The 72089-nt window shown below is 45.0% G+C and overlaps 3 protein-coding genes across 4 annotated transcripts in view; 2 read left to right on the top strand and 1 right to left on the bottom strand.

Annotated features, from left to right (window-relative positions):
- Window positions 1-528, top strand: part of DEF6 (DEF6 guanine nucleotide exchange factor) — a 103078-nt gene extending 102550 nt beyond the window's left edge. For both annotated transcript variants that reach the window (XM_068269405.1, XM_068269404.1), the window contains exon 11: window positions 233-528. In XM_068269405.1, the coding sequence (XP_068125506.1) occupies window positions 233-384 (152 nt within the window). In that variant the 3' untranslated portion in view covers window positions 385-528. The remainder of the gene's footprint in view (window positions 1-232) is intronic.
- A 33345-nt stretch (window positions 529-33873) lies between these two features.
- Window positions 33874-51145, top strand: TAF11 (TATA-box binding protein associated factor 11). The gene is made up of 5 exons (XM_068265518.1): window positions 33874-34112; window positions 41587-41726; window positions 42482-42569; window positions 44368-44464; window positions 50740-51145. Exons 1-5 carry the CDS (start codon window positions 34011-34013, stop codon window positions 50868-50870), a joined length of 558 nt encoding a protein of 185 aa, XP_068121619.1. The 5' UTR covers window positions 33874-34010; the 3' UTR covers window positions 50871-51145.
- Window positions 51146-70557: 19412 nt separating this feature from the next.
- BLTP3A (bridge-like lipid transfer protein family member 3A) overlaps window positions 70558-72089 on the bottom strand; it is a 75479-nt gene continuing 73947 nt past the window's right edge. Inside the window, exon 21 of the mRNA XM_068269403.1 lies at window positions 70558-71859. Within this exon, the coding sequence (XP_068125504.1) occupies window positions 71749-71859 (111 nt within the window). The 3' untranslated portion in view covers window positions 70558-71748. The remainder of the gene's footprint in view (window positions 71860-72089) is intronic.

The following is a 72089-nucleotide window of genomic DNA, read 5'->3' as shown; positions in this document are numbered from 1 at the left end:
AACCCTGTGGTATGGCATGGGCTTCAATTAAAACCATTAAAATAATAATAAAAAGAAATAACAATTTCTTCATGCTAAGTAATTTTTTAAAAAACTGCCCTGTTTCTCTGGATACAAATTAAAGCAGTAGCAAAAGGGTTGGGAGGGATTCTTATATGGGATTATAAAGGGCTGTAAAACCCCAACAGCATATGCAAATACCTGTCATTTTTATGTGTGTTTCTTTACCCAGATAAACGTCTAGCCTCTGCTGGTGCATTTCATGGATTGTGGGGTCCATCTCTTATTCGTCGAGACTCATCTGTTAAAAGACTGCAGGCATTGGAAGGAAAAGAATATCCACAAAGTACTGAAGATCAGTTAGAAAACTCCGTAAGCCAATGAGGTGCTTTGTCAACTACTGAGAGTGGCCTATGTGTACAGATACTTCCATGTATATTTTCTCAGAAGGGCAATCTGCTGCCTGTATTATATATGCAATAGTTACTTTTTTATAACTAGCCATTGATGTCTTTGTAGTTTATTAAAAAAAAAAAAAAATGTGCGCTGTTATGGTTTTTTTTCATATTTAGTATTGGATGTGAAATTAAAGGGACCCTAAAATGGGCAAATGAACTTACCTGGGGCTTCCTCCAGCCAATCGAAGTCGGTAAGGTCCCTCGGCATCCTTTGAGCCCCTGCCGTTCTGCCTCGGGTGGCTCCGTTACAACGGCGACTTCGGCCAAAGTCGTGGGAAACTGCACATGCTCGGCCCCTCCACACGCCCCCGCTTCGGTTGCATGTCTGTCACCGCAAGCATTCTGCACATACTTTCGGCCCTCAAAAGAATGAACCGCATATGTGCAAAACGCTTATGGGTGTGTGAGCCAGACAGGTGCAGGTGCGCACATGCGCACGGCTTTGGCCGAAGTCACCTCTCTAACGGAGCCACCAGGGGCAGAACGGAGGGAGCCTGGTTACGCTGAGGGATCTCACCGACTACGAGGGCTGGAGGAACCCCCAGGTAAGTTAATTTGCCCATTTTAGTGTCCTGCTCAGGGTCCCTTTAAAATTGAATTTAGGTCAACTGTAAAGTAAAAGCTCAGGTAAAATGTATGCTTTCTTTCTTAGTTTTGGTAGGAGCAGGAAAAGGCCACTGTCACAGAGCCCCTAGTGGCCGGACCGCACAATGCCTTCCAATTGGTTTCAGCACACAGAGTATGAAATCTGTGGTCGCAATCGGTGCGCAGAAACCGCAGGAATTTTGGCAGCAGACCGACTAAAAGGGAGCCTGTGAGTTATGGTAATACAAATTACACACTATTTCAGGGTATAACTGCCACCACCTCTGTTACCATGGGATAGAGGAGCCCACTGACCGACTGACTCTAGACCTGCAAATAGAAACGGTTAAACACACTCTATTTTATCTAGCTATCAACAATAGTTGCGACTCTTCAGAAACCAGGGTTCAGTTTGTGTGGCTGAATAATAGGGTAGCTGGACAAATAAAGGACGTTAGCGTCATTTATTAAATGTGCAATATGAATAATTAATATATACAGAAAATTGTTAAAATCAACATTTATAGAGACAAATAATAGCACAGTATGAAATAAAAAAATGGAATGAAATACTTAGGTTCGTGGAAATATGTCCTTTCTGGGAAAACTCCTAAAGTTCCTTTGTTTCAATTCAGGAGCAAAGTTCAGACAAGGTGGCCGCTAAACACATGGTCCTATGGTTAGCAGCAGCAGGCTCTTGTGAAGATGGAATTTGGAGGACTGAGGGAGGGGTCCCTGGCAAACACTTTTGACTGATCCCCATCTTTGGGTGGAGTCTCAGGTCCAGCCCAGGGGCTGGACAGGGTGCGGTTAATCCCCTGGGTGGGTTCCTGGTGGCCACCAAATATGACATTTTCTATATCCCGGCTTACGCTTCCCACACACACTTAACAGCCACAAGTTCATGTTCCTTAGAATGTTGACAGTTTATATGACATCAAACTTGGGTGCTTTTGCACGCCCGGTTACGAAATAGCGGAATACCTTGGGTTCTGAGTATGTCAGTGGCCTCAATTTAATATCAACATATTCACCAGACCCGGACCAGCAGAATGAGCTAACTTTCATACCTCTCATATGAACGGTATTCCTTAAACAGGCAAAAAATCATAAACTCCATGTATTTCTAAACTGTCTACATGGCTCCGGTAAGTCTGAGCCCTTGTTGTGGGAGAAGCTCCCTTTGCTGGGCTCACCAAATGCTGGAAGCAATTGACACCTATCTGAGGGTCTGCCTGTGAAAGGAAATCCTTTGTTCCTTGCTAGTTGAACAAAACCTTGGGACAGTCACAGACAACAGGCTTCATGAAAAGAACTCTGCTAACACCTATGAAGACAACAGAGACCCCCAGGCTTGACTGCAGGTAGCCACAGACAGACAATCGAGATCTGGCAACGTAGCGACAATCGGTGCAGCAAACCGATTGCGATTGTGTTCTCTTTTCTCACGGCTGTTCCGTGACAGCCACATCCTCAATCCAGGGGTTATTGTTGTTCCTGTTGGAAAGATAGGCCTCATTTCCTTTCCCTGTGACAGCAGGTGCCAAGATGAGTGTGACATTTGACCTAATAAAGTACTTCTTGTAGTGATAACTGTAAAAGGGGGTATTTCCAATTGCTTTGCTGATATTACCAACTTTGTTGTGTCTCTCTGGGACAGACAGTGAAAAGAAATTCCTCCAGCAGGAATACAGATGGCAGAAATAATTGCTTACTGATTGAAGTCAACAGAAGCCAATGCTGTGACAATAACTTCGGTTATATCTGACGATAGCAAAGGCTGTTTGAAGGTTGTGACTGCAGTCACATACTTTCTATATCAGGAGGAACTTGCTTAGAAAAAAAAATCCAGTACAATCTGGGTTTATTAAAGTACCCTTTTAATTGAGAGAAATATGGAGGCTTCCATATTTATTTCCTTTTAACCACTTGCCGACCACCCACTACCTGGGCGGTGGCAAAGTGGCACCCCTAACAAAGTGTATTATACAGGCTGCCTCCTCCCCTGGTGGTCCCAGTGATCGAGGGCCCACCAGGGCAGGAGGCAGCCCTTGTAATAGTTCCACAAGCACACTTATCCTGTTCCCCCTGCCCCCTGATCGCCCACAGCACCCCTAAGACTCCCCCCCCCCCCCCCCCCTATTATACTGGCTATTATACTGGCTATTATACTGGCTGCCTCCTGCCCTGGTGGTCCCAGTGTCCGAGGGACCACCAGGGCAGGCTGCAGCCACCCTAGTCTGCACCCAAGCACACTGATTTCCCCCCCCCCTGCCCCCTGATCGCCCACAGCACCCCCCCCCCCCCCGGATCACCCCCTCAGACCCCTGTTTGCACCCAATCACCCCCCTAATCACCCATCAATCACTCCCTGTCACTGTCTGTCAATGCTATATTTTAGATTAGGTCCTAAACTGCCCCCTGGGGGCTCCTGATCACCCCTCCACACCCTCAGATCCTCCCCAGACCCCCCCCTCCCCGTGTACTGTATACATCTATTATCCCCTGTAATCACCCACTGATCACCTGTCAATCACCCCCTGTCACCACCTGTCACTTCCACCCATCAGATCAGACCCTAACCTGCCCCTTGCGGGCACCTGATCACCCGCCCACACCCTCGGATCGCCCGCAGACCCGCCCTCAGATCACCTCCCAAGTGCATGGTTTACATCTGTTCTCCCCTCTAATCACCCACTGATCATCCATCAATCACCCCCGTCACCACCTGTCACTGCTACCCATCAGATCAGACCCTAATCTGCCCCTTGTGGGCACCCAAACACCTGCCCACACCCTCAGATCACCCTCAGACCCCCGCCCCCCCCCCCATGATCACCTCCCCAGTGCATTATTTACATCTGTTCTCCCCTCTAATCACCCACTGTTCACCCATTAATCACCACCCCTCACTGCTACCCATCAGATCAGACCCTAATCTGCCCCTTGCGGGCACCCAAAACCCGCCCACACCCTCAGACCCCCCCCCCCCCCCGATTACCTCCCCAGTGCATTGCTTGCATCTATTCCCCCCCTCTAATCACACCCTGAGACACCCATCAATCACCTCCTGTCACCCTCTAGCACACCTACCCATCAGATCAGGCCCTAATTTGCCCCGTGTGGGCTCCTGATCACTCGGCCAAACCCTCAGATCCCCCTCAGACCCCCTTCCGATCACCTCCCCAGTGCATTGATTGCATCTATTCTCCCCTCTAATCACCTCCTGAGACACCCATCAATCACCTCCTGTCACCACCTTCCCCTAGCACTCCTATCCATCAGATCAGGCCCTAATTTGGCCCCTGCTGGCTTCTGATCACCCGGCCAAACCCTCACTCGTCCCACCGCAGTGACTGAATTTTTTTTTTTTCTGATCACTGCTGGTCTCTACGACTTAATTGTGGCTGAGACCAACCGTTATGCCAAACAATACGCAACCGCTAATCCAAAAAGCTACCATGCCCAGCCTTTTCGGTGGAAGCCACTCCAAGTTTTCAAACGTAACATTTTTGGGGGCCTTCTCCCTAACATGGGTCTAGTCAAAAAGAATGTATTGTGATCTTATTGGTCTAAGCACCCAATACATCACATGCCCATGTTCTCTGCTGCCATGTCCAGGTCACGATTTGAGAACTTCCTGCACTTCAGTGCCAATACAACCTGTCATCTAAAAGGCCACCCTGCTTATGACTGGTTCCACAAAATTCAGCCCCTCATAGACCACCTGTCATGAAAATTTGCAGATGCTTATACCCCTGAACAGTCATTTTGAGGCATTTGGTTTCCAGACTACTCCTCATGGTTCTGGGCCCCTAAAATGCCAGGGCAGTATAGGAACCCCACAAGTGACCCCATTTTAGAAAGAAGACACCCCAAGGTATTCTGTTAGGTGTATGATGAGTTCATAGAAGATTTTTATTTTTTGTCACGAGTTAGTGGAAAATGACACTTTGTGAAAAAAACAATAAAAATCAATTTCCGCTAACTTGTGACAGAAAATAAAATCTTCTATGAACTCACCATCCTCCTAACGGAATACTTTGGGGTGTCTTCTTTCTAAAATGGGGTCACTTGTGGGGTTCCTATACTGCCCTGGCATTTTAGGGGCCCTAAACCGTGAGGAGTAGTCTGGAAACCAAATGCCTTAAAATGACCAGTGAAATCCTAAAGGCACTCATAGGACTTTGGGCCCCTTAGCGCACCTAGGCCACAAAAAAGTGTCACATATGTGGTATCGCCGTACTCAGGAGAAATAGTATAATGTGTTTTCGGGTGGGGTGGGAGAAATATGAGATTTTTTTAATTTATTTTTTTAAACACAATTGTCCATTTACAGAGATATTTCTTCCACTCAGCATGGGTGTGTGTAAAAATACACCCCAAAACACATTATACTACTTCTCCTGAGTACGGCGATACCACGTGTGACACTTTTTTGCAACCTAGGTGCGCTAAGGGGCCCAACGTCCTATGAGTACCTTTAGGATTTCACAGGTCATTTTGAGGCATTTGGTTTCTAGACTACTCCTCACGGTTTAGGGCCCCTAAAATGCCAGGGCAGTATAGGAACCCCACAAGTGACCCCATTTTAGAAAGAAGACACCCCAAGGTATTCCGTTAGGAGTATGGTGAGTTCATAGAAGATTTTATTTTTTGTCACAACAAGTTAGTGGAAATTGATTTTTATTGTTTTTTTTTTCACAAAGTGTCATTTTCCACTAACTTGTGACAAAAAAAATCTTCTATGAACTCACCATACCCCTAACGGAATACCTTGGGGTGTCTTCTTTCTAAAATGGGGTCACTTGTGGGGTTCCTATACTGCCCTGGCATTTTAGGGGCCCTAAATCGTGAGTAGTCTAGAAACCAAATGCCTCAAAATGACCTGTGAAGTCCTAAAGGTGCTCATAGGACGTTGGGCCCCTTAGCACACATAGGCTGCAAAAAAGTGCCACACATGTGGTATTGCCGTACTCAGGAGAAATAGTATAATGTGTTTTCGGGTGTATTTTTACACATACCCATGCTGGGTGGGAGAAAAAAATCTCATTTACAGAGATATTTCTCCCACCCAGCATGGGTATGTGTACAAATACACCCCAAAACACAATATACTACTTCTCCTGAGTACAGCAATACCACATGTGTGGCACTTTTTTGCAGCCTAACTGCGGTAAGGGGCCCAAAGTCCAATGAGCACCTTTAGGCTTTACAGGGGTGCTTACAATTAGGCACCCCCAAAATACCAGGACAGTAAACACACCCCACAAATGACCCCATTTTGAAAAGTAGACACTTCAAGGTATTCAGAGAGGAGCATAGTGAGTCCGTGGCAGATTTCATTTTTTTTGTCGCAAGTTAGAAGAAATGGATACTTTTTTTTTTTTTGTGTCACAAAGTGTCATTTTCCGCTAACTTGTGACAAAAAATAAAATCTTCTATGAACTCACCATGCCTCTCAGTGAATACTTGGGGGTGTCTTCTTTCCAAAATGGGGTCATTTGGGGGGTATTTATACTATCCTGGAATTTTAGCACCTCATGAAACCTGACAGGTGCGCAGAACAGTCAGAGATGCTTCAAAATGGGAAAATTCACTTTTGGCACCATAGTTTGTAAACGCTATAACTTTTACCCAAACCAATAAATATACACTGAATGGATTTTTTTTTATCAAAGACATGTAGCACAATAAATTTGGACAAAAATGTATACAGAAATTTTACTTTATTTGAAAAATGTCAGCACAGAAAGTAAAAAAAAAATCATTTTTTTTGACAAAATTCATGTCTTTTTTGATGAATATAATAAAAACTAAAACTCGCAGTAGCAATCAAATAGCACCAAAAGAAAGCTGTATTAGTGACAAGAAAATGAGGTAAAATTCCTTTAGGTGGTAGGTTGTATGACCGAGCAATAAACCGTGAAAGCTGCAGTGGTCTGAATGGAGAAAAAGGCTCTGGTCCTTAAGGGGTGAAAAGACTGTGGTCCTCAAGTGGTTAAAGAAAATCTGTAACATCAAAAATTCCCCTGGGGGGTACTTACCTCGGGAGGGGGAAGCCTCGGGATCCTAATGAGGCTTCCCACGCCGTCCTCTGTCCCTCAGGGGCCTCGCTGCAGCCCTCCGTACAGCGGCAATGTAAATATTTACCTTCCCGGCTCCTGTGCAGGCGCTGTGGCGGCTTTTAGCTCCGAAATAGGCGGAAATACCCTATCGCCGTCGGGTTTGCTCTACTGCGCAGGCGCAAGTCTCCGGCGCCTGCGCAGTAGAGCAGACCCGACTGTGATCGGGTATTTCCATCTACTTCGGAGCCAAAAGCCACCACAGCGCCCCCGCTGGAGCCTGGAAAGGTAAATATTGAACAAACAGTCGGGTCTGTCGGGCAGCTGTTCGGAGGGCTGCAGCGAGACCCCCGTGGGACAGAGGATGGCGTGGGAAGCCTCATTAGGATCCTGAGGCTTCCCCCACCCGAGGTGAGTACCCCCCAGGGGAACTTTTTGAGTTCACAGTGTCTCTTTAAGGGGTTTTATGACTGCAGTCCTTAAGTGGTTAAACAATACCAGGTGCCTGACTAACTGCTGACCTCTTTGACTGCAGTAATGTCTGAATCATACACCTGAAACAAGCATGCGGATAATCCAGTCAGAATTCAGTTTGCTTGTTCAAGATCTATGGCTCAAAGTATAAGATGCACAGGATCAGTTGGAGAGCCAGGCAATTTGTATTGTTTAACAGGAAATAAACATGTCGGCCTCTATATACCTCTTACTGCAGGTGTGCGTTAAAGCAGTGTTCCCCAACTCTGTCCACAAGGCCCACCAACAGTGCATGTTTTGTGGAAATCCACAAAAGTAGTAAATCAGCTCTGCTGAGACACTGGTTACCCTACTTGTGAAGGTTTGTGTTTTTTGTTTTTTTTTAAAAAAACATGTACTGTTTGTTGGTGGGCCTTGAGGACAGGGTTGGGGAACTCTGCTTTAAAAGGATACACAAAGCGAGGTAATTTCTACAAATGGAAGGAGCAGGTATGTATGGGCAGAAATGCAGAAGTCCTCATGTCTACTGCTCCCCCCGGACTCCTCCGACACCTTGTAAATGCCCCGTATGTCCCTCTAGGCCAGACAGGTTGCGCACTACTGTGCAAACGCTGGGCCAGCGTTGGAAGTCCTTGATCATGCTCCTGTGACTGGGAGCACTCTGCGCATGGGCACTACAAGTCATTATGTAGTGCGCATGCAGAGAGTGCTCCGGCCATGCAATCACTCTTAAACTGAACCCGAGGCGGCATGAAAACAAAAAATAACATACTACCTGCTCCATGCCGCCTCCCGGATGCATCTGTGCCGCTCCATGCTGCTCTCTGTGGCCCTCCGCAGCCGGTCTAACGTCCTATCACCGGCGGAGAAAGGGCCGCGACCCGAAAGTACTTCCTGGGTCACGGCTTTGTTTGCTGATTGGAGGATGCTAGCGGAGGCAGGGAGGGAGGTGACCGAGGCGGGGGAGCGAAGCAATGGAGGTGGGGGAGCAAGGCAATGGAGGAGGCGGGGGAGCAGGTGATTCATGGCTGGAAGGGGGGAAAGGAGGCTAGCGACAGATTGTCGCTAGCTTTCAGGGGGACAGCAGAGCCCAGGGGGGACTGGCAGCGAAACCAGAAGGACACAGGCATGTCATTGGGCAGAGAACATGCCTCTGTGTCCTATAATCAATGTATATATTGTTCACCTCGGATGTGCTCCACCAGCCCAGCGCTTGCACTGTAGTGTGCAACCTGGCAGGACATACAAGGGCATTTACAGGGCAGCAGAGGGGGACGGAGGAGAATAGGGGGAGCAGTGGGCATTGGGACTGCTTCCTTTACATGCCTGTTCCCTCCGTTTACAGAGATTACTTTGCCCCTATTTCACTAAGCTTTCAGCAGTCCTTGTGTTCAGCACATTAGCCAGGAAAGTAACCATTTTCTAATGACTCCCATTTAAACATTGTACAGTTCAGGTTTCTTTTAAAATAAACTATGAAAACTTTGTCACTCTGACCCTTAATTTACATTTCCTTCAGTTTTTCTTAAATATTATTATTTTTTATTATTATTAGAGATTTATAAACCCCAGCATATTCTGTAGTGCTGTACAAACTAAGAAAAAAACATGGAGTACATAATAATACAGACAATGCTATACATCATATATAGACACTGGTACAAAATACAGAATGTGATGTCTGAAATGTTTCTGATAAAAGTTCCCAGGAGATCTGCCTTCTAGCATCCATTAATGACTTATGGAGCCAATTAGTGGTGTGACTTTTGGCAGATGATCTTATTTTTAATAAGATCATACAGATAAACAGAAAAGACTGTATTTAATCGATCCACAATTAAAGAATGCAACTTACGATCATATTTAAACCAATTTCGATCACATCTATGAAAAGATCCAGAATGCCGTTCGACCATTTCTTTAAGGAAGCAATCAATAATGCGCTTGTTCAGGAACGTTTCAGTTTCTCTATTTTCATACAGTAGAATCTGAATAATAACTAAAAAGTTTTTTGTTAATGGGCAACTTTAGCACAATCTCTAGTTTCCACTGATATTAAAGGCGGACCCTCAAGACTTTTCAGGTGGAGGATCAGTATACCGTATTTGCTATTATTTATTGTATGAATAAAGCGCCAGCATATTACGCAGCGCTGCACAATAGATAAATGGGTTAATCTACAAGGTAGACCATACAGGAAACACACAACAAAACACGATCATGCAAATTATTTGATAACAGTACAGTGTCATAGGTCTTATAAAACAACATTTAGGACCCATTGCAGTCTGGCTTCAGGATACATCACAGCACTGAAACTGCCCTCATCCAAATCTGCAACCACCTGCTCATGACAAGAGACAGAGGAGAGTGCTCCATCCTGATACTGCTAGACTTTTCTTCAGCCTTTGATACAGTTGACCGTGACATCTTAATTAGCAGGCTACAGGAATACTGTGGCATTGATGGCATCGTTCTAATCCTTCTTGAGTGGCAAAACCCAAAAAGTGTCTATGGGGCCCTTCTTGTCCACCCCTTTACCACTTACATATGGGATGCCCCAGGACTCAAACCCTGCTCTTCATAATCTACATGTCGCTTGGAAAACTAATCCAAAAACACGGCCTGATTAACCACTACTATGCTGATGACACCCAACTATATCTTTCCTTCAAGCCTGGTGCGACAGACCCAACTCCAACTATAAATGCCTGCTTAGCCAAACTACAGCAATGGATGAGTGACAACTGGCTGAGACTAAATGCAGATAAAACTGAAGTCCTTCTGATCGGAGAGCAGCGCATGACAACAAAACAACTTAACTTGCAGTGTTCTCCACTGGGAAGAGGAGGCACAGATCTACAAAGCTCTGAGCATGTGCGTAGCCTGGGAGTTCTAATTGATGGGGATTTCATCTTCAGAAGTCACATCTCTGCTGTGGTGAAATCATCCTATTTTCACCTGAAGAACATTGCAAAAATCAAGCACCTCATCCCCCCAGAAGATCTGCCAACCTTAGTTCATGCCTTCATTACAGCCCGACTGGACTACTGCAATGCTCTCTACACTGGCCTTCCAAAAAAGGACTTGTACCGCCTACAGCTGATTCAGAATACTGCTGCAGACTGTTAACCAACGAACCCCATCACTGCCACATAACACCAATTCTGCACTCCCTTTACTAGCTACCTATAGAATGGAGGATTCTATTCAAAATGGGCCTACTGGCATTTAAAAGTCCCTTCATAATATGGGCCCTGGATACATGAAAGAAATACTGCAGCTGCGTAGCACTCCCTGCAATCTCAGATCCACAGGATCCAATAATCTAGTCATACCCAGAGTCCACCTGAAAACTTTTGGTCCCAGAGCCTTCTCTCATGCCGCTCCTACATTATGGAACTCCTTACCTCAGCAGATCAGGACAGCTCCATCTCTGGACGTGTTTAAATCCAGACTGAAACCCCACCTGTTCAGTTTGGCATTTGCAGAAACATAATTTTGTTGTGTTAATACTTTATCCTACTACCAATTACTGAATCTGGGAGAGCCTAACCGCTTTGAGTCCTATGGGAGAAAAGTGCTATAGAAATGTTATTGTTATTGTAACGGCAGCCAAATAGATCAGCAGGGCTGCCAGGCAACTGGTATTGTTAAAGAAATAAATATAGCAACCTCCACATACCTCTCACTACAGTTGTCCTTTAACTAGAAAAAACCCTACTAAATCTTACAGCCTAAAGGCCTGTTTCCACTAGACACAAATCACTGCGTTTTCCTGCATGCAAAAATCAGATGGGGAAACGCGGCCTCCTGAAAAATATTGCATGCTGGGGGGAGGGGAGAATCAGATGACATGCAGCCAAAATATGTATCACATCTGAATCCCTATAGCCATGCATGGCACAGCTAGAGGGATTCGGATGCATTCTTGCACATATTGGCGTGCATCTCACAAGATGTCTGATTTAATACATTTGCTGTTACTTGGCATATTCTTTCAATTTGTTAAACATATTTTTTTTTTTTGGGGGGGGGGACAAGATTCTATTTTCTGCGTTTTCTTTCCAGCAACACTAGCAACCCATATCTCCATATGTATAATTGAGAAATTAGAACCTGCACATCTGCCAGGTATATCTTAGTAACCTTCAGCACAAATACTTTTCAGATTATAGTCCATCGGGACACATCTAAAAAGAATCCCTCCCACACCCAACCACCACACAATCCATAACTAAAACCTTCCCGCACTCTCTCAAAAACTAAGATAAGTAATAGCCTAAAGTGGACCTGAACTCTTGCACAGGACAGGAGGAAAACAGAGAAATGCAGCCTGTCTAATTATCCCCATCTTCAAGCAAGTAGACACATTGCAGATTTATTGCAGGAGCTTTGTAAGCTGTAACAAAGTAATGTTTTTCTTTAAATGTTATTAGGCTGTTTCTAATCTTTTAGAACAGAGTTCTGGGTTCAGGTCCACTTTAAGTTCTGCTTCATTTTGATCGGATGTACCAGGGTTACTTGTCTCTGGGTTCTCCTGTCCACTCCTGCTCCATGGCCAGAGCTACTCCATTTTGCTAAGGCTCATGCAGGGTAATTTATCCAGGCAGGTTCAAAAGAAACTAGAGCAAATGTTGCACAGAACAACCAGTGAGGTCCCTTTTCCAGCTGAAAATTGATAGGTTGCTCTGGCACCTGCCTTAGTGGTTTTTGCACCCATCTTGATAAGTGAACCTTAGAGTGCCTTCTTGCAGAATCTGAACACGATATACAAATTTTTTTTTATTTTCCATATGCCTGTTATTTCAGCTTCCCCTAAGGCTCAACACACACCATACAATCTGGGTTGTTCAATCTTACCACTTTCATGTAGTATAAGAGCTTATCCAATCAATCATTCAAGGTATTTTTAATCTGTTGGCCCTTATACTACATAGATTTGGTAAATCTGTACAACCAAGATTGTATGGTGTGTGTTGAGCTTTAGGCTTCTTGCACACAGGGACGTTACAGGCGCACGTTAGTGCAGCCTGTAACGCTCCCCCAATGCACAGCAATGTAACACAAGTGGGCTGTTCACAAAACCCACGTTGCGTTACATTGTAACGCAGCAAAGTGCTGCATGCTGTGCGTTATGCGTTAGACTGTTTGCACATGCTCAGTCATGTTGGGGAGGAGGGGAGAGTGGCCGGGCACATGGCTAATTAATATTCACTGCACTCAGTGACGTGCAGTGTTTACTTCCTGGAGCGGCCGCTCTGTGCGGCGATTGGCCGGGCGGGACCACGTGATGCCGCATGCGTCCAAGAGTACGCATCACGGCATCACGGACGCCAGAGTGAGCTGCACAACGCGGCTCACTCTGACGTCCACACTAGAGAGCACCAGGCGTTGCGTTAGGGGCACGTTATGTGCCCTACGTCCCCTAAACGCAACGTCCTGGTGTGTAACTAGCCTTAAAGCAAACTTGTGGCAAAAAAATAAACTGATGTTAGACACCTCAGTAGAGGAAAGCCTATGGATGATCCAGGGGATTCTCCGATCGCCATCCACTCCACCACTACAGCTTGCGAAGTATCAAAAATCCACTTGCTGTGCAAGGGTGGGCCGTACAGAGCTGCCACACTCATGCACAGGTGAGAGCACTGACGTAAGAAAATGTTCATAAGTGCTTGTGGAAAATGTTCAGAGGGTCCCAGCGCTGGAATGGGGGAAGCCTCTGGACTATTCAGAGGCTCCCCTCTACCGAGGCAAGTATTTACCCTATCACCACCCCTTTTTTGCCACATGTACACTTTAACTCAGATTTAGGTGAACACATACAGACACATAAATTGACTGTCACACTGGAGAAAGAAATAGTGTGACACTCCCCTTAACAAATAGATGTGGTCAAGTGCAAGTGTAAACAAAGGTAAACCTGGATCTCACCACTGCTGCTGCATCTCTCAACTTTGTTGCTCGACGTGTGCTCCATGTGGTTTCCATGAAGAAAGAATGTCCATAACATGCAAAAAGGAAGATAAAGGCACTTGCTCCATCCGTCCTATATCAAAATCGGTTTATTGCAGTACTCGTGACATGAAATTGTCCATACAGAGATGTATCACACTGAATACCTCTAAAACTGGTGCCAGCTGCGGGTGTGGAGGTTAGGAGTGTAAGTGGGTCAAGCGACGGCCGTTTCACGTCCCCATGGACACCTGGTCTGACCCACTTACACTCCTGAACTCCCACCTCCACACCCGCAGCTAGCACCACAGTTTCAGAGGTATTCAGTGTGATACATCTCTGTATGTACAATTTCATGCCACAAGTACTGCAATAAACCGATCTTGGTATAGGACAGATGGTGCACGTGCCTTTATCTTCCTGTTTACATAAATAGACTGTGTTACGTTTATCTACAGCTGTGAAATCCATTCTCATAGAAAAATGTTTGGGAAAGTTTGTATTCAAAAGTACCATTTATTGGAAACCTGACATATGGTCTGTGGCCATTTTGTTATACACAATTATTTTATTTGACCAGCTTAAAGTGAACCTATGTCTAATAGTTTATGGAGTGAGATTTAGGCCTGAGTCATACATTTTGGCAATCTCTTTTCTTCCCATACATTGGTCTACTGTCACTAGACTGGTGCTTACTAATTCTGTCACCAAGGGATTACTTCATAAACAAGTGAACACAGGTTAGTGTGAAGCCTTTGACATTTTTGGAAGGAAATCACTAATAAGAATAGTTCTTCTAATACAGAGGTGTCTTTTTTGGCTCGTAGCTATTTCAAACATAAGGGCTGGTTCACACGGGTTTCTGCTCAGCATCTCATTCAAATGTTGATTTTTTTTTTTCCAAGAATGCCAGCGTGGACCTGAACTCAGAGATCCTCTCTGCTCTGAAAGATACACAACAGCAAAATAACCTTTAAACAAAAAACATTTCTTTGTTACACCTAAAACAAATCCTAAAATAAATCTGCACAGTTTCTACTTCCTGATTAACCACTTGCCGACCGCCCCCAGCCGATGGGCGGCGGCAAAGACTGGGCCCAAACGACCGCAATACGCCCATCGGCGGGGGCGGCTGCGGGTGTGGCTATGCGGCGATCGCGTCATTCGTGACGCGATCAGCCGCCGGGGACTGGCTCCGCCCACCGCTCGTAGTAACCCGCCGGCCGTTCGGAAGCGCCGGCGGGTTACTAGCACCCGGATCGCCGCATTTACATTGTATAATAGGCTTTGTAATGTATACAAAGCCTATTATACTGGCTGCCTCCTGCCCTGGTGGTCCCAGTGTCCGAGGGACCACCAGGGCAGGCTGCAGCCACCCTAGTCTGCACCCAAGCACACTGATTTCCCCCCCCCCCCTGCCCCCTGATCGCCCACAGCACCCCTCAGACCCCCCCCTGCCCACCCCCCAGACCACTGTTTGCACCCAGTCACCCCCCTAATCACCCATCAATCACTCCCTGTCACTACCTGTCAACGCTATTTTTTTTTTATCCCCCCCCCTGCCCACTGCCCCCTCCTGATCACCCCCCACCCCTCAGATTCTCCCCAGCCCCCCCCCTACTGTATGCATCTATCCCCCCTGATCACCTGTCAATCACCCGTCAATCACCCGTCAATCACCAGTCAATCACCCCCTGTCACTGCTACCCATCAATCAGCCCCTAACCTGCCCCTTGCGGGCAATCTGATCACCCACCCACACCAATAGATCGCCCGCAGATCCGACATCAGATCACCTCCCAAATCCATTGTTTACATCTATTCTCTCCTCTAAACACCCACTAATTACCCATCAATCACCTATCAATCACCCCCTATCACCACCTGTCACTGTTACCCATCAGATTAGACCCTAATCTACCCCTTGCGGGCACCCAATCACCCGCCCACACGCTCAGATTGCCCTCAGACCCCCCTTTATCAATTCGCCAGTGCAATATTTACATCTGTTATTCCCTGTAATAACCCACTGATCACCTGTCAATCACCTATCAATCACCCCCTGTCACTGCCACCCATCAATCACCCCCTGTCACTGCCACCCATCACTCAGCCCCTAACCTGCCCCTTGCGGGCAATCTGATCACCCACCCACACCAATAGATCGCCCGCAGATCCGACATCAGATCACCTCCCAAGTGCAGTGTTTACATCTCTTCTCTCCTCTAAACACCCACTAATTACCCATCAATCACCCCCTATCACCACCTGTCACTGTTACCCATCAGATTAGACCCTAATCTACCCCTTGCGGGCACCCAATCACCCGCCCACACGCTCAGATTGCCCTCAGACCCCCCTTTATCAATTCGCCAGTGCAATATTTACATCTGTTATTCCCTGTAATAACCCACTGATCACCTGTCAATCATCCCCTGTCACTGCCACCCATCAATCACCCCCTGTCACTGCCACCCATCAATCAGCCCCTAACTTGCCCCTTGCGGGCAATCTGATCACCCACCCACACCAATAGATCGCCCGCAGATCCGACATCAGATCACCTCCCAAGTGCAGTGTTTACATCTCTTCTCTCCTCTAAACACCCACTAATTACCCATCAATCACCCCCTATCACCACCTGTCACGGTTACCCATCAGATTAGACCCTAATCTGCCCCTTGCGGGCACCCAATCACCCGCCCACACCTCAGAACGTCCTCAGACCCCAGCCCTGATCACCTCGCTAGTGCATTGCTGGCATCTATTTCCCCCCTCTAATCACACCTTGAGACAACCATCAATCACCTCCTGTCACCCCCTAGCACACCTACCCATCAGATCAGGCCCTAATTTGCCCCGTGTGGGCTCCTGATCACTCGGCCAAACCCTCAGGTCCCCCTCAGACCCCCTTCCGATCACCTCCCCAGTGCATTGATTGCATCTATTTTCCCCTCTAACCGCCCCCTGAGACACCCATCAATCACCTCCTGTCACCCCCCTAGCACTCCTATCCATCAGATCAGGCCCAAAACATCCTGTCATCTAAGAGGCCACCCTGCTTATGACCGGTTCCACAAAATTTGCCCCCTCATAGACCACCTGTCATCAAAATTTGCAGATGCTTATACCCCTGATCAGTCATTTTGAGAAATTTGGTTTCCAGACTACTCACAGTTTTGGGCCCGTAAAATGCCAGGGCAGTATAGGAACCCCACAAGTGACCCCATTTTAGAAAGAAGACGCCCCAAGGTATTCTGTTAGGTGTATGATGAGTTCATAGAAGATTTTATTTTTTGTCAAAAGTTAGCGGAAATTAGATTTTTATTGTTTTTTTCACAAAGTGTCATTTTTCACTAACTTGTGACAAAAAATAAAATCTTCTATGAACTCACCATACCCCTAACGGAATACCTTGGGGTGTCTTCTTTCTAAAATGGGGTCACTTGTGGGGTTCCTATACTGCCCTGGCATTTTAGGGGCCCTAAACCGTGAGGAGTAGTCTAGAAAACAAATGCCTCAAAATGACCTGTGAATAGGACGTTGGGCCCCTTAGCGCACCTAGGCTGCAAAAAAGTGTCACACATGTGGTATCGCCATACTCAGGAGAAGTAGTATAATGTGTTTTGTGGTGTATTTTTACACATACCCATGCTGGGTGGGAGAAATCTCTCTGTAAATGGACAATTGTGTGTAAAAAAAATCAAAAATGTGTCATTTACAGAGATATTTCTCCCACCCAGCATGGTTATATGTAAAAATACACCACAAAACACATTATACTACTTCTTCTGAGTACGGCGATACCACATGTGTGACACTTTTTTGCAGCCTAACTGTGCTAAGGGGCCCAAAGTCCAATGAGTACCTTTAGGATTTCACAGGTCATTTTGAGACATTTGGGTTCAAGACTACTCCTCACGGTTTAGGGCCCCTAAAATGCCAGGGCAGTATAGGAACCCCACAAGTGACCCCATTTTAGAAAGAAGACACCCCAAGGTATTCTGTTAGGTGTATGATGAGTTCATAGAAGATTTTATTTTTTGTCACAAGTTAGCGGAAATTGATATGTATTGGTTTGTTTTTCACAAAGTGTCATTTTCCGCTAACTTGTGACAAAAAAAAAATCTTCTATGAACTCACCATACTCCTAACAGAATACCTTGGGGTGTCTTCTTTCTAAAATGGGGTCACTTGTGGGGTTCCTATACTGCCCTGGCATTTTAGGGGCCCTAAACCGTGAGCAATAGTCTAGAATCCAAATGCCTCAAAATGACCTGTGAATAGGACGTTAGGCCCCTTAGCGCACCTAGGTTTCAAAAAAGTGTCACACACGTACTCAGAAGAAGTAGTATATTGTGTTTTGGGGTGTATTTTTACACATACCCATGCTGGGTGGGAGAAATATCTCTGTAAAAGGACAATTGTGTGTAAAAAAAATCAAACAATTGTCATTTACAGAGATATTTCTCCCACCCAGCATGGGTATGTGTAAAAATACACCCCAAAACACATTATACTACTTCTCCTGAGTACGGCGGTACCACATGTGTGGCACTTTTTTGCACCCTAAGTGCGCTAAGAGGCCCAAAGTCCAATGAGTACCTTTAGGATTTCACAGGTCATTTTGCGACATTTGGTTTCAAGACTACTCCTCACGGTTTAGGGCCCCTAAAATGCCAGGGCAGTATAGGAACCCCACAAATGACCCCATTTTAGAAAGAAGACACCCCAAGGTATTCCGTTAGGAGTATGGTGAGTTCATAGAAGATTTTATTTTTTGTCACAAGTTAGCGGAAAATGACACTTTGTGAAAAAAAACAATTAAAATCAATTTCCGCTAACTTGTGACAAAAAAAAAAAATCTTCTATGAACTCACCATCCTCCTAACGGAATACCTTGGGGTGTCTTCTTTCTAAAATGGGGTAATTTGTGGGGTTCCTATACTGTCCTGGCATTTTAGGGGCCCTAAACCGTGAGGAGTAGTCTTGAAACCAAATGTCGCAAAATGACCTGTGAAATCCTAAAGGTACTCATTGAACTTTGGGCCCCTTAGCGCAGTTAGGGTGCAAAAAAGTGCCACACATGTGGTATCGCCGTACTCAGGAGAAGTAGTATAATGTGTTTTGGGGTGTATTTTTCCACATACCCATGCTGAGTGGGAGAAATATCTCTATAAATAGACAATTGTGTGTAAAAAAAATAAAACAATTGTCATTTACGGAGATATTTCTCCCACCCAGCATGGGTATGTGTAAAAATACACCCCAAAACACATTATACTACTTCTCCTGAGTACGGCAATACCACATGTGTGGCACTTTTTTGCAGCCTAACTGCGCTAAGGGGCCAAAAGTCCAATGAGCATCTTTAGGCTTTACAGGGGTGCTTACAATTAGGCACCCCCCAAAATGCCAGGACAGTGAACACACCCCACAAATGACCCCATTTTGGAAAGTAGACACTTCAAGGTATTCAGAGAGGAGCATAGTGAGTCTGTGGCGGATTTCTTTTTTTTTTTGTCGCAAGTTAGAAGAAATGGAAACTTTTTTTTTTTCTTTTTTTTGTCAGAAAGTGTCATTTTCCGCTAACTTGTGACAAAAAATAAAATCTTCTATGAACTCACCATGCCTCTCACTGAATACTTTGGGATGTCTTCTTTCCAAAATGGGGTCATTTGGGGGGTATTTGTACTATCCTGGAATTTTAACCCCTCATGAAACCTGACAGGTGCGCAGAACAGTCAGAGATGCTTGAAAATGGGAAAATTCACTTTTGGCACCATAGTTTGTAAACGCTATAACTTTTACCCAATCCAATAAATATACACTGAATGGTTTTTTTTTAATCAAAGACATGTAGCAGAATAACTGTCGCGCTCAAATGTATAGGAAATTTTACTTCATTTGAAAAATGTCAGCACAGCAAGTTAAAAAAGTCATTTTTTTGCCAAAATTCATGTATTTTTTGATGAATATAATAAAAACTAAAACTCGCAGCAGCAATCAAATAGCAGCAAAAGAAAGCTGTATTAGTGACAAGAAAAGGAGGTAAAATTCATTTAGGTGGTAGGTTGTATGACCGAGCAATAAACCGTGAAAGCTGCAGTGGTCTGAATGGAGAAAAAGGCTCTGGTCCTTAAGGGGCGAAAAGACTGTGGTCCTGAAGTGGTTAATGGAAGCAGACATATTGTTTACAGCCTGTACTTTAAAATGGGCTTATCTGCTTATCTGCTATAGGTAGTCATGTGACATAGGGGGGAGATCAAATTACAACTAGTGATTAGACACAAATTAATTGGAATTACATGGGATAAACTCTTAAAATACATAAAGGGTGCATGTCTGTTGTCTTTTCCTTCTGTCGTGTCCAAGAGTTCAGGTCCAGGGGAGATTGCTGGAAGGTCTCTCATCCACACACAATGGCCTCCATTCACAATACATGTGCAGTAGAGAAATTTAAAGGGAATATCCAAGGAACTAAAAAAAAGAAATCCACTTCCCTTGGGCTGCCCCTGGCAGATGAACTGTGCCCTCGCCGCAGCTCCGTTGGCTCCCGGTCCCCTCTGGTGCAGATGCCGACCTTGCCAGGTTGCCTGAAGCCCCAGGTAAGTGGGTTTTTTTATTTTTAAAGTCCTCGGATGTGTGCTTTAACAAAAAAATTACAGATATTTGTAATATTTTTTTTACACAAACATTTTTTTGGGAGCAAATAATTATCGGTAAAAAAGTGTGGTGATAGTATAAAAATGATTAAAAGTGCGGAATAAGTGCGTATAATATCATTTTCTGTGGAAAAATTCCAAAGTCCAGCAAACACAGCTCAAAAGGCTCTAGACGTCATGTAATTGGCTGTGAAGTGAAAAATAGCACCAGGTACTTACAGGTAATAAAAATAAAAAAAAAAATCAGTAAAGGTGAAACAATACATTTTTTTTCATTATGAGAATCTACCTCTAAAATAACAAATTTATACCAACATGTTACCACACTTTTATTACTTTTTTCCGCAAATGGTAATTTCTGATGGAAAACATGAAAATATTCATACTTTGTTCCTGCTGATCCTCTGCCTTTAATACTTTCAGCTGTAGTCCATGAACAAGCATGCAGATCAGGTGCTCTGACTGCATTCTGACTGAGGGCTCACAGACATGTATTCGACGAGGTGGTCGAGTACACCAAAGGGGGGGGGGGGGCACCGCTAGAACGAGGGGAGTAAGAGAAGGCAGGGAAAGCTCTATATCAGGGGTCAGGAACCTTTTTGGCTGAGAGAGCCATAAATGCCACATATTTTAAAATGTAAATCTGTGAGAGCCATACATATGTTTCAAACTGGGACAGTAGGGCTCACGTCCGTTTCCATGGTGATGTGTAAACAGCTGATCCGCCGGGCAGCGACAGTGTCAGACATGTCTTCAGCTTCTCTTGGGCTTCAGCAACATCAGCAATTTCCCAGATAGGAGAAATAGCGACTAACAGCTTGTACAATTAGCTAGCTGACTTGGGGGTTGATTCACTTTGTAGGGGCAAGAGGGGATCTCATTCTACAAAGTCACTGGAGCTGACAGAGTCCTGGGTGGGACAATTGGAGCAGCTGTTAGTTTTGAGGGGAGTGTGAGTAAGTTAGCAGTGTATGCTACAACAGTAACGTGCCTACTTTGAAAATTTTACTTGCGCTGTCACACTAAGCTGTGCTGCTTGAGCAGTGTAGCTTAGTGAATCAACCCCTACTGATTTGTCTGTGAGCCAGATGTAGCCATCAAAAGAGCCACATCTGGCTCCCGAGCCATAGGTTGCCTACCCCTGCTCTATATGATCAAGAGCCTTCCCTGTCCATAGGTAAGTATCTGACTTTTTTTCGGCTTTAAAGGAACACTAACAAGTACTGAGTGATGTATACATTTCACTGGTAACCACTTTGTTTACTGTTATTAAATTCCTTTCACACTTCACTGATGGCCAAACTGAGCAGGGTGACGGACCAGTAAAGCATGAGGGGAGGGGCGACAACTGAAGCTTTAGGTATATGAAGCCTGACATATTTATTTCCTTATTAGCAATACCAGTTGCCTGGCAATTCTGCTAATTCTCTGCTTGTAATAGTTTTAGCCATAGACCCTGAGCAAGCAGGCAGCAGATCAGCTGTTTATGACATTATTGATTAGCTGCATTCTTGTTTCTGGTGTTATTCAGACAAATAGATCAGCAGGGCTGCCAGGCAACCAGGGCTGTAGAGTCGGAGCAATTTTGGGTGAGTCGGAATCGGTGGTTTCATAAACTAAGGAGTCGGGTGAGTTTTGTACCAAATCTTTAGTTCTGGTAAGTATTAGACTAAGGAGTCGGAGCCATTTTGGGTACCTGGAGTTGGAGTTGAAGTCAGTGATTTCAAAACGTCGGAGTTGGAGTCGGATGATTTTTGTAGTGACTCCACAGCCCTGCAGGCAACTGGTAATTTTTAAGACAAAATAAGTATGGCAGCCTCCATATCCTTCTCACAACAGTTGTCCTTTAACTGCAGCTGCTTGTGTCTCTCTGAATGAGCTGTCTGCACAGAGAGCAGAGGGAATGTATCTCATTTGTAATTGAAAGTGAAACCTGACACTGAAGACTTTTCATATCATATAACCCTCTAGTCTCACATATAAAGAACAGCTATGAGTGTGTAATATTGAAGCACAGACCCCACCCCATTGCCAATGAATTGTTTCAATACAGCTACAACCTATACACAACGAATTACAGCTTTTGCCTCTGATTGATATTTAACATGACAAGTAGGAAAAAGTTTACACAGCTACTTAGACTTTGAAGTGCCTTTAAACTTACTTTAAAGAGAAACTCCAGCCTAAACAAACATACTGTCATTAAGTTACAAGAACAGGGAAAGGTTTGTGATTTCATGAGGGCAGACATATTTTTGGTTGAAAGGAGGTGAAAAAAACATCAGAAATCCCATCATGCTTTGCACAGCATCAGGCAAAAAAAGCCCGGGCAGTTTTCTTTGATGGGGCGGTGCTTAGCTAAAAATGCAGCTAAAAATGACATTTCTATAAGAAAAACAAAGTTCTGATGCTGTGAAACTGTTAAAGAAACACCAAGCCTTTTCAGTGCTGCTGAGTAGATTTTTAGTCTGGAGGTTCACTTTAAGTCTCGTATCGGTCACGTGACATCCAGTTTAGGATGAGACCGTATCCTGCAGTTGCGTGATCCAAATTTGTTGATGCGTGCAGTTGCCATGCATGTTGGGCATTATGTGAGTACCATCCAGTGATATGTGATGGGAGGCAGAAATATTAGAGAACATGCTGAAAGAGGAGTGGAGCTTACGGGTGCACAGGCCAGAAGATTCGCTAAACGGCTTGTCGAGACCCATTTGCTATGGCAAGTGACATAGAAACACCCTGCCACCATCAATGGTTGCACCTGTGTTCAACCAAACCATCCACAACAGGCTGCATGACGTACAGCTGTGCGTATGGCACACAGCCACTGGAGTGCCATTAAGCCCTCTACACAGGTTTGCATGTCCGACGTGGTGTCATCATCATTGCAACTGGACCAAAGGTGACAGGTGCTTCTGCCTGTGGAGGAATGACAGCCTTGGACTTGTGTGGAGATGGTGTGCCTGGGAACACCACTTGCCAGCCCATATCACCTGAGTGTCACACCAGCCCCACACTGGGCATCATGGCTTGGTTGCACACTGGTGATGGTGGCAGGTTGTTTCAGATGTCACTTTGCTTTGCACATGGGTCTCGATGAGCATGAGAATCTGTGCACCCTATCATGCACCAGTTCACTTCACTCCCCCTTTGGTGTGTTTTTTGGTGCTTCTGTAACCTTTTGTGTCCCACATCGCTGGATGGTACTAACATCATGTATACCACCTGAGGCAATTGACCCGATACATATGAAAACTCAATTGCTAACACTGCTTTACCTCCTTAATCTCCACAGCAAATTAAATAAGTTGAGAAAAGAGTGGAACAACATCTTTAAATACATCAAACATACACAAATATATTAGGAAACGGTAGTACTAGTTATTAAAATCAAACCACAAAAATGTAACACATAGTAACAACTGCATAGCAATCGAACCTGCCAGGAGGATGGGCTTATAAATAATATAACATCTAATCCAATGAGATAGGATCTCAGTCTGAAGTATATGTATTTACTAGACTTGTACAGGAGTGCCTATCTTAAAACTTAAACAGCCATATCAGTCTTACTTTCCTCAAGAAGACATGCATTCCATAATAAGACATGCATTTAGTTGCTGCTGGTTTAGAATTACCTCAGTAGTGTTCTACATGTATTAGTCTGAGACAGAGAGTGGAAGAGCCCACATACGAAGGATGCATTCCTGACATGTAGCAACATAAGCAGCATTCCTACTACTGTACTTATTTGTGTGTCTGGTAAGGCTTTGTCTATTAAAATAGACAAAGCCTTACCAGACACACAAATAAAAATGATAAATGTACAGGATCTGCATGTACAGTTATTACATCGGTTAGGGCTTGTTCAAATCTTGTAATGCATGTCCTCCAACACAATATTTCACCCTTATGCCTGGTACACACCATGTAATTTCCCATCAGATAGACCTGTTGAATCGATCATTTCCGACGGGTCCGATCTGATTTCATCAATCATTTTTCTGATCAGTTTTCAAATCACTTCTATACAAAAGTGGTCAGAAAAAGGATTGGGAATCACTTCGGACCTGGTGAAAAATATTGATTCGACCCATTTATCTGACTCGAAATTGCATGGTGTGTACCAGGCAGTAAGGTGTGCGCTAGTGATACAATCTTTTTTTTGTATCACTTCTATGTAATATGAGTAACTACCTAATGTATAGCAATAACATTTCTATAGTGCTTTCTCACAGGACTCAAAGCACTTAGGCTCTCTCAGATTCAGTAGTTGGTAGTAGGATGACGTATTCACACAACAAAAATTATATTTCTGAAAATGCCAAACTGAACAGGTGGGTTTTCAGTCTGGATTTAAACACGTCCAGAGATGGAGCTGTCCTGATCTGCTGAAATAAGGCATTCCATAATGTAGCAGCAGCATGACAGAAGGCTCTGGGACCAAAAGTTTTCAGGTGGACTCTGGGTATGAATAGATTATTAGAACATGTGGATCTGAGATTGCAGAGATGCAGCTGTAACATTTCTTTCATGTATCCAAGGCCCAGATTATGTAGTTATTTAAATGTCAGTGGACCGATCTTGAATAGGACCCTCCATTTTATAGGTAGCCAGTGAAGGGAGTGCAGGACCGGGGTTATGTGGCAGTGATTGGGTTGGTTGGTTAACAGTCTGGCTGCAGTATTCTGTAATAATTGTAGGCAGTACAAGTCCTTTTTTGGAAGGCCGGTGTAGAGAGCATTACAGTAGTCCAGTCGGGATGTAATGAAGGCATGGACTAAGGATGGCAGATCTTCTGGGGGGATGAGGTGCTTGATTTTTGTGATGTTCTTCAGGTGAAAATAGGATGATTTCACCACAGCAGAGGTGTGAGTTCTGAAGTTTAAATCCCCATCAATTAGAACTCCCAGGCTACGCACATGCTCAGAGCTGTGTAGATCTGTGCCTCCTATTCCCAGTGGTGAACACTGCAAGTTAAGTTGTTTTGTTATCATGCACTGCCCTCTGATCAGAAGGACTTCAGTTTTATCTGCATTTAGTCTCAGCCAGTTGTCACTCATCCATTGCTGTAGTTCAACTATAAATGCCTGCTTAGACGGAGTTGGGTCTGTCACACCAGGCTTGAAGGAAACGTATGCATTCAAAGTATCTGTACTTAGTTTGCCCTTCTACTGCCTAGATTTGGTAAGATTGGACAAAAAAAGATTGTATCATTAGTGGATACTATTAGGCCTGGGCTACATATCTAAGGGCTGGGACTAGGGATGATCGGAAAGAGCAAATTCCGTTCCTCCGGAATTGCAAAATTCCGCCAGCACTAAGTTTTGTCGACATTACATTTCCGTGGAATTTTGCGGATTTCCATTCCGACGGAAAAATTAAAGTAATCGCAAATGAAACCTTGTTTAACCTAAATGGTAGCCCATGGGACCTAGTGGCTGTTCCCCGGTCATTTTTTTTTTTTTTTTTGCAGCAGGAGGTGTCGCTTAAGCCATTGGACCTAGCGGTGGTCCCATGGCGGTCATTTTGGCACCGCAGGAGGTTTCGCTTAAAGGGACTCCGAGCAGTGCAGAAACTATGGAAAGATGCTTATCATTTTAAAGCTCTCTTCCTCCTCTTTCCAATGATATATAAACTGCCGCCCTACGCATTTTAGTTTTCGCTATTTTCGCGATTGAAATTGCTGCGGCCGCGATTTCAATCGCGAAAATAGAGAAAACTAAAAGGTGTAGGGGGACGATTTAGGTGTCGTCAGAAAGAGGAGAAAGAGAGCTTTAAAATGATATCCATCTTTCCATAGTTACTTGTATTACACAGGACGACACTTTCCCCAGTGTCAGCAGCTACATTCAGCAGAATGGAGCTGCTGACTTTAGGAAAAAGTCGCCCTGTGTAATACAATGTAACTATGGAAAGATGGATATCATTTTAAAGCTCTCGTTCTCCTCTTTCTGGCGACACCTAAATCGTCCCCCTACTCCTTTTAGTTTTCTCTATTTTCGCGATTGAAATCGCGGCCGTGGCAATTTCAATCGCGAAAATAGCAAAAACTAAAATGCGTAGGGCGGCAATTTATATATCATTGGAAAGAGGAGAAAGAGAGCTTTAAAATGATATGCATCTTTCCATAGTTTCTGCACTGCTCGGAGTCCCTTTAAGCCATGGGACCTAGCAGTGGTCCCATGGAGGTCGTTTTGGCACCGCAGGAGGTGTCGCTTACGCCATGGGACCTAGCGGTGGTCCCATGGCAGTCATTTTGGCACCGCAGGAGGTGTTGCTTAAGCCATGGGACCTAGTAGTGGTCCAATGGTGGTCATTTTGGTGCTGCAGGATGTGTCGCTTAAGGCATGGGACCTAGCGGTAGTCCCATGGCGGTGGTTTTGGCGCCGCAGGAGGTGTCGCTTACGCCATGGGACCTCGAGGTGGTCCCATTGCGGTTATTTTGGTGCCGTAGGAGGTCGCGTAAGCTATGGGACCTGGCGGTGGTCCCATGGCAGTGGTTTTTGCGCCGCAGGAGGTGTCGCGTAAGCTTTGGGACATGGCGGTGGTTTTGGCGCCGCCGGAGGTGTCACGTAAGCTTTGGGACCTGGCGGTGGTTTTGGCGCCGCAGGAGGTGTCGCGTAAGCTTTGGGACATGGCAGTGGTTTTTGCGCCGCAGGAGGTGTCGCGTAAGCTTTGGGACATGGCGGTGGTTTTGGCGCCGCAGGAGGTGTCACGTAAGCTTTGGGACCTGGCGATGGTTCCATGTTGGTGGTTTTAGCGCTGCAGGAGGTTTTGCGTAAGCTTTGGGACCTGGCGGTGGTCCCATGGCGGTGGTTTTGGTGCCGCAGGAGGTGTCGCGTAAGCTTTGGGACCTGGCGGTGGTCCCATGGCGGTGGTTTTGGCGCCGCAGGTGTCGCGTAAGCTTTGGGACCTGGCGGTGGTCCCATGGTGGTGGTTTTGGAGCCGCAGGAGGTGTCGCGTAAGCTATGGGACCTATACAAATTGGTTGGGATAGGTGACATAGCTAGGGAGCTGGTTGCTAACATAGGGCTTGATTCACAAAGCCGTGCTAACTGTTAGCATGCTGGTGAAAAGCCCATTATCACGCCTAAACTAGGTTTAGGTGTGATAAAATAAACTCGCGCAAAGTGTACGCGCGCAACGCCATTATGCCTATGCGACGTTTCGCGCGCACCGAACTTTGCGCGCAAGTTTTTCCCTCAATAGAGAAAATAGAGAAAACTAAAAGGTGTAGGGGGACTATTTAGGTGTCGTCAGAAAGAGGAGAAAGAGAGCTTTAAAATGATATCCATCTTTCCATAGTTACATTGTATTACACAGGACGACACTTTCCCCAGTGTCAGCAGCTACATTCAGCAGAATGGAGCTGCTGACTTTAGGAAAAAGTCGCCCTGTGTAATACAATGTAACTATGGAAAGATGGATATCATTTTAAAGCTCTCTTTCTCCTCTTTCTGGCGACACCTAAATCGTCCCCCTACACCTTTTAGTTTTCTCTATTTTCGTGATTGAAATCGCGGCTGCGGCAATTTCAATAGCGAAAATAGCGAAAACTAAAATGCGTAGGGCGGCAATTTATATATCGTTGGAAAGAGGAGAAAGAGAGCTTTAAAATAATATGCATCTTTCCATAGTTTCCCATGGAGGTCGTTTTGGCACCGCAGGAGGTGTCGCTTACGCCATGGGACCTAGCGGTGGTCCCATGGCAGTCATTTTGGCACCGCAGGAGGTGTCGCTTAAGCCATGGGATCTAGTAGTGGTCCAATGGTGGTCATTTTGGCGCTGCAGGAGGTGTCGCTTAAGCCATGGGACCTAGCGGTAGTCCCATGGCGGTGGTTTTGGCGCCGCAGGAGGTGTCGCGTAAGCTATGGGACCTGGCGGTGGTCCCATGGCAGTGGTTTTTGCGCCGCAGGAGGTGTCGCGTAAGCTTTGGGACATGGCGGTGGTTTTGGCGCCGCCGGAGGTGTCACGTAAGCTTTGGGACCTGGCGGTGGTTTTGGCGTCGCAGGAGGTGTCGCGTAAGCTTTGGGACATGGCAGTGGTTTTTGCGCCGCAGGAGGTGTCGCGTAAGCTTTGGGACATGGCGGTGGTTTTGGCGCCGCAGGAGGTGTCACGTAAGCTTTGGGACCTGGCGGTGGTTCCATGATGGTGGTTTTAGCGCTGCAGGAGGTGTCGCGTAAGCTTTGGGACCTCGAGGTGGTCCCATGGCGGTTGTTTTGGCGCCGCAGGAGGTGTCGCGTAAGCTTTGGGACCTGGCGGTGGTCCCATGGCGGTGGTTTTGGCGCCGCAGGAGGTGTTACGTAAGCTTTGGGACCTGGTGGTGGTTTTGGCGCCGCAGGAGGTGTCGCGTAAGCTTTGGGACACGGCAGTGGTTTTTGCGCCGCAGGAGGTGTCGCGTAAGCTTTGGGACATGGCGGTGGTTTTGGCGCCGCAGGAGGTGTCACGTAAGCTTTGGGACCAGGCGGTGGTTCCATGGTGGTGGTTTTAGCGCTGCAGGAGGTGTCGCGTAAGCTTTGGGACCTGGCGGTGGTCCCATGGCAGTGGTTTTGGCGCCGCAGGAGGTGTCGCGTAAGCTTTGGGACCTGGCGGTGGTCCCATGGCGGTGGTTTTGGCGCCGCAGGAGGTGTCGCGTAAGCTTTGGGACCTGGCGGTGGTCCCATGGTGGTGGTTTTGGCGCCGCAGGTGTCGCGTAAGCTTTGGGACCTGGCGGTGGTCCCATGGTGGTGGTTTTGGAGCCGCAGGAGGTGTCGCGTAAGCTATGGGACCTATACAAATTGGTTGGGATAGGTGACATAGCTAGGGAGCTGGTTGCTAACATAGGGCTTCATTCACAAAGCCGTGCTAACTGTTAGCATGCTTGTGAAAAGCCCATTATCACGCCTAAACTAGGTTTAGGTGTGATAAAATAAACTCGCGCAAAGTGTACGCGCGCAACGCCATTATGCCTATGCGACGTTTCACGCGTGAGTTTTTCCCTCAAAGTGGTGCTAACCTACTTAGTGCAATGCTTATCACGCCCAAAAGTCTTTAGGCGTTCTAACTAGGTTAGCACCGCTTTGTGAATCAAGCCCATAGGATTGATTGGTTTTTGTTGACACTGTAATTGGTGCTGAAATAATTCCGATTTTCATGCAGAAATCCGTTTGGGTGGTTTTTGTAAGCCTCTGATTGGTGCAGAAATTCCTATTTTCATGAAGAAATCCTGTTGTTTAATAAACTTCTTCTAGGGGCTTTCTTGTGATTGGCTTACAAAATGCCGCATTCCGCCGGAATTATGCATCATTCCGCGGAATTTCCACTATAGCACTAATGCAATTCCGTTCCGATGCGACGGAATGGAATCCCCAAATTCCAGCCGGAATCGTGGAAAAATGAATTCCGCGGAACGCAGTGAGCTTCCCTAGCTGGAACCCACCAGAATCACAAATCGCTATAAAAAAGTAAATGCTTTTGATAACAATTTGAACACAAAACACCAAATGCTTTCCAGAGCGATTTCAAGGAATGAGATTTTAGACCCTGCATTCCTTGATTGGAATTGTGGCAAAAATGCAGCATGCTGTGGGTTTGCGAATTCGGAAAATCCCAAACGCTGCTTTGTAATCACTGCCATAGATAGCAGATGAAAGTGGGCCCAGGGCCTAATAGTTTGAATTCAAGATATTTACATCCTTGTTGAAGGACAGGTGGCAGTGAGGAGAGAAACAGGAATTCCTGTTGAAGTGTCTCAGATTTTTACTGTAGTAACAGGAACACTGTGTAACAAATAAACATTGGGTTTATTCATCCAAATTAAGTAGTTAGAGCCTTATAAAAATGTTCCTTGTAGCCACTATAAAAAAAAGTGACAGCAGACAGAAAAACAATTAAGTTTAAAAAGAGCAGGGGTTAACACAGTTCCCCATCTCCCTGGTCAAATGTTAGGAGCTTCATGCTAATTACCTTTGGGAAAGTCATATATCCCTGAAATCACTAGGGACATCAAATGACTTCAAAATCTTGAGATATTTCTAGGGTCCAGGTCAACCAACCATGCAGGGGGAGACATTTCACACTTTGGACAGCTTCCACTGCGGCACCTCCAGTCCACACTTCAATACCACTCTGTAGATTGTTCAAAGAGATCTTTATCAGCACAGCTGGCCCTCTGCCTCAGTTAGTAAACCCTTCATGACCCCACAAAAATCAATCTTTTGTCATAAATATGATGCTCCAAAAGGGCGCCGGCCCTTAGAACCCGCTTATTATGAAATTCGGAACAAACCACATGATTGATGTTACCAAATAAACGGTGAGCGCTGCTAAAGCAGAGGTATGCATTTTGGGGTCACAATTCACCCCAGCTTGCTCATGTTTGATATCACTGTTTTTGATACATCCTGACAGACCCAAAAATGTTATTAAATTTGTCCTAACATGTAATAGATAGAGCACATTCCATAGTTTAGATATATTTTCTGTCTCAATGAGAAGCTTATCTCAGGTTCCAAGGGGTGTGTGATCCCCGCCCTCATTCAACCTTACTGAATGAGGGGTATAACCATGGAACCATGGGAGAGTTTAGGAGCTCAAGGTCCTTTGTTCATCATATGTGTCCAATACCATCCCGACAAGCCAGCTGGACTCTGGCAAGCGGCCAACTTGGCGTTTCCCTTCTCACAAAGGCCTCTGGCCGCATGGCAGTTGGCCATCTTGGACTTTTGATTGCCGCATGGACTACCAATAACGGTATTTTGAACTGTGTCATAAGTAGTGATGACATCCGAATGGATTCCGAATTGATTTAGACTCAAAATCCAAGCACTAATTAGTGCACCTGAGCGGGCTGGTGTGGAGGAGTTAACTTGCCCAGGGTTCCTTCTTCTTTAATCCGTGTCTATTTGTGTGTCACATCGTGTTCCAAGTCGCATCAGGCAGCCGGATCCCTGAGAGGGCTTAGGTGGGCATGGTGTGCCCAGGTGACCCCCTTTTTGGAAGCAGCCTTTACTCACCTCCCAGGCTCCAGCGATGAGCAGCTGTGGACCCCTCCGCTGTCGCCGGCATCCCTGCTCGTACTGCCACTAAGTCCCGGGTTGTGGCCTGATGACATCATCAAGCCACGACCCAGGACTTACGTCAGAGCGAGCGTGGATGCCGGCCAAAGCGGAGGGGAGCGCCAATCGCCGGGGAACATAAGGAAGGTGAGTGGATCCTCTTCTTTCCCCTCTACCGCCGCAGCTCTAATGGTGATCACTATGATCCACCGGCAATCATAGTGGTCACGTGATCAGAAGCCAAACACAATGGCTTCTGATCACTGAGGGGAGATTTCAGCTGTCATATGACAGCTTAATCTCCCCATTCGGGTGCGCACGCTTGCGTCGGGAGTGGAAACAGCGGGCGGCGTAAATCCTACGCTGCATTAGGCTAGAACAGCCACAAGTGCTGCGTAGGATTTCATATCTGCGATCCCCAAAAGGTTAAAGAAGAAGGTACCCTGGGTAAATTAATTCCTCCACACCAGCCCACTCAGGTGCACTAATAAGCGTTTGGTTTCCGAATGATTTTGCGTCGAAATCAATTCGGAATCCATTCGGAGCTCACCATTAATTATAAGACATTCTATTTCCTTTTCATCTCTACCCTTTTCTGTCAACCCAATCTGTTCTGACTGACAGGTATATTTACCTGTTGGTTGTAAAGTATATGTATATAGTTTTAGAATAAAACTAATGATTGAATTGTTCAGTCTTGTGCCTGTTGTGGTAATCTTGTTGCTACATATAATCTGCCCTCCGAAGAGTCATACTACCACATTGTTTTCTAATTGTTGATTGACTAGTTAGGTTGCAAATAACCATTTTCTTCCTTCGAGGAATAGCTAGTACCCGATTTCCAGCGTGAAATCGATAATTTTAGTTTATCGATTGTACATAAAATCGAGATTACATCATAAATGGACCCAGTAACCCTTCTTTAACGTCACGCTGCTCACAGTCTTCAAGCCTTTGGAAGTGACTATTCCCCGAATGGTGGCTGGAGCAGATCGAAAGTGATTGGGCTGGCTGCCATATTATGATAGTGTTGGGATTCCTTCGTCCCGTTATAATTTTGGAGGATGGTGGCAGCGATTACCTCGATTTTCAAGAAAAATCAATTATTCTGACCGATTTGGCAAATTTGATCATTTCAACTGCAAAGTTGTTCATTTTCCTTTTTGCCTGTACAGACAATCGAGATTGAAAGAGGAAGTGCGCCGTGGTGAGGCTTGCAATGCGACCAATAAAACGCGTGCAAGCTGTTTGGAACGCAGGGCGGACGGCAGAATTATGGGTAAATAACCCCTTGTAATCCAGCCGCGACAAGTAAGGCTCATTTAAATCACTAGTAATCACATCCCTGCATGCTTGTTTCAGGTGTGTGATTCAGCCACTATTGCAGCCAGAGATCAGCAGGACTGCCAAGCAACTGGTATTGTTCAAAAGGAAAAGCCCATTACCCTCTCAGTTTAGGTTCCCTTTAAAAATCCTGGGTTTGCCCCTAAAGCCAATGCTCACTACCAGTAACAGTAGTTTGAGGCACCCCCAGCCTCTTGGTTATTCTGTTGTAACAGTGCAGCCATTTTGTTGAGGACTGGGTGCTGTACCTAGGATGACTGGCTAAAACCCGTCCCATTCACTTGTTAGAATTTACGAAGTCAGAAAACACGAAGCGAGTAAATGCAGTTTCATTCATGAGTGGGTGTTCAGACATCACGAAAAACCACAATCACAATTTAATGGAAGGGTTTCGACCATTATTATTCTAATTTCGGTACAGAGAAAACCATAGCCGGCCCTGTAATGTCTGATTGTGCTGCCCGGAAGCTTCCTTCCACACTGAGTAGCACGCATGCTCATTGTGAAGTTAATGATGCTGCTGGAGGTAAAATACGAAATAGCTTCACTTGCACACCTCTTACACTCCCCAAATTTTCAGGGTAGGGAGGGAACACCCGAACTACCTCTATACCAAATTGCAGCCCCTGAGACCCACTGGTTCAGGAGATAGGTTTCTGTAATCTATCTCCTGAACCAGCTGGTCTCAGGGGCTGCAATTTGGCATAGAGGTCGTTCTGGGGGTTCCCTTCCTACCCTAAAAATTTGGGGAGTGTAAGAGATGTGGGAGTGGAGATATTTAGTATTTTACCACCAGCAGCATCATTCAATAGGAAATGTGGCCACACAGTATCCTACTGCGCATGCGGGGCAGCGCAAATGTACAGGTGTAGTGTCAGAATGGGCAGCCCCGCATGCGCAGTTGGAGCCTGCGACCCATTAAATTGTGCAGCCAAGTAAAACGTCATACGTACACTCCCGAAATTTTCAGGGGAGGGAGGGGACCCCCAGATCTAGCTCTGTGCCGAATTGCAGCCCCCGAGCCCCCCTGGTTCCCGAGACTGATTGCAGCAAACCTATCTCGGGAACTAGCGGGGCTGCAATTCGACACAGAGCTAGATATGGGGGTCCCCTCCCTCCCCTGAAAATTTCGGGAGTGTACGTGGTGCGGAAGTGGAGATATTTAGGATGTTTCACACGTGGCTGCACAATGTAATGGGGCGCAGGCTCCTACTGCGCATGCGGGGCTGCAAAATCTGAGAGGCTGCAATAGCTGACATGACACCTGCAACAATCAGACAGATACGCATGTGTATGACGTCACTTACGTTAGCCGTCGCGCACGAGTGACGTAGAAAGTATGCGCCTCTACATCCTGAACTGGAAGTAGAACTGTAGCAGGAGAAACTATAATAAAAGATAAAAGAATAAGTAACAGCGATTGATATGGCGGAAGCTGAGGCCGCTGCCCCGATGGAGGGAGAGAAGGAGGAGGCTGCCGGGGAAGCCGCAGAACAGCCGGAGAAAGGGAGCGAAGTGGAGCAGGAGGTGAGCCAGCCACATAATTCTTGCTCGTCTTATTCTAGTAACACGAATGTCAATTTATATTATGATCTAGTAACCATAAGTGTTCACTCTGTCTTCCTGTAAACATTGACATGAGATGAAACTTGCTTCATGCATGGCTGTAAACAACGTTCATAAACTCTATGGCAACTGTATACGATCAGACGGGTTTTCATTGATTAGATTAATATACACAAAGCACGCACACCATCGATTTTCGAATGCAAAAAGATGTATATTGTGTTATAACAAAGAAGAGCAGAGAAACATATGAATACCATAAATATAATATACATACAAACAAAGTGTACATACAAAAAGATCAAAGCAGCATGGCCAGCAACTATACTTGAAAACAGCATGTAATATACATATACAGTGGACCACCAAATGGTCACAAGGATGCAGCAGTTAATGTATACAAAAAGTCTTTGAGAAAACTGCTGTTAATCAAAAATAAGTACCTGCACATAGCCATGGAAAATGTCCTAGAACAGGAAACAAGAGTCAGTCATACAGTGTCACGGCGCCAGGATTTATGCTGTATCAGGCAGTCAAACAATCCACTTTACTCCACCTCCAGAGGTATACTCAAATCTGCATGCTTCCTATGAGACTCGTTTTACCGGAAAGCAAAAAAGCAGAAAAAAGTCTCTCTCAGTGGGTAACAGTCACACTTTAATTTTCCATACAAGGCACAATAAAACGGAATAAAAATCACTTACATCAAGAGGGTCCTATGCCAATATAGGACCCCCTCTGGACATATCGCTTCCCACCCTTGTGGTACTAAGGACATGAATAATCGATCACTGGTGCCCAGCCCGCTCTTGTCCCGACTAGTTTCGGCTTTCCGCCATCATCAGGGGATACGAGAGCGAGCAGGCTAAGGCACATATATAGATAGATAGATAGATAGATAGATAGATAGATAGATAGATAGATAGATAGATAGATAGATAGATAGATAGATAGATAGATATAGATATATTACCTGTACCATGACAAGCCGCTGTCACCGCCCGGAGCGGTGACAGCTGGCTGGGCACCAGTGATCGATTATTCATGTCCTTAGTACCACAAGGGTGTGAAGCGATATGTCCAGAGGGGGTCCTATATTGGCATAGGACACTTTTGATGTAAGTGATTTTTATTCCGTTTTATTGTGCCTTGTATGGAAAATTAAAGTGTGACTGTTACCCACTGAGAGAGACTTTTTTCTGCTTTTTTGCTTTCCGGTAAAACGAGTCTCATAGGAAGCATGCAGATTTGAGTATACCTCTGGAGGTGGAGTAAAGTGGATTGTTTGACTGCCTGATACAGCATAAATCCTGGCGCCGTGACACTGTATGACTGGCTATTCGAGAGGTGAAAAGGATCTATCCTGGTCACGGCAGCGGAGGTGGCTGTCAAGAAGGGCTTTGCCAGCAATCTTGTGGAGCGCCTTTTCGCCTATTTTCTTTGTCTACAGGAAACAAGAGTCCAAATAAATGCACAGAGCAAGTGAGACACTCTCACCGCTATCTTACCCAGACGCGGCGTTTCGGACCAAAGTCCTTTGTCAATGGGTTGACAGCAAATGGCAACTGGAGCAGGTGGAGAGCGGTGAAGTTCTGAACTTCACCGCTCTCCACCTGCTCCAGTTGCCATGTGCCATCTGCTGTCAACCCATTGACAAAGGACTTTGGTCCGAAACTCCACATCTGGGTAATATAGCGGTGAGAGTGTCTCACTTGCTCTGTGCATTTCTTTGGACTCTTGTTTCCTGTTCTAGGACATTTTCCATGGCTATGTGCAGGTACTTATTTTTGATTAACAGCAGTTTTCTCAAAGACTTTTTGTATACATTCACTGCTGCATCCTTGTGACCATTTGGTGGTCCACTGTATATGTATATTACATGCTGTTTTCAAGTATAGTTGCTGGCCATGCTGCTTTGATCTTTTTGTATGTACACTTTGTATGTATATTATATTTATTGTATTCATATGTTTCTCTGCTCTTCTTTGTTATAACACAATATACATCTTTTTGCATTCAAAATCGATGGTGTGCGTGCTTTGTGTATATTAATTTCATGGCTTTTATTTATGCACAGCACCCAGTATTTATTATGCTGTTAATATAATTAGTGGTATATGGTGTGCATCCTCCTATTTTCTTCATTTTCATTGATTAGATGCCATGTTAGATCTGATAAGAAAGGAATCTTAATAAGGGTAGAGTTGGAAAAAACATGGTCTAGCAAATGCTGTTCTCACTAACATAAGCTGCACCAGCAGAATTTACAGCTCATTCTGGACCACTAATTCACAAAGAATGATAGGAACCAGGGCTGTGGAGTCGAGGAGTCGGAGCAATTTTGGGTACCCGGAGTCAGAGTTGGAGTCAGTGATTTCATAAACTGAGGAGTCGGAGTCAGATGATTTTGTACAAAATACACAGCCCTGGTATTAGACTAAGGAGTCAGTCGGAGCCATTTTGGGTACTTGGAGTCAGTGGTTTCATAAACTGAGGAGTCAGAGGTGGAGTCAGAAGATTTTTGTACCGACCCCACAGCCCTGATAGGAACAAGCAGGTCTTCTTTAGTTTTGTCCTGAAGGAGATGAGGTTGTTCTGACATTGCATCAAAATCTATATTCCTTGTACCCCTGTAGGTTGCACACTGGGAACAGCAGGAAATTTTTAGGTGTTTACTATGCTGAGACCGATTCTAGTAAAACATAAATATTAGCCTACCCTGATAACTTTATGTATCACCCTCTTCCTATTATTCTTTGTGTATTGCATTCCTCTCACTGTCATCATCCACATCATGAAACAGTCAGTAAGAATGTATGAGGGGGCACCAGCCGGTCTCTCCCTATGGGCCACCCTCTTTTTCTACCCTCTTGCTGAAAGATTTAATCTTTTTAGTGAGCATTGCAGTTGCATATTAATGATCTGTTGAGCTGCAGTGCTGGTCCCAGAGATTTAATCTTTCAGTAGAAAAACTGAGAGCTGTTTACTAACTTTAGAAGACAAAATGTAGACAACGCTCACAGTTGTAAGTAATATGTGGGCTGCATGGACAGGTCTCACCTGATGAGGTGGGCTATTATGTTAACAGCCATATGCTTATTTGTCATGCGGTACAGAGGCATACTAAACATTGCTCGAGGATCACATTTGGGGCCCTCCAATAACTATTGTGAAAAATGTTCTCTTTTCGCTGTTTTAGCAAGCTACACAGCACTGTCATTACAGTCACTCCCCCTAGCAACCAATCAGGAAATGTCTATTTCCACATAGAGGTCCTGTTGCTATGGAGGTAAACTTCTTTTGGTGATCTAGAAGTTATCCTATAACAAATGGCATTTCTGCTAACCTTAATTCTGGCTGTAATTCTCTTAAAGGATACCAGAGCTGACAAATATTTTAACAACGGGTAGCAGGCATGTATGGGAAGCAGTCCTTAAACCCAATGCTCCATCCGTTCTCCAACGCCTCCACTCTCACCTAAATGCCCCCCTCAGCCTCGTCGGGATCAGGCAGTAGTGTGCAGGCGCTGACCCGGCATCATGTGCACACCGCTCGCTATAAAGGACGCACATTGCTGGGTCAGCACCTGCCCACTACTGACTAATCTGGAAGAGGCTGAGGGGAGCATTTAGGATAGGGCTTGTGCCTACCAAGAGCGCTTCTGAATGCTTTTCAAAATGCTAGCGCTTTGAAAAGCACTTGGCATTTGAATAGGATGGATCACACCAGAGCAATGTGATTTTTCTCCCAAACGCAAACGTGAGTCCTGCAGAATTTTTGCTGATTTCTGAGGCGATTCTCCCTCAATTTTAAAGAGGAACTCCAGTGAAAATAATGTAATAAAAAAGTGCTTCATTTTTACAATAATTATGTATAAATTATTTAGTCAGTGTTTGCCCATTGTAAAATATTTTAAATCCCTGATTTACATTCTGACATTTATTACATGGTGACATTTTTACTGTTGGTAGGTGATGTAGCTGCTGCTTGCTTTTTTGGCAGTTGGAAACAGCTGTAAACAGCTATTTCCCACAATGCAACAAGGTTCACAGACAGGAAACTGCCAGGAGTACCGCGGTCCTCAGTTTCTTGTGGCAGGGGTTTCACCTAGGGTTGCCGCGGTTTACCGGTTTCACAATATATCACGGTTTCAATGTGCATGGTAACCGTATCGTGCACATTTACGAAATACCGGTTTCCGCCATCATTGCCCTTCTCTCAGCTATTTCCTGGATGACGTCAGGCGCTGCGTACAGGCGTCCTGTAATGGTGATGCGACCGCGGCATGTAATTTAGACGCTGCTCCCCCTAGCGGCTGGAACGCACACACACCACGCACTCCTCCTCCCGAGTCCTGCGTTCCCGCCCAGAGTCTGCGAGTGCTGCGTACTGCTGCTGCGTAGCTTGTACGACCCAGGAGGGAGCCATATTTCCAGACCAGCAACAACAAGTAAGGCAAGCAGGAAATGCCTAGAGCCACCAAAAAATAAAAAAGGGCATCGCCACCACCATCTTAAGGGTATCCATATACCCAGCCCCACCTGAGAGCCTCCTCCACTGTGTCTGAGTAGTGTGGATGTGGACTGTGGAGGATAACCTTCTGTACTCTGGGGCCTGAGCCAGCTAGGAAAGCAGACCCTGCCTGGCTGCACCTGCATGTATTTAGAGAGTTTAGCCTGTCTGACACAAGCACTCTGTGACTAAGCAAGCAGTCATTTGATCTCCCCAATGTGTCATCTCTGACTACCACCTGCAGATAAGCTCATTTTGAAAAAGTCTGACACTGATCACAATTTGTAATTTGATTTCTCCCAGTCCTCGTGTCACCTGACCTGACTGCCACCAATAAGCTATTTTTAAAAGAGAATTGCACTGCAGTGCAGAATGATACCTATTATATGAGTACCTATTCTGTCTACACCTATCCCTGGCTCTCTATATTGTGGGCACCAATCCTGGCTACACCTATCCCTGTCTACCTATGCTGCGGCCACCTACTGCTGGCTACACCTATCCCTGTCTACCTATGCTGCGGCCACCTACTGCTGGCTACACCTATCCCTGGCTATCTATGCTGCGCCACCTACCACTGGCTACACCTATCCCTGGCTACCTATGCTGCGCCACCTACCACTGGCTACACCTATCCCTGGCTACCTATGCTGTGGCCACCTACCACTTGCTACACATATCCCTGGCTACCTATGCTGCGCCACCTACCACTGGCTACACCTATCCCTGGCTCTCTATATTGTGGGCACCAATCCTGGCTACACCTATCCCTGTCTACCTATGCTGCGGCCACCTACTGCTGGCTACACCTATCCCTGTCTACCTATGCTGCGGCCACCTACTGCTGGCTACACCTATCCCTGGCTATCTATGCTGCGCCACCTACCACTGGCTACACCTATCCCTGGCTACCTATGCTGCGCCACCTACCACTGGCTACACCTATCCCTGGCTACCTATGCTGTGGCCACCTACCACTTGCTACACATATCCCTGGCTACCTATGCTGCGCCACCTACCACTGGCTACACCTATCCCTGGCTACCTGTGCTGCGGCAACCTACCACTGGCTACCTATGCTGCGCCACCTACCACTGGCTACACCTATCCCTGGCTACCTATACTGCAGCCACCTATTACTGGGCGGGTGGGGGCACATTATTTAATGGAAAGGGGTGGGGCCCGGGTCCAAATAATTGTTTTAATAGCGTATACCGTAATACCGTCATACCGTGGTATTTTTTATTGACGGTTATCATACCGTGGAATTTAATACTGTTGCAACCCTAGTTTCACCACAATATCAGTCATACAGCACCCCCTGATGGTCTGTTTGTAAAAAGGAATAGATTTCTCATGTAAAAGGGGGTATCCGCTACTGATTGGGATAAAGTTCAATTCTTGGTCGGAGTTTCTCTTTAAAGGAATTATCGGGTAAAAAAAAAATGAGTTTCACTTACCTGGGGCTTCTACCAGCCCCTTGCAGCCATCCTGTGCCCTCGTAGTCACTCACTGCTGCTCCAGTCCCCCGCCAGAAGCTAGTTTCGTTTTTGCCGACCTCAGGGTCGGCAGGCTGCATTGCATACATTTTTACGCATTCCCGCTGGTGCAGGAACATCAACGCATACATTTTTACGCGTTAGTGGTGTAATACGTAAAAATTTACACGTTGCACCACTAACGCGTAAAAATGTATGTGTTAATGTTCCTGCACTAGTGGGAAAGCGTAAAAAAGTATGCAATGCGGCCCGCCGACCCTGAGGTCGGCAAAAACGAAACTAGCTGGCGGCGGGAACCTGGAGCAGCAGTGAGTGACTACGAGAGCACAGGATGGCTGCATGGGGCTGGTAGAAGCCCCAGGTAAGTGAAACTCATTTTTTATTCTTTTGCCTGATAATTCCTTTAACCACCCTGGCGTTTTGATTTGCGACACTCGGCCGCTGGTGGGTTTTTTTACCTATTTTTTTTCTTATGTAGCTAGCCTAGCGCTAGCTACATGATTTCCCCCCTCCTTGCGGCATCCTTCCCACCCCTCCAATTGCCGCCGGCGATCATACCCAACAGGAAATCCCGTTCTGAACGGGATTTCCTATTAGGGCTTGATTGTTGCCATGGCGATGATCGGAATGACATCATGATGTTAGGGGGAGTCCTGATCCACCCCATAGCGCAGCCTGGCAGTGATTGGCCAGGCTGCGCTGAGGGTCTGGGGGGGCCTCTTTCGCAGCGGATCGGCAGCGAGCGGTGGCGATCGAACAAAACACGCAGCTAGCAAAGTGCTAGCTGCATGTTTTTTTTTTAAATTATAAAAAAAGACCCACCAGGGGCTGAGCAATCCACCGTGGCGGTCATGCCGCTCAGGTGGTGAAGTATAGGAGAGTGGAAAATCACTCTGAAAAGTGCTAGATCAGAGCGATTTTCCAAGCGTTTTTGTCATAGAAGCTGCTCAGTTCCAGCTCTACTGTAACAAAAAATAAAAAATGCTAAACCAAAACGCTCCAAAAATTGCTAGGCATGATTAGGAAATAGTCAGGCACATGCCTACAATCACTCTGAAAAGTCACTTCAAAAAGCACTGAGCGTTTGCGATAACGCTAGCACTTTTTGGTGTGCACTGGCCCTGAGACTGGAGGGGACTGAGGAGAACAAGGGAAGCATTGTGCATGGGAACTGCTTCCCATACATGCCTGCTTCCCCCGTTTTTAACAGTCAGCTCTGGTATCCTTTAAGCTGAATATCTCCTACTCAGAGATGCCAGCCAGCCAGGTGCCCAGGCATTCAAGCAAGTAACAAGCAATATAACAGCCCTCCTTCCTCCCCAAGGATTGGAGCTATTAAACTTGCCGCAAGCTGTATGATCCATGATGCATGCGTGGGGACCTATTTTGTGTCTTGTCTAATATTGTTTCCTTTTTACTTATAGGTAAAAGCTGAGGGAAGTCCGATAGCAACAACATCAGGAGAAACACCAGATGCCTCCAACGCTAAGAAAATGAAAATCGAAGTAAAGGAGAAAAAAGAAAAGAAGCAGAAAGTTGATGAGGATGAAATTCAGAAAATGCAGTAAGTGTCCTGGGAATAGATTAAATGGCCTATTTATAAAACTGAATTTAACCGTGCAAACATGTAATATTGCATATTTTTATGCAAAATATATTTTATTCATAAAGATGCAATGGGGGATATAACTAGTATCATATTACATATTTCTTTGAGAATAGAATTATTACTGGATTAGCTGGCAAACGTTATTTCAGTCAATGAGAGCTGTCAAAGAACTTGCACTTGGCAGTTCCTCTCAATAAGGAAGCTCACGTTTATTCAACCCCTGACCACCTTTGTAGCCTTTTAAAATAATGGTATGGCAGTTGGATGAACCAGCTGGGCAAGTGAACCACACTGAGGCACAGCGGCTAAAGTGGATTGGTATGAGGCAAGATCTAGATAGTGGCATCTTTAGACGGCTGAAACAAGTCTACTCCAACATGTTTAGCCGGAAATGCTACCGGTGTCATCACAGAACATGTGTGAGCAGGTGAGTGACAGTCTGGAGGGCGTGCTCATGCAGGCAGACGCCACGCCTAGTAGAGTGCTGCTACTCAGAGAGCCACCAATAAAAAGGAGGCACCTCACCCAGTGGAACCGTCCCCGACCTGCCCAAGCAACAACCCTGGGCGGTGGCGCAAAGGCAAACGGGAGCCCCAGATAATGCACACTACTAGGAGGACTGCCAAAACACTGTAAAAATACAATTAACAGCAGTGTATTTTTCTCTTTTGTTTGATGTTTACATCAGTGCCACATTTATCTTTCCTTAGAATTCTGGTGTCTTCCTTTTCTGAAGAACAGCTGAACCGCTATGAGATGTACAGGCGATCTGCATTCCCTAAAGCTGCTATCAAGCGGGTATGGGCTTAGAATTATTTAATGTATATACTTGTTCGTTCTTCCATTGTAATAGTGTCATTTTTGTAAACCTTTAAACTTACCTGCAGTTCATTCAACCAGGAAGATTTGTGGTCAATATGGAAACCTAAATTACAAATTGGTCACATTTTTGAGCAAAATGTTTGAAGTTTTTTTTTTTTTTTTTTTTGTTAAATTCTTCTTGCTTTATATTAGTCAGGTCCAACCATATTGTCAGCTTATTGCTCTGTTATTTTTGCAAAGCTCTGAACTAAACAACTGCCAAATGGGATATTCTCCAGAGTGAGGCCTGGAACCCACTGAAAACCGCAAACGCAAAACGCAATCGCTAGCGTTTTGTCTGAGCGGTTTGCAAGCGGATTCATGCGCGTTTTTGGTCGTGTTTTGCAACATTGTATTTTTTTCCCCAGCGGGTGCCTAGCGTTTTGCGTTTTGCGTTTTTATCCTGATTGGTCCTGTGAATTATTTTTAATTTTGTTACAGTGTGCTGAACCGCAAAACGCTAGCAAAACCGCTCAGTTTAGGTTTTGCTGAGCGTTTCTGCTAGCGTTTCAATACTTTACATTGAAGCGCTAACGCTCCCAAAATGCTGCAGGTCCTGCGTTTGCGTTTCTGGGAAACGCAAACGCTCCTGTGGAAGTTGCCCCATCCATTAACATTAGCCCAGCGTTTTGGCAAACTGCTAGCGTATCGCAGTGCTGCCAAAACGCTGCCAAAAGCGCTCCTATGGGTTCCAGCCCGAAAGGAGGGATATTTTTTTAATGCAGTTGTATAAAAACTCTTCTGAGTCTATTGCAATATAGATGAGGAGTAGCCTGCATTTTCATATTTCTTATTATTAGAAGTGCCTGTATGTGGTAAAGGTATCTATCCATGTGGTGGGTTGAGATACATCTGGCATAGGGAGAGAATTGTAGAACCGGAGATAGCTGAGGGGAACAAGATGGAGCAGACAAGATGCCAGATGCATTGACTTGATGTACGTTTTAATTTCAAGATTTAGAAAACAAAGCCCAGATAAAATAAGGCTGGGGCATGCAAAGACTTGCGTTCAAATGCTTTGCAACGCAAAGATTAATGTAAAAAACGCACATAAACGCTTATACATTTTTGTATGCACTTTCTTAAATTTATACTGTAATATGAACAACCTTTTTTGTTCCAATTTGTAGCTGGTATCCGTTAAAGCCTTGTTCATGTTATGAAAATGGAGATGCCGTGCATTCAGGACATGGTGCTGCTCGGTGCTGTTTTGCCAAAATGCATGCAGCAGTGTGTTATTGCAATACACTGATGTGCAATAGTGTGAACTTCAGACAGTGCAGTCTATGCCAGTGATGGCTAACCTTGGCACTCCAGCTGTGACAAAACTACAAATCCCATCATGCCTCTGCCTCCCCAAGTTATGCTTAGAGCAGGGTATGGCAATGCCTCATGGGACTTGTAGTTCCACCACAGGTGGAGTGCCAAGGTTAGCCATCACCGGTCTATGCTCTTCTGATGATGTTGCATATCGCACATAATGCCGTTGATGAAATGTAAATGGACACGCAGATAGTGTGAACAAGGCATTACTGTGAATTGAAAACTGCACAGTAAAACTTGTTACAAGCTGTCAGTATTCTTGTTGTGTAGCTCATGCTAGGAATGTCGATTTGTACATAAAGGCACGCCAACAATTATTATGCTGGTGTGACAAATGTATTCATCTTTATGTATATTTTTTGAAGCTAGTCCATTTATTTTGCTCTTCATCTGTCTTTTGTTCTGCTTCCAGCTGATTCAGTCTATTACAGGCTGCTCTGTGTCCCAGAATGTGGTCATCGCCATGTCTGGTATTTCCAAGGTCTTTGTTGGAGAAGTGGTAGAAGAAGGTAATCACAAAGTGTTTTGTTACAAGTCCATATATCTCCTCTGTTTCTTAAGGTGGGTACACACGTCAGATAAAAGTCTTTGGAAAATGAAAGATCACAGACCAATTTTACCCCCTTCCATGTAGTATGAGAGCCATACTCTACACAGTCTATTCTATGCAGCTGAACTCCTCATCAGATAAAAATCTTTGCAAGATGCTGTACACAAAGATGCTGTACACATTCAACAGATCAGTATCTGCAAAAGATCTGTTCCTGCAAAAGATCTTTTCCTGCGAAATGCATTCATAGTCTATGATATCTGCAGATCTCGTACCCTTGTTTAACGGACAATTATCTTCAGATCAGATCCACCAGGATGGATCTTCAGATCGGCAGATAATTGTCTGATCTGCAGATGAATGTCCGTTAAACAATGTGTGTATGAGATCTGTAGATATCATAGACTATCAATGCATTTTGCAGGAATGGATCTTTTGCAGGAACTGATCTTTTGCAGATACTGATCTGTTGACTGTGTACATCATATTTGTGTGCAGCATCTTGCAAAGATTGTTATCTGATGGGGAGTTCAGCTCCATAGAATAGACTGTGTAGAGTATGACTCTTATACTACATGGAAGGGGGTAAAATTGGTCTGATCTTTCATTTTCCAAAGACTTTTTTTATCTGATGTGTGTACCCACCTTAAAACCTAGTCCTGATATTTCAATAAGTACACACAGCAGATGGCTTAGGTCTTGGTTTGCTAAAGAAAGCTCAAGATGTGTTGCTTTCTCAGATCTCAGTGCTTAGATTCCCTGACACAGACTAAGCAGGGTACAGCTGAACACCTGAACCATATACATGTGGTGATCAGGGATAGTCATTGAGATGCAAATCTGAATTGATGCAGGATTATGCACATGCTGTATGCACCTTTATGCAGTTTGAAAATGGACCAGTCAAATTCCTCCTTGCATTTTTAAAGCCGCATATATTTGCATGCAAGATTAACCTTGTATCAACTGAGAACTATTTGCATATCATTCCCATTGTTTTATACAGGGCTGTGGAGGCGGGGCAATTTTAGGTACCTGGAGTCGAGTTGGAGGTTTCATAAACCGAGGAGTCGGAGTCGGGTAATTTTTGTACTAAATCCACAGCCCTGGTAAGTATTAGACTAAGGAGTCGGAGAGTCAGAGCCATTTTGGGTACCTCAGAGTTGGATGATTTTTGTACCGACTCCACAGCCCTGGTCTTGTACAGATATGCGAATTTGCATGTCCATTGTGAAAAAAAACATACATGCAGGCCACTTTTTTTTTTTTTTTTTTTCAGAAAATGTGCATCTGAAAAATATCACACAAAAACACGAATGCAAAAACGCAAATTTCACACAAATTCTGTTGTGTGAAAGGGGCCTAAATTTCCTTTATGTACAGAGTATGTCAAAATCAGTGAAACATGCTACTTTTTAAGTGAAAAAAAAAGTTATTTAAATATACACTACTAAGGTCATGTGTAGATAAAAATGGATGCCCTTTTAATATGTGTGTCATGAATTTTCTATATTGGTTGCTCTGATTTGAGAAGGTTCTACAGGCTGTGTATTTGCACATTCCTCTTAGAACTGCATCTCTAGTTGTTCCCAGTCCACTAAATACGGTACATAGAAAGATGGGTATGTGGCTTGTACAGACAGGTAAAAGGGAAGCAGCATCCCAGCTCAGGCTTGCTACATGTGCATCCGCTGTATGGTCCTGATAGAGCAGGAATCCCCAAACATTTTGGGTTGAGAGTCGGGTCAACATACTTCGGACTGCTGGAGGGCAGAAGTATACATAAAATGATGTAGAAGTCTAATACTTTTTTTTTTTGTGGGGGCCGGTAAAAAAAAAAGCCTCGGGGCCACATTCGGCCCGCGGGCCTTAGTTTGAGGACCACTGTGATAGAGCCTCTTATTATGATGCTATTGTAATCAGCAGTATAGCTTTAAAAAAATTTGCTGTCCTCTTAAATGATCTATTGTGCTTTTTGGCTGCTCACATATGGAGTACTGAAATACTCATGTAGGCTCCAGAAAATGGATGTAAGAATGCACCTGTGTCTTTTTCACAGCGGAATGTAAAGAGTGAGTGTTATTTATTGCCCAACATGCATGATCCTGTACACTCTTCAACAACTGCTTTAAAGCGTTTTAGACATCCAAAAAATGGGGAATAGTCTATATTTGTGTTTCTAGTTGGTAACTAGTTATTAGTTAGAAGATTATCTGTATGGAATGTTTATTTAAAAAAAAAAAAGGGGGGGGGAGGGGCATTATCTCGGCAGCTGCTAATAGCCAGAGGTTCAACCAAGCATTTACCAGTTACCAGCAGTTGGCGTCAGCAACAGTGTACTAAGCCTGTATATTTTAAATAGGTAAATTAAATTGATTTGACTAAATGTTACTAAAAAAACCCCACAAAGTTCCCTTTACCACAGATACTACTTTATAATAACATACTGTAGTAATTTAACTAGTGTGAAGTCCAGTTGAGCTATTATGCAACCTGACATTCATGCACAATTTATATTTGGATCATAGTATATTACAAATAGTGCTACATTTTTATTTCAGCTGTAATCTCTTTAAACAAATTCATTAAGTGTAGATACATGTAACTATTGTCAACTCTATGCCTAGTTTTTCATGAGTCTACAATGTACTTCGCTTTCAAAATGAATTTGATAAATTACTTTTGGGCTTCATGTTAGTATAATTTTAGATCGTACAGTACCACTATATTTTCTGCATGTACATTCCCTGCAGATCTGACTGCACTGATAATGTAGTGCGCATTGAATTCATAAGTGTTGTCTGTTGATCACAAACTCAGTTCAGATTGTGTAATCCTTTCCTGTAGATTAAAGTGTAGAAAAAGGCACTCCACAGGCTTCAAACTTTTGTTTGTTTATTGAGCATGGACACATACATGTTACGGGTCACCTGACCCTTCCTCAAGTGTGTCAGGTGACCCGTAACATGTATGAACGAAAGTTTGAAGCCTGTGGAGTGCCTTTTTCTACATGATTGAAGATTGTTGGTCAGCAGGAGTGGTGTACCTGCAGTAAAAAGTGCACCGGCTAGTGCTGCCTTATCCAGGTGGCTGGACTGATTTCCAAGGTGACTATTGAACTGTAGATTAAAGTGGTCTGAAACTCTGACATAACATCCAATAAAAATGTTTTCCAACTTTTTATTACCCATACAGTCGCCATATTTGCTTTTGTGCACAAGTAATATTGTCCATTTACAAATTACAAGTTCCCAAAGTATTTTTTCGGCTCCAAAAGCTGCCATTGCATTTTATTCAAGCTGCTTTTTATTACATATTAAAATCTTCTAGTGAGCTGTTCTGAACTGTGTGCATGCAGAGAGTGGGTACATTGTTTCACAACTGAAAATGAGCTTAAGGAATGTAAACTAAATATACTGTTATCTCCTCTTTGGATGCGGATCATAAGCTGAAGGGGCTTTCCATGGAAGGACAAAATACTGTGTTTAACTGTTTAAATGCTGTTCTGCTAAAACAAATTTGTGATAGTTTTAAAGAGAATCTGTATTGTTAAAATCGCACAAAAGTAAACATACCAGTGCGTTAGGGGACATCTCCTATTACCCTCTGTCACAATTTCGCCGCTCCTCGCCGCATTAAAAGTGGTTAAAAACAGTTTTAAAAAGTTTGTTTATAAACAAACAAAATGGCCACCAAAACAGGAAGTAGATTGATGTACAGTATGTCCACACATAGAAAATACATCCATACACAAGCAGGCTGTATACAGCCATCCTTTTGAATCTCAAGAGATCATTTGTGTGTTTCTTTCCCCCTGCAGCTATCTTCCACTGAAGTGTCAGGCTATTTCTTCCTGCAGAGTGCAGACAGCTGTGCCTGTATGTAATTCCTCAGTATGTGAAAGCCCAGCCAGCTCAGAGGAGGATTTATCCAGCTTGTAAAAGATAATAGAACAGAGAGAAGCTGCACTAATCTAAATATCACACAGGCAGTGTGCAGAGAGGGGCCTGGATGGGGGAGTTCATAGCAGAACCACAACACTGAAGAACTTGGCAGCCTTCCAGACACAGGCCTGACAAGTCTGACAAGAGAGAGATAAGTTGATTTATTACAGAGATGGTGATAGTAGAACGTGCTGCAGTAAGCCAGAACACATTAGAATAGCTTTTGGAACTTGTAGGATGATAAAAAACAGGATGCAATTTTTGTTACGGAGTCTCTTTAAGACTGTAAGGAATCTTTTTTAGAGCAAAAAAAGAAATGCTAAGTTTCAGACCACTTTAAGTTTAACTACACCTCGCTCAGATTTACCAAGAGTTGAATTTGGCCAAGGCAACCTAGGTGTCTGTCCAGGGCCTAATGAGTGTTCACAATACAACCTTATTGTGTTTTTTTTTTGTTTATCTTTTATGTTAATCTTAATATTGACTAATTTATATTGTTTGTTTGATAGCTATAAAAAAACAAAGTCAGGGCCCTTTTCTACTAGCTGCGTTTTTGCCAAAAAAAGCAAAACGCATGCGTTTGCTGATTCTAAAGTGCAGCCTGTTTAAAATAAGACTTTTGGGTGGCCTTTTCCACCACTGCATTCCGATTTTTTTTTTTTTTTTTTTTTTTTTTTTTTTTTTTTAAATGCATATGTGTGCGATTATGATGCGTTTTGCGTTTCAATGTAAAGTATAGGAACGCATGAAAAACGCATAGAAATGCGTTTTGCATTGATTTAACCGCTAGTATCACTTGCCAATCAGAAAAATGGAAAATGCAAATGCATAAACGCACATCAGAATTGGGAAAAACGCAAACGTTTTGCAGTTGCGTTTTGCAGTGGAAAAAGGCCCTGACAACAGAAACACAGGCTTGGCTATAGAATTTAGACCCATATTCTTCATCCATGTTGGCAGTGACTGGCAGGGATAGGTACTGCAATATGGTAGTGTGACAGCTACCTAGCCAGCCGTGCTTTGGTTTTGTTCTGAAAAGCAGACGTTGTCTTCATTCAGATGTAAAACTTCTGAGCTGTGGCAGTGATGAAATACCCTGTATGTTGTGTTCTTTCAGTCAACCTGGAAACTACAATACATTACTATATAAGAAACAGAGGCGGTACCATAAATTCAGGAGTTGGAGTGGAAGAACTTGTGTACAGAAACCACAGCCCTCCATGCAACTGAACGGAGCTGCAGATTTGTATAGTGTACCTGAAGGGAACAAAAAGTGCCCCTAGGGGGGTACGTACCTCGGGAGGGGGAAGCCTCTGGATCCTAGTGAGGCTTCCCTCATCCTCCTGTTCAGCCCTGAAAGTCCGCTTGTCAGGAGCCTCTCACAGACGCAGTAGTAGTTCCTCCTGGTTGGGCTCTGGCAGAAATAGCCGAGCCTGGTCAGTCCGCTCCACTATGTAGACACCTTACACCTGCGCAGTAGAGCAGACCCGATCAGGCATGTCTATTTTCAGCAGATACTGAGGGGGAAAGCTGCTAGTGCACATGCACGCACCAGCCACTGGACTTGTTATTGTCTATCATCTTCTCGTGATGCCATTGCAGGTTTACTTTAACAATGTAATTGTAATAATTAATCAGGTCTGCCAGTTGGATTCTAAAGTTAAGAACAAAAAAAATAAAAAATTTTTTTTTAGCTCATTAAACCCCATGGAGCAATGTTCTCCAATTCGGTTTTGGCTTTTTCCAGCAGGCAGATACAAGCCCGCTGTGTTTAGCTGCTTTTTAATAACTGCCCACTGTCTATACCTTGTAAGAGTGCCGCACAGTCGGGTTAAAGGACAAACTTTAAGGTGGAGGGCTGCCATATATATTTCCTTAACAATACCAGTTGCTTGGCAGCCATGTTGATCTGTTTGGCTGCATTAGTGTCTGACTAACTCCAGAACCAAGTATGCAGCGAATCTTGTCAGATCAATGTCAGAAGCGGTTGATCTGCATATGCCTGTGCAGGGTCTATAGCTAAAAGTATTAGAGATCAGCAGGATAGCCATGTAACTAGTATTGTTAAAAGGAAATAAATATGGCAGCTTCCATATACCTTGCGCTTCAGTTGTCCTTAAAGTTGACCCTAATAAGCAGGAAAGCCTTGAGTTCTTTCCCAGCTGCTGCTCTGCAGTCATAAGTAGTGGCACAGGCACTGTCAGTACCCTTATACCTTACAGTGTTGCTGCTTTACACACTTGTATCTGCAAATGCGTATTAATGTTTATATTTTTTTCCTTGTGTGTAGCGCTGGACGTTTGTGAGAAATGGGGAGAAAGTCCTCCACTACAGCCACGTCACATGAGGGAAGCTCTCAGAAGACTAAAGTCAAGGGGGCAGATTCCAGATTCCAAGTATAAAAAGATCTTGTTCAGCTAACATTATTGGACACGATGGTTAAGGTGCCACAGCTAGTGCAGATAGACTGTGCTGAAGCTCTCTGCTTCAACTGGAAAAGCAAGACCTACTATATTACATAATGAGTGCAATGAGAACATTGTGCATGCTGCGAACGGCTGTGTTGGTTGGTTTCAGAAGACTTGGGAAGTGGTGAAAGATATGGCACTTCAGAATTTACCCTGCATTGGCACATCTTGGAAGCAAACTGTACATTTCCTTTTTTTGTTATTGTTAATAAATTTGTTTTATTTATATCTCCGCTAATATTAATCATATTCTTTTTAAGTATTTAACAGAGTATGATGTAATCAGTCATGATGTCAGCTGTAGCCTGGCTTTATACTACTGTCAAATCACTAAACAAGATTAGAGTATGCCAGTTTGGTATTCTGGCATTACCTCCCCATATTCATTCATATCTGTTACATCAGTAACTCTGACATAGTAGCCAGATTAGTATTTTTATAAGACGACACAGAACATTTATATTGCGCTTTTCTCCTGGCGGACTGAAAGCACCAGAGCTGCAGCCACTAGGGCATGTTCAGTAAGCAGTAGCCATGTCAGGCTTACGAAACAGGAAGAACCGAAGAACCAAGGTTTGAACCTGGTTTCCTGAGTCAGAGGCCCTAACCAGTATACGATTCTTCAGTGAATGGGCCTTAAAACCGAGTACCAGGAATTTTATATATATAATTGGGGCTATCCCTTGGTCATAATGTTTCCTGCTCAGGGTAGGACCACATCTCTCCTATAGGTGTAGAGTGACGGAAGATTGGGCCCTGTAACTATAGCAGTTAAGGCTATAGGTAGTAAAGGTAGCGGATACACCCCTAAAGATGTATACCACCAGCTTCCCCTGTTTTTTTTTTTTCCCTGGATGATATAGGCAGCAGGTGGGCGTAGGCATTCTGCTTCAGGAGTCTGTGGCTATGACTGAGTGTGGATGCCAGCTCTGGCAGGACTGTACTGAGTGAGCTTGCGGCAGGAGTACAACCTATGACACTGCTCCATTAAGCCATCATTCCCAGGTGAATTGACTGATCTTAAAGGGGAACTTCAGCCTAAACAAACATACGGTCATCAAGTTACATTAGTTATGTTAATTAGAATAGATAATATAATCTCTTACCCACCCTGTTTTAAAAGAACAGGCAAATGTTTGTGATTCATGGGGGCAGCCATCTTTTTGGTTGAAAGGAGGTGACAAGGAGCAGGAGACACAGTTCCAACTATCCTGTGTCCTGATTACCCCTCCCAGCTGCACACGCTAGGCTTCAAATGTGAAATTCAAAATGAAAAAAAAAATTGCTCCAAAACAGCAGAACAATAACATCAGAACTCCCATCATGCTTTGCACAGCATCAGGGGGGAAAAAGCCCGGGCAGTTTTCTTCTGTGCAGCTAAAAATGAGGCTTGTATAAGAGAAACAAAGTTCTGATGCTGTGAAACGGTTAAAGAAACCCAAAGCCTTTTCAGTGCTGCTGAGTCGATTTTTAGTCCGGAGGTTCACTTTAAGGTATTCCCATGCCACCCAGACTACTCAAGGTAAAGAAACTGAGTCATTGCATCCAAACCACTTGCCTGCACAAGTGGCAATGCTGCTGGTCGAAATGAGAGGAAACCGCTTCCTAAAATGGTGGCCCCTCTGGTAATCCTCACTTGCCTTTTTTTTTTTTTTTTAGTGCAACATGTGAGAAGCCATGGGTGGGTAGGAGGTGCACCATCTTAACCTACCCCTGCCTGCCTAGGATCACTTCACCCATAGAAATTGTTTCCCAGGTGCTGACTTTCCCTCCTATTCCAGCCCTTTTTGGCTGTGCTGCTTTCTTCGCTGCACATCAATGGCTTCATGCAGTCCCATCAAGTTTCTGACAACACAATTAGCCGCTACAAAATTTGATTCTACTGACTAAAATTCACCTCACATTTTGCAATGATAAATTTTCAAAGCTTTCTGGAGACCTGCCTGGAATACATAACCGTGAGGGGATTTTCTGATTTTATTGGCATCTCATTAATCTTTCCTAGTGGGTATTCAATAAGGATTGCTTTAAAGGACAGTTTCCCAATGTTTTTCCACCAATGCTTCATTTTTCTCTGTAGATGCTTAATGAAATTCAAATAATTCCAAGTTGATGGAGCACATTTATTTAAAAAAAGAGGACCAATATAACCCTGCCAAGGTGGAATTTGATTTTTTTTTTTAAACATGCATATGTTTGCATACATAATTTGCATAACCTTGCACCAACTCAATCACATTCATAATAGTTACACAAATCACTGTTGGGTGACCTTATCAATGTGGCCTAGGTGCAATTTGGTTCAAAGTTTATTCTCACTTTTAGATGCGACAAACTTGCAGCAAACATAGTATGGCCCCACAGGTATGGCAAAAATGTGATCAACAATGTGATACATTAACACCTTAAGGCCTCTTGCACACTGCAAGCGATTCAGATTCCGCTTTTTAATCAGTTTTTACATCAGATTCCGATTTAGATTTGCAGTTTGCTCTCTGCACACTGCAAATCGGAATCTGAATCGGATGTAAAAACAGATTAAAAAGCGGAATCTGAATCGGAATCGCGTGCAGTGTGCAAGAGGCCTTACCCCCCACACACACAGGTCAATTATAGTGATATCAGTACCAGTAATTAAAAGTAATTTGCTGCAGCACATATGGAAAAATATGTAACTGCAGTAGATGACAGAGTTCTGGTTACCTTCCATAAATCATCTTTAGCCTGAGTGTTTTTGTCATGACTTCAGTGCAAAGCAAACCTTTACCTCATACATATATATTTCATAGAAATGTGATAATAGCTGCATCTTCCAGTTGTATACTCGCTACAGTGTTTGCTCCTTTATTTCTTGTTTCTGCTGTGGGTTTTCCCCCATTTTTGCCTGAACAGGAGCTGGCATGTTGCTTATGCTATCAGCACTAATAAGCTCAACACAAAAAATTTAGCCAGATTTGCCCTGCAATAAACCAGTCTGTGAGCATAAACAGCTGACTATTAGGCAGAAGCAGTTTATCAGTTCTTTCCACACAGGCTAGTGTCATGTAATGTATTTGTGGAAACAAAGAAACTATTTAGTGCTTCATTTTGCCAGGAGATGGACAGTAATCTTATTTAAAAGATGTATTTCTTTTCTGTTGCTTTCATGGCAAAAACAACAATACTTGAAGTGTACCCGAGGCACTTTTTAAATATAAAAAAGGGACAGAGGCATGTTCCTATCTGAAGGAAATGCCTGTGTACCCTCCACTCCGCTGTTGCTTCCCCTCTCCCTAGGATTTTTCTAACAGACTCTCCACTGCCTTCTCCCCGCCAATCAGCGTTCTGTGCTCACAGAGAGCACAGAGCTGTTTCTGCAGTGTTGTGACCCCAAAGGTCACAAAAATGTAACTGAAGTACTGCTGCAGATAGGAGAGGTGGCAATGGACACTACTTGATCCGGCCATCTTCCTGGATCGGGTAGCATGCTTTTTTTTTTTTAAATGTTTAAACACGGCTCAGGTTATCTTTAAACCTCTCCAGTTGTCCCTGAGGCAAAGCAGGTAATTTAAGCGCTGGCAGCACTTTGGTAAAATGGGTGCTGCATAGACCACGTTAATTGTGGCTATAGCATTGCCCGGGGGGTTATTTGGGCACTGGCAGTGCCAGGGCTGTGGAGTTGGAGCAATTTTGGGCACCCGGAGTCGGAGTCGTTGATTTCAACTGAGGAGTCGGATGATTTTTGTACAAAATCCACAGCCCTGTTAAGTATTAGGCTAAGGAGTCGGAGTCGTGGTTTCATAAACTGAGGAGTCTAAGTCTGAAGATTTTTGTACTGACTCCACAGCCCTGGGCAGCGCCGATAAAAACTGAAATTAGGTGGTACAGATATCGACAGAGGGAGAGTTTAGCAGCAAAGGTGGCACTGATATCGCCAGATATTGTAGCAAGGGTCTGTTAGGGTTAGGCATAGAGGTTAATGTGAGAATAGGGTTAGGTTTAATGATAGAGTATTTGTAAAAATTCCTGATATTCTCCTACAGTATCATATTAACTAATAGAATATCTAATTTTTCAATACAACTACTAGCAGTTTTCCCTGGCACCTTTTTTAAGATGTATGCCCCTTAAAGGGGAACTGAAGAGAGAGGTATATGGAGGCTGTCATGTTTATTTCCTTTTAATCAATACCAGTTGCCTGGCAGCCCTGCTGGTCTATTTCTCTGCAGTAGTAGCTGATTAAAACCAGAAACAAGCATGCAGCTAGTCTTGTCAGATCAGACTTATAAGTCTGAAACACCTGATCTGCTGCATGCTTGTTCAGGGGCTATGGCTAATAGTAATAGAGGCAGAGGATCAGCAGGGCTGCCAGGCGACTGGTATTGTCTAAAAGGAAATAAACATGACAGCCTCCATATACCTCTCTCTTCAGTTCCCCTTTTAAGGGGAACTTCAGCCTAAACAAACATACTGTCATCAAGTTACATTAGTTATGTCAATTAGAATAGATAGGTAATATAATCTCTTACCCACCCTGTTTTAAAAGAACAGGCAAATGTTTGTGATTCATGGGGGCTGCCATCTTTGTCATGGGGGCAGCCATCTTTTTGGTTGAAAGGAGGTGACAAGGAGCAGAAGACACAGTTCCAACTATCCTGTGTACTGATTACCCCTCCCAGCTGCGCACTCTAAGCTTCAGATGTCAAATTCAAAATGTTAAAAAAAAAAAATTGCACCAAAACAGCAGAATGAGAACAAAATCAGAAATCCCATCATGCTTTGCACAGCATCAGGGGAAAAAAGCCTGGGCAGTTTTCTTCTGTGCAGCTAAAAATGACGCTTGTATAAGAGAAACAAAGTTCTGATGCTGTGAAACTGTTAAAGAAACACCAAGCCTTTTCAGTGCTGCGATTTTTAGTCCGGAGGTTCACTTTAACCACTTGCCGACCGCACGCTTATACCGTGCGTCGGCAAAGTGGCAGCTGCAGGACCAGCGACGCAGTACTGCGTCGCCAGCTGCAGGCTGATTAATCAGGAAGCAGCCGCTCGTGCGAGCGGCTGCTTCCTGTCAATTCACGGCGGGGGGCTCCGTGAATAGCCTGCGGGCCGCCGATGGTGGCTCGCAGGCTAAATGTAAACACAAGCGGAAATAATCCGCTTTGTTTACATTTGTACGGCGCTGCTGCGCAGCAGCGCCGTAAGGCAGATCGGCGATCCCCGGCCAATCAGCGGCCGGGGATCGCCGCCATGTGACAGGGGACGTCCTGTCACTGGCTGCACAGGACGGATAGCGTCCTGTGCAGCCCAGATCTCCCGGGGGAGCAGGTAGGAGAGGGAGGGAGGAGAATGTCGCCGCGGAGGGGGGCTTTGAGGTGCCCCCCCCCCGCAACATGCCTGCAGGTAGGAGCGATCAGACCCCCCCTGCACATCATCCCCATAGGGGGAAAAAAAGGGGGGCGATCTGATCGCTCTGTGTGGCCGCGGATCTGTGCTGGGGGCTGCAGAGCCCACCCAGCACAGATCCAAACAAACAGCGCTGGTCCTTAAGGGGGGGTAAAGGGTGGGTCCTTAAGTGGTTAAGAACTCCACAAGTGATCCATAACACCAGGACTGGAAGTTTAGGAATTATCTATTTCACAGATTTCTTGGCAACCCTGGCTATAATGAGACCCAGGTGAGGTTGGAAAATCCAAACCAAGTGACAGCAGACAACTGTGTTGTGATTGAAGTCCGCTGGATCGCTTATGATCAGTGATAAGCGAAACATTCAACAAATATGATAAACAGAGGAACGCTAAGAGCCCCAATAGTGTAGTATGTATTGACAAAGGAGATAATGACAAAGAGTAATAGTTAATATACTCACAAACATGGGTCACCAATAGGCAACCACTGTAAAGGCAGGTGGGGAGATTATCCTGACCCCACTCAGGAATAAGAAGTCGCTCTCTGTAGATAGTAGAAAAGGGTCACAACCCTCCACCCAGGGTGGATACAGTATTATATAGGAGAGAACAGAGGCGCCAAAAGGATAAAAGGGGTTTTTAAAGGAGCTTAAAAGCCAAAAATTTGGTAATTAGAGGCGGCAGTGGTAGACTTACCTCCTCCAAGCAGACACAACACGACTGTACATTCAGTCTATTTATTAACGAACTCCAGATAAAACAAAGAAACGCCCAGAGGTGCCGAGTGTTGTTTGTTTTGCTAGATGCTGTAACTCCTTTTTCTATTGCCTGAGGAAGCGGGCGCTGACCCATGAAACGCGTTGCTTTGTTTTATCTGGAGTTCGTTAATAAATTGACTGAATGTACAGTCGTGTTGTGTCTGCTTGGAGGAGGTAAGTCCACCACTGCCTCCTCTAATTACCAAATTTTTGGCTTTTAAGCTCCTTTAAAAACCCCTTTTATCCTTTTGGCGCCTCTGTTCTCTCCTATATAGTTCAACAAATATGTAATATGAAACTCCACCACTACTGGGAGGTAATTAGATTTTAGAACTGCTGATCAATTAACAATATTCCAACAAGGCTGTGCTCACAATTAGAGATGTCGCGAACCTCCGCGAAAGGTTCGGTTCGCGAAAAAGTTCGCAAACTGCAATAGACTTCAATGGGGAAGCGAACTTTAAAAATTTGAAAAAATTCTACCGGCTGCAAAAATGATAGAAAACATGTTTCAAGGGCTCTAATACCTGGAGCTCCACCCTCCTACCGGAGGGAGGAGTGTCTCATCTGCCAGGGAATTATACGATTTCAAAAACCAGTTAACATACCATGGCTGGGAATCGAACCCAGATCTCACTGTGTGGTGGGCAAGTCACCCTAACCGCTGTATCACAACAGTACTAACTGAAGCTGGCCTAGCATTTACTATTTATGCTCAATGCAATAGAAACATTAGGTTGCTTAAAGGGAACCTTAACTGAGAGTGATATGGATGTTTCCTGTAAACAATACCAGTTGCCTGGCAGTCCAGCTGATCTCTGTGACTGCAATAGTGGCTGAATCACACCCTGAAACAAGCATGCAGCTAATCCAGTCTGACTTCAGTCAGAGCACCTGATCTGCATGCTTGTTCAGGGGCTGTGGCTAAAAGTGTTAGAGACACAGGATCAGCAGGCGATTCAGGCAACTGGTATTATTTTAAAAGGAAAAATCCATATCCTTCTCAGTTTAGGTTCCCTTTAAGGATTTGTAGCATAAAAGCCAACTCACATTGGCTGGGAATCGAACCCAGGTCTCACTGTGTGGTGGGCAAGCACGCTAACTGCTGTACCACAACAGTACTAACTGAAGCTGGCCTAGAATTTACTATTTATGCTCAATGCAATAGAAACATTAGGTTGCTTAAAGGGAACCTCAACTGAGAGTGATATGGATGTTTCCTGTAAACAATACCAGTTGCCTGGTAATGGCCTGGTAAGTAATGTCTGGATGGTGTAATGCTTAAAGAGGAACTCCAGTGAAAATAATGTAGCAAAAAAAGTGCTTCATATTTTACCATAAATATGTATAAATGATTTAGTCAGTGTTTGCTCATTGTAAAATCTTTCCTCTCCCCGATTTACATTCTGACATTTATTACATGGTGACATTTTTACTGTGGGCAGGTTATGTAGCTGCTCCTAGCTGTTTTGGCTGTTAGAGACAGCTGTAAACAGCTAATTCCTGTCTGTGAACATTGTTACATTGTGGCAGTTTGCCCAGAGTACCGCGGTACTCAGAGCTTCTTGTGGGAGGGGTTTCAGCACAAAATCAGTCATACAGCGCCCCCTGATGGTCTGTTTGTGAAAAGCATTATCTTTCTCACGTAAAAGGGGGTATCAGCTACTGATTGTGATAAAGTTCAATTTTAGGTTGGAGTTTCTTTTTAACCCATTCAGGTTCCGTCGTTTTCACGTGAGAAATGTTCACCTCCCATTCATTAGCCTATAACTTTATCTCTACTTATCACAATGCACTGATCTATATCTTGTTTTTTCCGCCACCAATTAGGCGTTCTTTGGGGGGTACATTTTGCTAAGAGCCACTTTACTGTAAATGCATTTTAACAGGAAGAATAAGAAAAAACGGAAAAAAAATCATTATTTCTCAGTTTTCAGCCATTATAGTTTTAAAATAATAATACATGCCTCCATAATTAAAACTCACGTATTGTATTTGCCCATATGTCCCGGTTATAACACTGTTAAAATTATGTCCCTATCACAATGTATGGTGACAATATTTTATTTGGAAATAAAGGTGCATTTTTTCCGTTTTGCATCTATCACTATTTACAAGTTTAAAATAAAAAAAATATAGAAATATTTCATCTTTACATTGATATTTAAAAAGTTTAGACCCTTAGGTAAATATTTACATTTTTTTTTTTTTTTTATTGTAATGGTTTTTTTTTTTATTGTAAACATTTTGTTTGGGTAGTTTTGGGAGGTAAACAATAGATTTATAATGTAAATGTGTGTTAATTTTAAATATTTTTTTTTTTTACAGGTGTAGTATTACTTTTTGGCCACAAGATGGCGGCCATGAGTTTGTTTACATGACGTCACTCTAAGCATAACATACGCTTAGAGTGACGCATCGGGAAGGGAACGACCAGAAAAGGCGCAGCTTCTGAGAGAAGCTGTCGCTTTTTCAGCGGGGGAGAGGAATCAATGATTGGGCTCCGTAGCCCGATACATTGATTCCCTGGCTACCGAATCCGCGTCCGGGAGTGCGCGTGCACGATCGGCCGCGGGAGCGCGCGGTAGCGCGCATGGTTCCTGGACGTAGAAACTACGTCCAGGAACCAAAATAGGTTAAGTGCTCTGCCTCTGACACAGGAGACCAGGGTTCGAATCTCGGCTCTGTCTGTTCAGTAAACCAGCACCTATTCAGTAGGAGACCTTAGGCAAGTCTTCCTAACACTGCTACTGCCTATAGAGCATGCCCTAGTGGCTGCAGCTCTGGTGCTTTGAGTCCGCCAGGAGAAAAGCGTGATATAAATGTTATTTGTCTTGTCTACTTTTTCTCTTGTATTGAGCATAAATGGTAAATGCTAGGCCAGCTTCAGTTAGTACTGTTGTGGTACAGCGGTTAGGGTGCTTGCCCACCACACAGTGAGACCCGGGTTCAAATCCCAGCCAATGTGAGTTGGCTTTTATGCTACAAATCCTTAAAGGGAACCTAAACTGAGAAGGATATGGATTTTTCCTTTTAAAATAATACCAGTTGCCTGAATTGCCTGCTGATCCTGTGTCTCTAATACTTTTAACCACAGCCCCTGAACAAGCATGCAGATCAGGTGCTCTAACTGAAGTCAGACTGGATTAGCTGCATGCTTGGCTCAGGGTGTGATTCAGCCACTATTGCAGTTACAGAGATCAGCTGGACTGCCAGGCAACTGGTATTATTTACAGGAAACATCCATATCACTCTCAGTTAAGGTTCCCTTTAAGCAACCTAATGTTTCTATTGCATTGAGCATAAATAGTAAATGCTAGGCCAGCTTCAGTTAGTACTGTTGTGGTACAGCGGTTAGGGTGACTTGCCCACCACACAGTGAGATCTGGGTTCGATTCCCAGCCATGGTATGTGTCACGGACGGTTGCAGGGCCGCAGGCGCATCCTGTAACCGCCCGTGAAGAAAAAGCGATCGCACTCGATTCTCTGCATCGATTGCGCTTCAGATCGATAGAATCGGGGTTGAGTGTGTAGGAGCAGCTGAGTCTTTTCTCAGCAGAGAGATAGCATCAGCCTAACTGCAGGATGGCTCTTTTGATATGCTAATGAGCCTGGGCCCTAGTCTGCTGCAGAGAGTCCCTGGCCTCAAGCTGTGCTGATGGCCCATCCATCAGGTATAGGTGACAAGCCCCATGACAGAAGCAATCTAGAGTGGGACAACTCAGACACTCGGGCTCCTTCCCCCAGCAGGGGAGCCGACATGTGGCTTGCTGCTGCCAGCTTCAAAAGGACCTCACCTAGGAATGACCTGCTATCAATCCCAGATGTAGATCATATTCCATAAACTGCTATATGTGTCATATTTTCTGTGTTGCCAGGCTGGCAGACCCTCCAAACTAACAGAGCATGGAGGGACTTGTCTGGCGTTGGTTCTGAGAACATTTCAGAACATTCTGAGGTAAAGACTGCCAGTTAAACAGTTCAACAGTGCCCTAATGATACCACAGGGGTCCCACCCCTCATGTTTAGTATCAGGCTGCTGGGTACATCGAGGCAGACCTGAAAATATTAGTAAATCTGCCCTGACCTGTACGGTTCTGTGAGATAGAGCCCATATATGGTTAAGGTATGATTTCTGGTCCCCAGGACAAGGGGAGGACTCATCTCATGTTCTAAGGGGGTGTGTGGCCCCACCCTCACTCCCTCCTACTGAATCAGGGGCATAAGAATGGCAGAGGACCCAAACTCAGTGTCCTCCACCCTGAAACATCTTGAACTCATCTGTGCCAGCTTGAGGATATGCTGGCATCCACCTGGTCTGAACTCTGAACTTTGATTGAAACCAAGAACTTTATGATTCTTCCCACAAAAAGGACATCTTTCCAGGAACTAAGTATTTTTTCTCCCTTCTTTTATTTTTTATACTGGCTATTACTGTTTTAATAATTGTTGATTTTAATAATTGTCTGTATATATTAATTATTTATATTGCCGTGAATAAACGACTTCCTCCAAGTCATTCACTGTTCCGCTACCCTGCTTTTCAGCCGTACACAGGAACTGATCCTAAGTCTCTGGAGAGACGCTACTATTGGTTGTTTTTGGCTAGACAGAATACAGCGTGTTTTAACCATTTTTATTCGCAGGATCAGTCAGGCAGTCGGGTCCACGGGCCCCTACCCGTGGTGGTGGCAGTATACCCTGAATCGTGTGTGAGTTGTAATCACCCATATCTCACAGGCTCCCTTCTGGTTTGTCTGCGGCTAATTCTTAACGGTTCCTGCGCATTGACTGCGACCAGAGTTCGCACGATCTGTGCGCTGGCACCGTCTAGAAGGCCAATTGCGGTCAGCCACGAGGGCTCTTGTGACAGTATTAGGCAGCGGTTGGGACCTGTGTTGTGCTGAAAGTATCTAAGATAGCGCTAGCGCTATCAAGAAACGAACTAATTCGTTGGTGTAGCTGGAAGGCAATATATTTTTTATATATACAGAGAGACTGTGTAGCCAGTACCCCTCCCCAAAAGTTTTATTTTATTTGGCGTGGAAATGTCCGGGAACTACAAGAAAATGTGCCTGGCGGACCTGCAAAATCTTTGCCAAGAGAGAGGCATTGATGTCGGCCGCAAGAAACAACGGGACCTGGTAACGGAATTGTTTCAATGGGATACCCAGCAACTGCGGGAGCCGGGAGTGTCCGCTGAAGTGGATACCAGCCCATCTGACACAAATCGAAGGGAACCAGAGACTGAGAATCCTGACCGTACAGAGGTTGTGCATCCTGAGGGCCCTGCACTAACGGCTACGCAGGAGACTGTCGGTATGGACCCCAATCCCAGAGTTTCTGAAAGTACTCGCCTGGAACCGGCCAGTACTGGACTGTCCATTTGTGCTGACCCGGTAATGCAGCAGGCATTACAAAAGCTGATGGAGACTGACCTGGAGAAGTACATGCAGTACATGGAAGCACGAGAGGAACGGGAGCGCCAATCTGCGGAACGCAAGGCTGCTGCTGCTGCTGAACGCCACGCGGAGAGGGATGCCGCTGAGCGAGAACGGGAGCGACAACGACAGCATGAGCTAAACATGGCAAAAGTGCAACAGGCCAGACGGAGTTCACCGCCCAGCCTCCCTGCTGAAGGAGCTGCAGCACCCGTAAGTGCAAAATTTAAATTTGCTAATATTGAGAAAGACACAGACATTGACTTGTTTTTGCGGTCTTTTGAAAAAGCATGCCGTCAGTATCGTCTGTCCCAAGACCAGTGGGCCAGACATCTGACACCTTTGCTGCGCTACAAAGTGCTTGATGCCTTCGCAGAATTGCCTGCGGAGAAGGATAATGATTATGCTGCTATAAAAGACGCTATCATTACTAAGTACCAGCTGACGCCAGAAGCCTATCGGAAAAAGTTCAGGGCCTGGCAGAAAAAGTCTTCTGATTCGTACTGAGATGTGGTCAGCAGCTTGCTCACCACACTCCGCCAGTGGACTCGAGGCCTCACCAAAGGGTCTTATGATGTCCTGGAGGACTTGATAGTCCTGGAACAATTTCTGAACATTTGCCCTGCTGATGTACGACAGTTTGTGCTAGAACGCAAGCTGGCGTCAGCAACTGTCGCTGCAGACCTTGCTGAGACTTTTGCAACTACCCGGGTGTCTGATACACGCAGAACTGTCCCATCCAGCTGGAGAGGACGTCAGCCCAATACCTCGGCAGACTCTCCTGCCCCTGTGAGCCGTCAGCCACCGAGGCCACCCAGCACAGCTTCTGCACCCAGGTCTGCAGCCCCAGGAGAGGTCACCTGTCACTACTGCCACCAGCCCGGACACATGAAATTCGACTGTCCGGAGCGGAGACAGACACCACCAGCACCTGGATCATCTGCATCACCTGTACCTCACCCACAGCAGAGGCAACCCGCCAGCGAACCACAGCCTGGATCATCAGATTTTGTCCTGTTTGCCCGCGGAAAGGAAATCCGCGACCGAACCGACCAGCAGCAACTTGTTAGAGTGAACGGCAAAGTTGTCACCGGATTCCGAGACACCGGAGCTGACATCACGTTAGTTCACTCACACCTTGTGCCAAAGGAGAGCATCAGCTCCAGCCGATCCCTTGCCCTTACTGGAGTAGAGGGCACCCTTTTTCACATAGCCCACGCGAGAGTGAAGATGGATTGGGGGGTTGGAATCCAAGAAAGGGTTGTTGGGGTTATGAAGGATCTCCCAGTCCCTATGTTGCTGGGGACAGATTTGGGCAAGCTTGTGTCCTACTATGAACCTGCCACGACCGCCTTGTCGCTCACGGAAGGAGACGGACTCTCCACCCACCACCAGGTACTTTATACACTTGGGGGAGCACCAGGGGGAGGTGGGTTGAATGTGCCCAGTTCAAGGGTACCCGGTTCAATAGTGCCTGCTTCAGAGGCACCTGAGTTTGATGTACAGACTGTCTGTTGTGATGATGCTGTAACTGTACCTGAGTTTACTGTACAACCTGTCTGTAATGAAAAAAATGTCTATACCTGTCAATGTCATTACTGCATGCAACGATGATTTGAGTAATGTCCGTCTGTGCCATTCTGACAGTGTACCTGTGCTAGCAGTACCGCGCAGCTGCACTGCTCAGAACCCGAGCTCGGAACAGGTGGAGGGGGTTCCGGCCTCCTCCCCCTCCTCTGACCGCAGGGATGAGACCTTTCCGCTGCTGGCCTCGTGTGACATGAGCCAGTTGGCTGAAACTGACAGCGCCGTATTCTCAGCCGCACTACAAAGTGACCCAAGCCTGGAGGGGCTCAGGCAGCAAGCCGCTGAGCCCCTCGCAGACGGGGCCGCTTTCAAGGTGTACTGGGAAGGTGGGAGACTGTACAGTGAGTCTGTACAGCCCCCTACAGGTAGATCCCACGCGAATACCAAATGGCTTGTGGTCCCGAGTGCGTTCAGGGGACATGTGCTGAAATCCGCACATGGTAATCCTCTGACAGGGCACTCGGGTGTCCGCAAGACACTTGCCGGTATTCGGAAACAGTTTATTGGCCCCGGATGAACAGGGATGTAGCGAACTACTGCAGGGCATGTGCCGTCTGTCAGGAGCTGGGAAGGTCCAGGGATTCCCGCGGGGTTCCCTTAGGTCCACAGCCACTTAGCAGGGGCACCCTGCGTGGGCTGGTTGTTGACCTAACCAACCCACTGCCCGTTGTCAGCAGTCCCGGCAGACACCACGTCCGACTGCAGTGGCGCAAACGCCCTGTCTAGAACGGTCCATGTCGGGTCAAACCTGAGGGTAGCAGACCGCGACCGGTCCAGGGGAACCGAGCCACAGGCTCCAATAGGTTTTCCCGCCGCACCGGCAACCCGAGACCCGTCAGCCAGGTTGGCCGATACGCAGCGGGCAGCCGACACCAGAACGCCGACTGGCTATCCCGTTGCAACGGGGAACTAGATCAGATATCGCAGGTTAGCGGCAACGACACACATCTTGCTGATGCATGTCTATCTGCTTTCTATAGATGGAGAGATGCACATAAGTCGGCACTGCTGTACAAATCGTGTCTTTAATCTTCACAGGTGGCATACATCAGAAGAGTTCAAAATTAGAACAACAAGTGAACATACCATATTCTGGAGGCTGTGAGCTGACGGTGGGTGCAGGGCACAGAGTAGCCCTGCACCCACCGTCAGCTCACAGCCTCCAGAATATGGTATGTTCACTTGTTGTTCTAATTTTGAACTCTTCTGATGTATGCCACCTGTGAAGATTAAAGACACGATTTGTACAGCAGTGCCGACTTATGTGCATCTCTCCATCTATATTACAGTGACTCTATTTACAAGCCAGAGCACGCTGTTTTCGTGGAAAGAGGCTGCAGTTACTGCCAAGATCCCTCCTCCATGCATAGTGTACTGTAGTGCCGGCCTTTTCCCTTCTTCTCCCCGCTCCAACATTGCATCTATCTGCTTTCTCCCTAGGGGGTGCTGTCACGGACGGTTGCGGGGCCGCAGGCGCATCCTGTAACCGCCCGTGAAGAAAAAGCGATCGCACTCGATTCTCTGCATCGATTGCGCTTCAGATCGATAGAATCGGGGTTGAGTGTGTAGGAGCAGCTGAGTCTTTTCTCAGCAGAGAGATAGCATCAGCCTAACTGCAGGATGGCTCTTTTGATATGCTAATGAGCCTGGGCCCTAGTCTGCTGCAGAGAGTCCCTGGCCTCAAGCTGTGCTGATGGCCCATCCATCAGGTATAGGTGACAAGCCCCATGACAGAAGCAATCTAGAGTGGGACAACTTAGACACTCGGGCTCCTTCCCCCAGCAGAGGAGCCGACATGTGGCTTGCTGCTGCCAGCTTCAAAAGGACCTCACCTAGGAATGACCTGCTATCAATCCCAGATGTAGATCATATTCCATAAACTGCTATATGTGTCATATTTTCTGTGTTGCCAGGCTGGCAGACCCTCCAAACTAACAGAGCATGGAGGGCCCTGTCAGGCGTTGGTTCTGAGAACATTTCAGAACATTCTGAGGTAAAGACTGCCAGTTAGGCAGTTCAACAGTGCCCTAATGATACCACAGGGGTCCCACCCCTCATGTTTGGTATCAGGCTGCTGGGTACATCGAGGCAGACCTGAAAATATTAGTAAATCTGCCCTGACCTGTACGGTTCTGTGAGATAGAGCCCATATATGGTTAAGGTAGGATTTCTGGTCCCCAGGACAAGGGGAGGACTCATCTCATGTTCTAAGGGGGTGTGTGGCCCCACCCTCACTCCCTCCTACTGAATCAGGGGCATAAGAATGGCAGAGGACCCAAACTCAGTGTCCTCCACCCTGAAACATCTTGAACTCATCTGTGCCAGCTTGAGGATATGCTGGCATCCACCTGGTCTGAACTCTGAACTTTGATTGAAACCAAGAACTTTATGATTCTTCCCACAAAAAGGACATCTTTCCAGGAACTAAGTATTTTTTCTCCCTTCTTTTATTTTTTATACTGGCTATTACTGTTTTAATAATTGTTGATTTTAATAATTGTCTGTATATATTAATTATTTATATTGCCGTGAATAAACGACTTCCTCCAAGTCATTCACTGTTCCGCTACCCTGCTTTTCAGCCGTACACAGGAACTGATCCCAAGTCTCTGGAGAGACGCTACTATTGGTTGTTTTTGGCTAGACAGAATACAGCGTGTTTTAACCTTTTTCATTCGCAGGATCAGTCAGGCAGTCGGGTCCACGGGCCCCTACCCGTGGTGGTGGCAGTATACCCTGAATCGTGTGCGAGTTGTAATCACCCATATCTCACAGGCTCCCTTCTGGTTTGTCTGCGGCTAATTCTTAACGGTTCCTGCGCATTGACTGCGACCAGAGTTCGCACGATCTGTGCGCTGGCACCGTCTAGAAGGCCAATTGCGGTCAGCCACGAGGGCTCTTGTGACAGTGTTAGGCAGCGGTTGGGACCTGTGTTGTGCTGAAAGTATCTAAGATAGCGCTAGCGCTATCAAGAAACGAACTAATTCGTTGGTGTAGCTGGAAGGCAATATATTTTTTATATATACACAGAGACTGTGTAGCCAGTACCCCTCCCCAAAAGTTTTATTTTATTTGGCGTGGAAATGTCCGGGAACTACAAGAAAATGTGCCTGGCGGACCTGCAAAATCTTTGCCAAGAGAGAGGCATTGATGTCGGCCGCAAGAAACAACGGGACCTGGTAACGGAATTGTTTCAATGGGATACCCAGCAACTGCGGGAGCCGGGAGTGTCCGCTGAAGTGGATACCAGCCCATCTGACCCAAATCGAGGGGAACCAGAGACTGAGAATCCTGACCGTACAGAGGTTGTGCATCCTGAGGGCCCTGCACTAACGGCTACGCAGGAGACTGTCGGTATGGACCCCAATCCCAGAGTTTCTGAAAGTACTCGCCTGGAACCGGCCAGTACTGGACTGTCCATTTGTGCTGACCCGGTAATGCAGCAGGCATTACAAAAGCTGATGGAGACTGACCTGGAGAAGTACATGCAGTACATGGAAGCACGAGAGGAACGGGAGCGCCAATCTGCGGAACGCAAGGCTGCTGCTGCTGAACGCCACGCGGAGAGGGATGCCGCTGAGCGAGAACGGGAGCGACAACGACAGCATGAGCTAAACATAGCAAAAGTGCAACAGGCCAGCCGGAGTTCACCGCCCAGCCTCCCTGCTGAAGGAGCTGCAGCACCGGAAGTGCAAAATTTAAATTTGCTAATATTGAGAAAGACACAGACATTGACTTGTTTTTGCGGTCTTTTGAAAAAGCATGCCGTCAGTATCGTCTGTCCCAAGACCAGTGGGCCAGACATCTGACACCTTTGCTGCGCTACAAAGCGCTTGATGCCTTCGCAGAATTGCCTGCGGAGAAGGATAATGATTATGCTGCTACCGGCACTGGCACCGTCTAGAAGGCCAATTGCGGTCAGCCACGAGGGCTCTTGTGACAGTATGTAAACTGGTTTTTGAAATAGTATAATTCCCTGGCAGATGAGACCAGGGAGGCAGCTGTACCTTAACTAATTAGTGTAGGCAGACAAGTGAGTGAAATGGCATAAGGACCTTGCTTGGAGGAGGAGGGAGGGAGGGGGGCGGGCCTCCAGCAGTGAGAGCAGTGTGTTTGGCAATAATGTGACTGCTGACTGTGATGTAGAGGGTCAAAGTTTTGCTCAATACATCATTATGGGGCGAATCGAACTTCCACAAAAGTTCGCCTGTTGCAGGCGAACGCGAACCCCCCAAAGTTCGCCTGGAACCGTTCGCCGGCGAACAGTTCTCTACATCTCTACTCACAATCCTCCACGCCTTCACAATTGCGCCTGGATTACGCTAAAAACAGTGTGAAGGTCGCATATAGTGCTTAATACTGTATGGACAATAGAAAAAAGTCACAGCACTCCAATGGGCTTGTGCCACTACCAGGCAGTATCAAAGCGTCACTCCTCCATCATAATTACACTCACCGGAGTGCTGCTTGTATCAGACATGAGATAAATGCTGGACCTTGCTTATAAAGTAAAGATAACTGGCCACTTGTTCGGTAAAAAATCACTTTTAATCCATAGGACAGAGTTGGACAAGGATTGAGGCAATCTCCATGCTGCTGAGCCGTGGAAATCAGCCAGCACGTCTCTCTCTTCTCTTCTTCCCAACTCGAACACGTAGAATGTTAGCGACAGCGTATCTCCAGGCTCTAACCTATGCGTTTCACCACACAAAGACTCCTTAGGGAAGTTTTACCAAACAAGTGGCCAGTTATCTTCACAACATTTATCTCTTGTGCCTGATCCAAGCACCGCTCGAGTGAGTAATTAAGACGGAGGGAGTGACGCTTTGATCCTTCCTGGTGATGTAGTACTGTGTCTTTTTAGAGCTTTATATTGTCCATATAGTATTATGCACTATATGCGACCTTTATAATGTTTTTAGGGTAATCCAGGAGCACTTCAAATTGTAAAGGCATGAGCACAGCCTTGTTGGAATATTGCCGGTTGCAGGAGTGCGACGACCCTTTTTTTTTTTTAAGGACTACTGTAGGGGGGAACAAAGAGTTGAACTTACCCGAGGCTTCTAATGGTCCCCTGCTGACATCCTGTACCCACGCAGCCAGTCACCAATGCTCCGGTTCCCGCCTCCGGTTCACTTCTGGAATTTTCGACTTTAAAGTTGAAAAACCACTGCGCCTGCGCGACCGTGTCTTAGCTTCCGCTGATATCACCAGGAGCATACTGCACAGGCGCAGACCATACTGGACCTGCGCAATACACTCCTGGAAACATCAGTGGGAGCGAGGGCGTGGCCGCGCAGGTGCAATGGTTTTCCGACATTAAAGTTGGAAATTCCAGAAGTGAACCGGAGGATCGGTGAGTGGCTGCGCAGGCACAGGACGTCTGCGGGGGACAATTTGAAGCCCCAGGTAAGTTCAACTCTTTTTTTATGCCTACATTACTCCTTTAAGCTGCGAGCCCTTGAATGTAATATTGCTTTGTACCCGTTCTACCTATTGAAGCACAGTTCCCTCTACAATCTGCTGATCAATTAACCGAGGGAGGGTAGATGGGAGTCTAGGGAAACCGCCTGCGGTGTTCTGCTGACAATTCTTTGTTCTTGGTGTGCGTTTTTCACATGTGTGAGCTGACGGCAGCTGACTGTCTGCAAAATTAGTGCAGGCAGTTTTTTTTCTTGCATAAGCACTCTACAAAGTGTGCCCCAGCCAATTGATTATCATGGCCTGTGTGACAACTGGAGCGTTTTTGCATGTGGAATAACCGTGTGCAAATCAGGATGATACCATTTATTGGCGAACCTAAAAAAAACAAGACATCTAAATAGGGTCTTGAAAGGATGTTAGCACCCTATTTGGACGTCTTCCATTAAGGCATCGTCATGGCATGTATTTTTGTTTCCTAAATTTTTTTTCTATGTATCCTCTTTTGATGTTGCATGTATATAGCTGTGTGCTCTAACTACTTTTCAGCATACAGGATTGGAGTCTGACATAGGTGGAATAGCCAAAAGCTTGCTCTTTATTTTTTAGCCAATAAATGGTATCATCCGGATTCAGAACTTCTTGCTTTTACAGATGGCTAACACGGTACAATACTCTAAAGCTCCATCTACACGATACGATTGTTTATGCGATTCGATTATGATTCTATTTACGTTTCGATTAAATCCGACATGTCCGATCGGGATTCGATTAGATTTGCCATTGTTTTGCAATGGCAAATGGAATTGAATCCCGATCGAACATGTCAGATTTAATCGGATCATAAATAGAATCGTAATCGAATCGCACAATGAATCGTATCGTGTAGATTAGGCTTAAGGCAGTGCTGTGAAACTCTCTGCTCAGTTATCTCTGCAGTAAAATAAGTGTGGCTAATGGGCTGTATTTCTGTGATGTTAACCTCCCAACCTGCTGACTTTTTCCTTTTAAAATAAATATTTGGAAAAAATTTGCTACACCAATACACCTTTCCCAATAAAAATACAGGATTTATTTTTATTTATGGTTGGCCTTCAACCAAGGGTATGTGACCGTACAGATACATACATTACTTCTTCTGTATGTATAGTCAAACTACACATAGCGCAAAATGTAATTCCAGTTAATACATTTGTACCATATTTTGCATAGGCACCATATATGTTGCTACAATTTTTACTGTACAAAGTTAAGCTTAGTGTTTATAAATACTTTACATTTTTTATACATTTTATGCTCTGTTTTGTAAACATACATGTAAATCTGTGTACCATTTATAGCTACAACTGGTCTATTACTACCTTCATTCACCCACTTTAAAGAGACTCTGTAACAAATTGTTTATCTTTATTTCTTCTATGCTATAAGTTCCTATGCCTTTTCTAATGTGGTCTGGCTTACTGCAGCTTTTCCTAATTGCACAGTAGCTGTGTTATCTCTGTTATATGATCTAATCTTCTCTCTATAGTCGGCACAGTCAGGCTGAGGCAGTCAGACTGGAATGTGCAGGGCTGCTTGTGATTAGCTAGAAGCTGTACACACCCCCTGCAGGCTCTGTGTGACTAACACACTCTGCTTAGCTGAGCCTATTAGAAGCTGGTTAGTTTGTTTGTAAACACTGCCTAAAACTGGCAATTACAAGCCAGGTTTGCAGCAGAGAATGGCAGAAACAGCACAGAGGGGACCAGGAGCACATAATGAATAGAATGGTATGCTTTTTATTGTAAGAATTTCAGAGTACAGATTCTCTTTAAGTGGATTCAACCCAGTTCATTACAGGTAAATCGTTCCCGTTTTACAGCAGTCTTCCCAGTAAACAAGCAAAATCTGGTGCTGTGTGCAGTAAGTAGTGGGAACACAAGGCTGCCATTTTGCCCGTCGGGCATAAATACCATTATGTGTGTGCCACTGAACACTGAATTGTTTCCTATCTGGCTAGTAAAAGGTGGCACTACTTATTTGATTCCTAACGTATGCCATAGCATAATATTCATAATTAGTACTATGTCTCTATACTAAAAGGAAGAGTTCCATGAAAGGATGGATTAATTCATCCATTAGTTACCGGCATCCTCAGGACAAGGAGGCACTGCAATAAAAATAAAGGTTCTATTTTGAAATTGGTGTTGTAGATAAGACATCCAGCCCATCCGCAGGTGGTTTCTTTGTGCATCTTTCTATCACAAGTGGAAGTCTGGGTTATATTTCCAGATTTCTTTTAAGAGTTTTTCTTCTAGTTTTTTTTGTATTTTTAGCTTAGCCCGGGCAGTTAGCAGTTCTTGCTGTAGTTCCTACATATAGAAAAAAAAAAAACCATCAGTGAGTGAATGGATTGTTTATAACAAAAAATCTTCTGTATCATCATGTCAGTAATAAGGAACCTCAACCTAACCTAATTTCACTTTAACCACTTTATCTACCACTACTGTACATCTACGTCCTTTGTGACTTTATCTAGGCCACAAGGAGGTAGATATAAGTCTTGTAGCTGAAGCACAGCTGTGCTGCGCCTGTGCACACC

Source organism: Hyperolius riggenbachi, chromosome 2, assembly GCF_040937935.1.
Source record: "Hyperolius riggenbachi isolate aHypRig1 chromosome 2, aHypRig1.pri, whole genome shotgun sequence".
Lineage (NCBI taxonomy): Eukaryota > Metazoa > Chordata > Amphibia > Anura > Hyperoliidae > Hyperolius > Hyperolius riggenbachi.
This window is presented reverse-complemented; position numbering and strand designations above follow the sequence as displayed.

Bases quoted from the DNA above. Each gene is read 5' to 3' on its own strand.
- TAF11 (XM_068265518.1), top strand. From the start codon at position 34,011: ATGGCGGAAGCTGAGGCCGCTGCCCCGATGGAGGGAGAGAAGGAGGAG. The intron at 34,113-41,586 runs GTGAGCCAGCCA...TTTTACTTATAG, and splicing joins GGAGCGAAGTGGAGCAGGAG to GTAAAAGCTGAGGGAAGTCC. The intron at 41,727-42,481 runs GTAAGTGTCCTG...ATCTTTCCTTAG, and splicing joins GATGAAATTCAGAAAATGCA to AATTCTGGTGTCTTCCTTTT.